This window comes from Danio aesculapii, chromosome 7, assembly GCF_903798145.1.
Source record: "Danio aesculapii chromosome 7, fDanAes4.1, whole genome shotgun sequence".
NCBI lineage: Eukaryota > Metazoa > Chordata > Actinopteri > Cypriniformes > Danionidae > Danio > Danio aesculapii.
The window spans coordinates 32,253,336-32,325,424 of NC_079441.1; the positions used below are offsets into that span (position 1 = coordinate 32,253,336).

At 38.1% G+C, this 72,089-nt stretch overlaps 1 protein-coding gene across 17 annotated transcripts; it reads right to left on the minus strand.

The window, feature by feature from the left end:
• Window positions 1–19,949: 19,949 nt before the first annotated feature.
• Window positions 19,950–58,657, minus strand: tle3b (TLE family member 3, transcriptional corepressor b). Of its 17 annotated transcripts, none has more exons than XM_056461656.1 (22): window positions 58,293–58,657; window positions 57,636–57,838; window positions 56,861–56,961; window positions 56,539–56,602; window positions 54,775–54,819; window positions 47,100–47,162; window positions 46,914–47,018; window positions 40,448–40,480; window positions 37,176–37,380; window positions 37,037–37,053; window positions 30,760–30,879; window positions 29,853–29,903; window positions 29,620–29,772; window positions 29,086–29,218; window positions 27,625–27,800; window positions 27,140–27,216; window positions 26,478–26,727; window positions 24,562–24,809; window positions 24,308–24,455; window positions 23,601–23,751; window positions 23,215–23,291; window positions 19,950–21,508 (listed from the first exon to the last, which is right to left on the minus strand). In XM_056461656.1, the coding sequence occupies exons 2-22, from the start codon at window positions 57,657–57,659 to the stop codon at window positions 21,401–21,403; spliced, it is 2,349 nt and encodes a 782-aa protein (XP_056317631.1). In that variant the 5' UTR covers window positions 57,660–57,838; window positions 58,293–58,657; the 3' UTR covers window positions 19,950–21,400. The 17 variants fall into 17 exon arrangements, with proteins under 17 accessions (XP_056317631.1, XP_056317630.1, XP_056317635.1 ...); XM_056461655.1 differs by having other exon boundaries at window positions 57,636–57,923; XM_056461660.1 differs by having other exon boundaries at window positions 37,176–37,377; window positions 40,448–40,477; window positions 57,636–58,657.
• Between the last annotated feature and the right edge of the window lie 13,432 nt (window positions 58,658–72,089).

A 72,089-nucleotide genomic window follows, 5' to 3' on the forward strand; every position in this document is an offset into this window, starting at 1 on the left:
AATTCACCTATAGCGCATGTTTTTGGACTGTGGGGGAAACCGAAGCACCCGGATGAAACCCACGCAAACATGGAGAGAACATGCAAACACCACACAGAAATGCCAACTGACCCAGCTGAGGCTCGAACCAGCAACCTGCTTGCTGCGAGGCTACATCTCTACCCACTGTGCCACCATGCAGCCCATATACAATTTACTAACTATTTATTTAGCTAGCACATATTTAGGTAGAAAATCAATCTGTGCAAGTTAATCTACTGAAAAAAAGGTGTTTGTTTTGGTAATATTCAATCGAAGTCTGAGTGTCTGTCTTTCTCTTTTCATGCCAGTTTACCGGCTTCAGCCACAATACGTCACCTTAGAATTATAAGGTTCTATCTGACGTTGGTCAAAATTGAGTTATTCACATCTTCTTATTAAATGACAACTTATTTACACTATGTGATGTTTTTTTTTATAAGTTGTTTACATTTTAAGACTTTTTATTTAAAAAAAAACAATAAAGGTTTTAACTACAAAGCCAAACTCTAGCTTGGCTCTCTAAGGTTCTTTTCTGTGAGCCAATCAGCATTTTGAATGATTGCATGAGGACCAATCAGGATCAACTTTCTTTGTCATTTCACCAGACTGCTCCGTTAACAGCGGGAAAGACCAGAAATAATCACAATCAACTACATAACGCCACGCCACACAAAATTGAGAAGAAACCCCACTCTCGACTATTTTATAAACATTCTTTAATTCTATTTAGACAGGCCTGTAGCCAGCCTAGTGAAAGTGGTGATTATTTATTTATTTTTTTTAAAAGTGGACCTTTTTGCAATTATAAGTCTCATTTTCTATTGAATTATTAAATTGAAATACTGCATTTTAAGCACTATTCTAAATTAGCTTGTCGGATGGTCATCATAATCAAACTTTTTAAAATATTTTTAGCCAAAATAGTACTCAAATCAATTTTAATATGGGCCGCTTTTGGTGCTTCACACCTTTTTCATTGGTCATCTTTTGTTTCAAGAATTAAGTCCAAAAATTACAATAAAGTTAACTTGTTTTCTCTATCTAAAAACAATAGAGTAGCGAAAGATGACTTCTCTTACATCAGATTGTGTGTTTTCTTGCACAGCTGTATGTTGGACTCATAAAAAATATTTGTTAGCATTGGCCAAAACTGATTATCTAAAGTCAGACCAAAGGGACAGCCAACAGATTATTCCGCTTGGTCTTAAAGCCTTTTTCGATGGGTTATTTTCACTATTTATGATGGTGTAGCAGTCAAAATAGGACAAAAAAAGCTTAAGTATTTACAACAATAAATATTACCTTATTAATTACATAAAATTAAAAGCTGCACTGGACAACATATTTAGCACAGCCTTGTATGCTTAATTTGAACAAGAAAAAAATATTCATCCTATACATTAAATGTTATAGAAAGCAAACGTTTTACTTTCGCATACATCAACATATTGTTACAACACCATTTTTTTAAATTAAATGAATAAGCAGGCTGATTGTATTTCTTGAAAAGAATTGCTTCAACTAAAGATCTGCCAGATCGAATTTTATAATTCCAAGAGGAAAATGACTTTTTAGAATTAGAAGGTTCTATCTGCATTTGCCCTGTTTTTTACCCTAATTTGCAAATTTAGAAGAATTTTGATAATTTACAATTAGACTACATTTAGGGTCTCTGTCATGTTAATGTATTGAAGAGAACTGTTACACACATATTGTTTGCTATATGGAATGCAAAAACTTTGAAGCTCAATACCTCTAAATCATTTAGAATGCAGACAGAACCTTATAATTACAAGCCGACGAATATTCTTAACCACACCCCTCTTACTGTTAATTTCAGTTTCAGTTAGAAATACATCGACACACATAAAAGTCTCAGCATCATTCGGTTCACATGGACTTTAACACTGCAATCTATCCTTATTCCTTACCAACATATGCCAAGAAAATGAAAAATAAAATTAAGTGAATTTGCTTTGACGCCACATTTGTCATGTAGGGTGTCAATGCCTCTCCCCACTGGCCTCATTTGATACTATCAGAGACATTAACGAGGCAGAAGTGAGTGAGGCTTCAGCTTCCTGTCACTAAGCAGCTGTTGCTGTGTTTACATATCAAACTGCTGTATCATTAAACCCCTACAAAGCACTCCACTGAGAGACTTAATGTGAGAGAGTAAGATTTAAAACAGAAACAGAACAAGCTTATGCCTGTACAGAAGCTTGCATGGGAAATTAAATGAAGGATTTGAAGAAGGAAAAAAACATGCTGTGTGATTGTGTGTGTGTGTGTGTGTGTGTGTGTGTGTGTGTGTGTGTGTGTAAAAAGGCATTGCAATGTAAATTAATTCTCAGGAATTATTAAAAAGACAGTTCACCCTAAAAGGACACTCATTCACTTTCCTTCGACATGTTTCTTGCTTTATGAGGGGTCGCCAGAGTGAAATGAACCATCAATTACTCTGGCATATGTTTTACATAGCAGATGCCATTTAAGCCGCAATCCTTAGTGCTGGGAAACACCCATACATTTTAGTACAATTTGCTCATTCCCAATAAGGGGTACATTTGGGGACATGCCTCTGTTATGATCACCAGCTATCAAGTGGCTAAAGAAAGTTGATAAACACGTACCATCATCTGGAGTACAATTCTGTGACCTAACAAACAACAAATCCCGTCATATACTTTGCTAACACACCTGTTCTGGTGTTCTGTTGATTTCTAGGACTATTTATACAGCACAGAGACACACATCAGGGCTGAGTCTTGTTAGCGGTGTTGTGTCATCATGACGTGTTTTCCATTGTCTAGCCTAGCCATGTTTTGACCCTTTGTCTTGTGTTAACATTTTTATTCATTGTTGGCTGTACCGAACATTTACCTGTTCTTTGACCATGACTTTGGATTGCTCTGCATGTACCTGTTCGACCCTGTTGAACGCTGCCTGCCTGACCATTCTTGTAATAAACTGCAAGTGGATCCGCACTCTGTTGTCCCTCACATGACAGCCTCCTTTAAAAATTATATATATTGACACTTTTCGGACAATATGTAAAAAGGTTACATTTCCTGTGTCATCTGGCTTGAAATAATGAACATAAAGATACAAAACTAACTGAAAAAATATTTTAATTATGTATATTACAAAACAAAGTGTGCTGGGCTAAACATACTTGTTGTATGCATGTGCATGATAGTATATTTTTATTTGTTGAGGACTTGTGAATAAAAAGATACAATACAGTGCTACTTCTCACACAAAAGTTCTAGTTTTACAGAAAAGATGCCTGTCTTAACCTGTAATGAGCTAGAAAACCAGCTATGCTTGAGCAGTTGGCCCATTTTAGGGTTGCATCGTGTGACATCATGTCCAGTTTTTGGTTTGTTTAGATGTCTTTGGTCCATGCTGCATTTACATTTCAGTCAAACCACACCATGATTAGCTTTGAAGGAAACAGAGGCTTTTTTTTTTTTTTTTAGCAGTATCCGTATCATATTGTTTGGTGCACACCATGGTTTAGATTGCAGCATTCACACTGCAATTACAAAATAGTCCATTTTAACACAGACTAACAAAGCAGATGGCAATAGAGAAATAAAACACAACTATACCACAACTAAATTTTAATGCATTTAATCATTTTATTGGAAATCCTTGGAGTGTTCTTGAAGAGTATTTGAAAATAAATGGACGCTGCTGCTACTGAATGCTAAACAAAACCCACAGCTAAATCATCTCCAGATCCGGCACAAGCTTTTTCACATCCAGCCACCCTCCTCTTCCATTCTCTATCCCCATCACTGATCAGTGGATTACACTGATCAAATGAGACAGACAATATGCCCAACATGGTGGCAAAGCAGCCTTCCTGCTGTGCCAGAGACTGACAAAACCCACTCACTCGCCTCTGCCAACCCCATAGAGGACATGCAGACTGAGGCTGGCACAGGTCCTGTGCCCTGACCACTGCAGCTTCACGCTCATTATCTCTTCCTGGGATTTCCTACTAACACACATGCATGAAACAAAAAGCACACACTTATACACTGCTAGCTTTAGCAGCAAACTGTTTCAGTCTGCTAACAGTGACAGTAAATTGGAGACTACAATGCAAAAATGCTTTTCTTACTTTTTTTTTGTCTTGTTTCTAGTCAAAAATATCTTAAAGTTCTTATATCAAGAATAATTTTCCAGGCAAGCAAAACATATTGTCTTGTTTTTCAGAAATAATATGCCAATATTAGGTGATTTTTCCATAAAACAAGTAAAATAATCTGCCAATGGGGTAAGCAAAACTTTTCCTTTTGACATAAGATTATTTTTCTTACCCTATTGGCAGATTATTGTTAGGGAAAAACTCACTTAATTTTGGCATATTATTTCTTGAAACAAGACAATATGTTTTGCTGGTCTAGAAAATGCTTTTTAATTTTAGAATTTTTAGATATTTGGACTGAAATCAAGACAAAAAATCTAAGTAAGAAAGGGATGTTTTGCAGTGTAACATATCTTTCTAGAGCAAAAGATTCTCACTTGTGCTACCTGCTATTATATAGATACACAACACACTCTGTAACTTCATATAGCACTACAGTGAACATTAAAAATTAGTAATCATTAGTAATTCTAAACTAAACCCCTTCATAAGAAGTCTGTAATACACTGTCAGTAGTTAAATTCACATCTGTCAAAACATTCAACCTTGGCAACTAATTGGCAGTAGAGTGTTAGTAGACTATAGGTAAGGGTGAGGGAACACTTTAAAAAAGGTTCTTCAGCAGCTCTTTCTCAGCACACAATTGTGTGTTTAATAGACATCTAATAAACAACAAAATGTAGACAGCTTGGCTAAAACAAGGCTAAACTTGGGCTGTGAGTGAAAATCTAATAGACTTCAAAGAAAAGCCCAAAACTAGACTAGTCGTCAAACAGAAAGATTAGACAGACTTTATATGTGTAGTCATTCATTTCTGTTTATTTGATGACTAGTTTTGGCCTATTCGTAGATAGCTATTCGATTTTTATTGACAGCCCAAATTTAGCCTTGTTTTAGCCAAGACGACTGTTTTGACGTCTATTAGACATTTATTAGACTTTTTTTTTTTTTTAAAACAAAAACTGCTTGCTGGGTTGGCTCATAATCATATAAAACTAGTTAAAGTCCTATATGAAGCATATAAGGAACATGTAATGGTTCACCAGCATTTATTTGGAGTGATTAAGGTGCTACATAGCACTAAATATGCTTCATTATAAAAAACCTTAAAGTGGTTCTCCCTTAATTACAAGCCAAAGGAGCACTTTTATTACATAGCACGTATATAGATGCTGTATAGGACCTTAGGTACACCAAAAAAACACTGAAGAACCATTAAATGTTCTTTATAGATTTTTCATAGCTCTTAAAGTAGTTAAAGTTGTTCTGTTTAAAACCATGTTTAGTTTTAATTTTTTGGGTTAGTTAGAATAAGTTGACACACAGTTACTAATAGTCTGTACTATAAAGTCCTTTGAGTGGCAATGAAAATATAACTTCATCTAATATTAAACAGACAATAACATTACAAATGTGGCTAGTTGATAAGCTGCTTTAAAGTCAACATAACATTTTAATGGGACAATCAACCCAAACTAACCCAACTAACCACTCCAGACATCTAAAACTCTGAACCCATTTAAAATCACAAAACAATTTCCTTTACAAAAAGACTTAACCTTTACTAAACCTATACTCTAAATAAAAATATATTCGTACAGGCTGAAAAAATATACAAAATAGTCGTACAGGCTGCACATTTTTGCATAGAGCCGAAGAGCTAGATACACAAAAACAAGCTTACGCCCTTGCAGCCAAATTTCAGATGTAAAACATTATTAGTGAAGATGAGCAATTATCCAAGCATCAAGCCTCCATTTGCATCCTCATCTGACAGCAGCGGATCAACTGCACATCCAGAACACAGTCAACAATCTTCTTTTCAAAAAGTACTCACCCCGGCAGGCTGGCAATGATCAGTCTCTTTCTGCAACTTCCCATTTCCAAGTTCAATCTTTCAGTGCCCAAGATGTCATACTGTACATAGGGCAACCTAAGTCAAGGGATAGCATATTAAAGCAGGATACTTTACATTTATTTGCTTGGCTTGTCTTAGTATGCGTTGAAGAGAGGAATCTTAAGGTGACAGGTTGCACTGAAAACACTGGTTTGGTTAAACAGGTGATCATGGAAGTGAGGAGTAAAAGACAAGTTGACAATATGGTGGGAGTTTGTATCTCACATAAAGCAACATTTCTCAACCCTGTTCCTAGAGGCACAATAATAGCTCACATTTTAGATGCCTCGCTTATTTGACCAATTTCAAGTCTGAATGAGTCGGTTGGGGTTAATTTTATTAGGAAAGGAATTTGTAGATGTGGTGCCTCCAAAAACAGACTTAGGAAAGACTAATATTGGATTAGTATTAGAATGTATTCATACTTTATATAGATGTAATTACTGGATGTAACTGACCATCAATATGAGAGAATCAGTAGAAAAAGGATTGCATATTTTGTTTCATTTACAGTTTTCATGTATAAAACGTGAAGGGCTTTGAGATCAGATGAAAAAAAACAATGTTACTAAAAAGGGGCTCAAAATAAATCAGTTTAGCTTAATGTGAGGGAAAAAGTTATATCTGTTTCTTTTTTTAGTTTATTATATTCATGTTTATATAACATGACATTTACATATTAAAATTTTAATAATTAATGTTGATAATGTGAAAAAAATTGTAAAAAAATATATTGTCTGTTCACTGTTACGATAACTTTAGATGCATAAACCTGAAGAGAAAGATTTTAAGTTCTATAACATTCATTCATTCTCTCTTCGGCTTAATCTCTTTATTCATCAGGGGTCGCAACAGCAGAATGAACCGCCAACTTATCCAGCATGTGTTTTACAGCTGCCATACACTTTTGCATTCACACACATACACTACAGCCAATTTAGTTTATCCAATTCACCTGTAACGCATGTCAAACACACAGAAATGCCAACTGACCCAGCCAGGACTCAAACCAGCGACCTTATTGCATTAAGGCCACCGTGTCACCCAGTTCTATAAATGGCTTCATCTTTTAGCGTAGAAGACGATCGTCACAACATTATGAGATTTTAAGTTCATACTTTTTACAGATTTTTTTAAAATAAAAATATTGACTATAATAAAAACTAATTTTATGCAGCAAAAATTCTTTCTCCTGTGTTTCTCATCCAAATTTCTCCGAACTTTTTCAATAATTGGCAGGAAAACATCTGCCAACACTGTGGTGAAAACCTTGGAAGCATGCCATGGTCAACCCTGAGTAAAAACCTTAAAACTCTGTGTTTCATTTTACCCTGAGTTACTTTGTGCCCCGCGCTCCCCCAGTTTTAAGTAGAGTAACTAATAGCTAAGCCCAAACGGAATCTGCGCACACAGAATTCTGCGGATTTCCGCAGATTTTTAGCCCATCAGTCATTATTGGCTTGTGTACTGTTTTATTTGCTTTGTGTAAATGTGTGTAAATTCATATTTAATCCGTTTTTTAAATAGTTTCAGTAATAATATTGACTAATATGGAAATGTTCATATAATTTATTTACAATGCAGTTTGTAATGTAATATTTTCTGTCTTTCAATGGATATATTATATGAGAGACTTGCTTTATTTACCAAATAAAGTCAATCAAATTAGATTTGCTTTGTAAACATTAAATACTAGTAAAAAGGTATTACTTTTTATTTCATATATTAAGGTTTTAATTATGATACTACTAAAGTCATTCCGCATAAATCCACAGATTTTTACTAAAATATTGCGCAGAAACAGCAAAAAATGTCCGCAGATTCCGTCTGGCCCTACTAATAGCTAAGCTCACTGCATTTTCCAAGTAGCTTGTCCAACACTGGGTAGATTAAATCTGTTCATCATGGACAGCGTAAGAGTTTTGGATGAACAGATTTTTAATTGACAAAAATAATCTTCTTTCAAAAACCACCCCACTACTATCATCTATACAAACATCTGCACATAACATCCACTTAATGTATCTGTATACTGTATTTGCAGCTGGTTGCTAGTCAAGCAGAATAATCACAGTATTGTACACATCAAAACCAACTTAGCACTACATTAAACAAAACAAAAACGCATTCATCTGCACGTAAACCCAAGCAATGAAAAGTTACACACAGCCGAGCACATGAATAGCATGAAGGTGGAGAGTATTTACTGACAGAAGCAGTTGTGCACCAACCACCAACTGCGTCTCACACACGCGCTCATAAACATCACCATCTGCTTCTGCGTGCACTGTTAGTCTAAAGTGAGACCATATTAGCATTGTGAAAAGTGTGTGTGTAGGTGGGTCAGCTCAGTCACGGCAGCGATCGGGGACTGAGGCGGGGGGAAAATATCTCATCAGATTAGGAAGAAAAAGGTTTATTGTGTCAAGAGGTATGAATAACAACCAGCTCCATCTGTTCGCACTCTCTCAATGTCATTATCATCAACTCTCTAATTATTCTCATTACGACTATTTATTTAGAGTCACAGTAGTCTGTCTCGCATACCTCAAGAGCACAGCCATTGGTGCCCTGTCGGCTCTGATAGTCAGCATTAGTAAAAGACAAACTGTTTCTGCTTTACTTAGACCGCTGAGGTCTTCAAGAACACCACCGCAGCTGAAAATAATGACAGGAAGATGCACATGATCATAAACGCATCACCCTTTAAGCGTTTAACAGCATTTTTGAGGCAGCAATTTAACAACCACCCTCAGTGCACCAGTAACCACAGGAAATCATTAGCAGTAAGAGCTCATTTCAGCTCCGTCTGATTGAGGAGCTGAAGGAGAACTTCATAATCATGTTAAATTAAAGGTCCTTTAGATTTAATCTCACCCTTTCCAATCTCTTAATTACTTATTTGTCCCAATTATTTGCTTTACTGAGCCCATTAACGGCCCTTTTCACCTCAGAATTAACCAGTAGCAGCTGTAATCATGCCAGTGTGAAGCCCTCTTCATTAGAGCTCTCTCTCTCACACACACACTTACATACACAACATGTCAGAGGAAGCTCATACTCTTCTATGATGAAAACCAGCATTAAAGTCACTTCAGGTGGCATTTCAGAGGAAGAAGCCGACTGTGCTGAGATGATCTGTAGCTGTCACACTCCCCACTCAACACACAGAATATGAATCATCATCATCATCCAATACTCATGTCTCACTCTTTGTGTGATGTATCACTGCATATGTAATGTAATTTATGTGCAAATAAAATATTTCCTCAAACAGTCACCTTCTCAGCATGGCACAGATCTTTCATATCTGCCGTGAATCATTTTGAAGGTGCCTGCTCTGCCAAAACAGGATATTAACAATTAAAGCAGAGTTGATAAATCATCATTTCCCAACAGCTCAAACTGTTGGTACATGACGGACATTTATCATTGTAAAAACGAAGGTATGAACTGCACATCGAGTGTTGACAAATCACCGGCGAAATACGTGATGATAGCGTAAGCTCTGCGGTGTTAAAAACCAAAGGGAAGAAGATTAATGTCATAGAGCAGTTCAAAAGAGCTTCAGAAATATTGTCCGAATGAGGATTAAGGTGAAACCTTCTTGGCTTTATCGGCCCATCTGTGCGGAACAGCGTGCACTCGGCTCATGCAGTTATTAGATCTGATTTTTGTCAAAGAGATGGGCCACAAAACTGTTCAGGGCAGGCCGTTGAAGAAACGAACGGTTTGTTGGCGCTCCTGCTAAATGACCTTAGCCGAGAGATCGAGCTATTGCACTTTTAATGACCGTGGCAGGAAGTGTTCCCTTAATCCTCTCTGATGGCTAAAGTTATGCATTTTCCATTCCAATGGGTTTAAAGGTAATGACCATTATGGACATACCTCTTCATAATCACATCCTGCTGCTGTTAACTTTTCCGTCTGGTCTGTCAGAAAGCATTGACATATGTAGTAGGATTCGATAGGATTGTTACATACGATCTTCAGTGAAATAGACAGCACACTGTAAAACCCAATGAGTTAAGGCAACTCAAACCATTTGAGGAAACCGATTGCTACAAACCATTTGAGTTAAACTAATTTATATGAGCACTGTGAACTTATCCCATTTAAGTTGAAGAAATTAGGTATTTAATTAACTTATTACCTTTAACACTGAGTTCAAGACTCTTTTCACATGAGTAGAATAAGGTTTCAGTAAATTTTGAGTTAAGTACACTCATTTTATTTGGTAAAGTTGACTGTTGGGTTTTACAGTGCATCAATACACTAATATTATAAATAATATTGTGGTCTGATAAATTTGTTGACTAAGAATTAGGAATTTTCTTACTTCCTACTTGGAAGTAATGCCTACAATGCTGCTATACTGCAGGTTAGACAGATCAAAAAACCCGACTTGAGTGAGAAAGTCATTTGAAATCAGTGAAATTAGCGCATTATGTGAAACAAATAAATAAACTTTCAATTATGTTTACAGCACAAATGAGTGGAAATCCTACTAATCCTACTAATAGACTAAAAAATTCAAATGACAGTTAGCATCTCCTATTCTTTTTGTTTTAGCCATAATTGGCAAAATAACTTGAACTGTCACAACTCACGTGTTAAAAAGCAAACTGTTCCGCATGATTGACTGGAACACATTGAGGTGGAAAGTGGAACATTTTACTGCTGAAATGTCCACCTTCAACTGTTCACATTACACAGTTTGGCATATTATTGGCATTGCATTGTTATGTCTTTTATGTCTTGATCATTTGGTAAAAGTGTCAGAAGGTTTTTTCAGATGAATCATCTGTTGAACTGCATCCCAATCATCACAAATACTGCAGAAGACCTATTGGAACCCACATGGACCCAAGATTCTCACAAAATTAGGCAAGTTTGGTGAAGGAAAAATCATGGTTTGGGGTTACATTCAGTATGGGGGCATGCGAGAGATCTGCAGAGTGGATGGTAACATCAACAGCCTGAGGTATCAAGACATTTGTGCTGCGCATTACATTACAAACCACAGAAGATGGCAAATTCTTCAGCAGGATAGCGCTCCTCATACTTCAGCCTCTAAAGCAAAGAAGGTCAAAGTGCTCCAGGATTGGCCAGCCCAGTCACCAGACCTGAACATTATTGAGCTGGTCTGGGGTAAGATGAAAAAGGAGGCACTGAAGATGAATCCAAAGAATCTTGATGAACTCTGGGAGTCCTGCAAGAATGCTTTCTTTGCCATTCCAGATGACTCTATAATTAAGTTATTTGAGTCATTGCAGAGATGTATGGATGCAGTCGTCCAAGCGCATTGGAGTCATACACAATATTAATTGTTTTTTACTGCACCATTACCTTATATTCTTTACTGTACATTATTTCTGTTAAGTGACAAGACTTTTGTCTAAGCAAAGTCAGACCTTACTGTCCTAATGAAATAATTGAAAATCAAGGCATGATCATATTTTACATTGGTAAAATAAGCATAATTGCCTTTCATATAAGCCACTTCTGATACCTAATGATCAATTAGAAGTCAAGTTATTATTTGTTGTTCCTAAAACTTGGATAGGCAACAAGACTTAAATAATATATTCTTATATAATATTGAAAAAAAAGAGATCAATAAACCATTTAACACATAGCAAGCCATGGATAATTCAGTGATCATTTGAGGGGAAACTCACTTATTTTGAACTATGATGAAAACCGACTGGAAGTACCTGTGCAATAATCATCATTGCACACCACAATAATGTTTTATTGCACACCTTCCAGCCAATCAAAATCAAGAATTTCAACAGATCATAAAATTCTGCAGGATATTTACTGTATTTTTCAAATATTATTTTTCTAATAAATGCAACCTTGGTGACTATAGAAGACTTTTTTCAAGAGCAATTTCTCAGGTTGTACAATTATATCTCAAGAGATGTCTAAATCTATCAGCATTAATCACACATCGGCCTCAAAAACTAGCAGAAAACCCACATATACACGAATGCCTTGTGCAAAACTGCCCTCTCAGTGTCTAATCAGAAAGACGAAACTAATCCCCTCCCAGCGTCTTCTCCTCCAGTTCAGTAGGAGTCTCCTCAAGAGCCGCAGGACAGATTCCTGAGCACGCTTGTCACGCAGGAGGAGAGAGACTAGCGCAGGATGAGTGAGGTTACTGTTTCATCTGCCTCAGTAAGCCTGGACTAATTTGAGGCCTGAGTGGAGAGGGCACTTGTGTGCAGGCCTGATGAAAGCTCTTCAGAGGAGAGAAAAGAGTGGAGGATTGTATCAAATCGCTGGTCGCTCTCATAGAGAAGCCCTTCTCTATCTGCCTCTCTCGACAGAGCCTCTTCTCTCTCTCTCTCTCTCTCTCTCTCTCTTCAGCGCTGCCACTCAACAGGATAGCCCTTTAATCTCCACCTATTCAGCTGCTCCCTTATTAGGAGCGAAACTAGGAAGAAACAAAAAGAGAGAGAGAGAAAATAAAAACACACCTTGTACTCTATGTACAGCTTTTTCACATCAGAGCGAACCAAATGAAAGAGACGAGAGTGAACGAGAGCCTGCAGGAAAATCAGTATGTTGGGATTTGGAGTGTACCTTCATCCTCTGAAGCGCTCTTTTCTGAGGAGAACATCAAACTGAGGGCTGCCAGCTACAAAAGGTATATGGTTTAGAGAAAGAGCGAAGGAGGAAGCGGAACAAGCAACCAGAAGAGAGAAGAATAGAAAGTGCTAAAAGGCGCTGCGTCAGTCGGCGCTGGAACTGAATTAGCTCGGGGTTTGAACATCCTAAAGAGCTTTTTGGACGGAGCAGATATAATGCAGACGCCTGACTCGACCGGGCAGGGGAAATGGAGCAGGTCATCGTCTGAGGGAGACAATACAAATCTGAGAGAGATTAGTGCAAATCAATAACTCCCCATTTGATCTATCTACTGCCATAATGCACAAAGCCAGCGGCTCATTTAACAGGCTTCTACATCAGTCCAAAGCTAAATCATGAAATCTGCTGCCCGTCCACTGCCAATAGCAAGTTCATCATCCAGTCTGGTGTAGTGAAACAGGAGCGCTCACATTAGAAGTACAGACTGCTCTCATGCCGATGTGAAATAAGAGTTCAAATGCTGCTTGTGAGAGACCAGGGGGTGTAAGCAAAGGAAAAATGACCTGATGTACTCACTGCGTAGTTCTTTTATGCTCTTCATTTAAGGGTGAAATAGCACTAGCTAGAAATAGCTGACCAGCAATACCATAAACAAAAAAATCTTATGTTACCACATACCACATAACCGAGAGTGGTGCTTAGCTAAATAAGTAAGTAAATATACAGTGGGGGAAATAAGTATATAAACACATCACCATTTTTCTCAGAAAACATATTTCTAAAGATGCTGTTAAGTTGAAATTTTGACCAGATGTTGATAAAAAGAAAACCAAATATGAAAACAAAACAAATTTAATTAGTTTACATATAAAGTTATGTGTAATAAAATGAAATGACACAGGAAAAAAGCATTGAACACATGAAGGAAGATATTTAGATATTGTTATTATTATTATTAGTTGTACAGTTGAAGTCAGAATTATTAGCCCCCCTTTGAATTTATTTAATTTTTTTTATATTTCCCAAATGATGTTTAACAGAGCAAGGAAATTTTCACAGTATGTCTGATAATATTGTTTCTTCTGGAGAAAGTCTTCTTTGTTTTATTTCGGCTAGAATAAAAACAGTTTTTAAAAAATTTAAATCCATTTTAAGGTCAAAATTATTAGCCCCTTTAAGCTAATTTTTTTCCGATAGTCTACAGAACAAACCATCATTATACAATAACTTGCCTAATTACACTAACCTGCCTAGTTAATCTAATTAACCCAGTTAAGCTTTAGTAACCCTAAATGTCACTTTAAGCTGTATAGAAGTGTCTTGAAAAACATCTAGTCAAATATTATTTACTGTCATCATGGCAAAGATAAAATAAATCAGTTATTAGAGATGAGTTATTAAAACTATTATGTTTAGAAATGTGATGAATAAAATCTTCTCTCTGTTAAACAGAGATCGGGGAAAAAAATAAACAGGGACTCTAATAATTCAGGAGGGTTAATTAATTATGACTTCATCTGTATATGTCTGTTCAAACATGCAGCCAAAACCCAGAGTGTCCACTTTCGCTCTGATTTAAATCGCGTGTACAGAATCTGTTTGGGAAACAGTGTCTATTTATTACTATGGAGCACATCTGACAGTACGCACTGCTATATTAACTGACTGTTTTGAGGATTGCATGAGAGGAGCAATGGCGCCTGTAATGCAAAGGAAGGGAATCCTGCCATTTTTATATTTATTTCAAAGTGTTTTCATGCCTGTATAAAATGAAAGCACAGAATAGGTTCACATTTAAGAGCAAGGGGCATGCCCTGGTGGTTCAGAGGTATGGGTTGCGCATGGGGTGGAGCAGCTCTGTAATGTTTATTGCCACCCTTCACAAAAAGATAAAAAATACGTGAGGAATACAGGAAAATACCTTTATGGGGTGATAGCAGGTTACAATTGTAAAAAACGGGAGAATCCCGAGAAAAACAAGAGAGTTGACAGGTATGATGATGAAGATGAAACCAGAGTGGATATTTTAGCAAGACAATGATCCAAAACACAGCCAAGGAAACTCTCAAATGCTGTCAGAAAAAGAAAATCAAGCTGTAGAATGGCCTAGCCAAACACCTGACTCGAATCCAATATAAAAAACAAATGAAAGATTAGATTTGATAATGAGACCCACAGAGACATCAAGATTTTTAAACTGTTGAAGTCTGTGAAAAAAATCAAAAATAAATAAAATAAAATAAAATCACACCTGAGCAATGCATGTGACTTCAATCTACATATGAAAGTGTCTTTATGCTGCCACACTTGTTGTGTGAAAACAGTGAGTAAATAGAACCAGCTTCTAATAGTAATTTTTAACACAATTCATAAAAACATAATGGACATGCTCCCTTTATACATGTCATCAGAGGGACAAAGCCCCACCCATTAGTGATGATCTCTCCCTCATTAGCATAGGACATTAGTCTTGTTTTTGAATCTGCCACTATGCTGACACATGAACTCTTATGCTGACACATTGAAATTACCACAATCCCAATTGAATTTAAAGCAACAGTGACCAAAATAGCACAATTGGGATCAAACCCTAAAAGGGACAGTTTGAAAGAGTAAGAAAACATTATTTGTGTGGCATCTAAGCTGAAGTTTCACATGCACACTCTAGGCACATCAGACTTAATTTACATCTTGTAAGAAAAGGCATAATAGGTTCCCTTTAAAGGTAGCAGCTTTTTAACATTAAACATGATATGTCAATTCAATTAGAATTGCACTTCAATTTCTACTATGAAGAATTTATATTTTACTTGCAGTCAACTGATCTTAAAAACTGAACAAAAGGAAGAAGAGCTGGAGAGCCACACTCACATATGACATCACAACAGACAGGTAGTTGAAAAGTGTTTACCAGCAGGAGAGAACTGTTCCAGGATATTTACTAAATTACCTCCAGTTCATTCATCAATGTTATCAGCAGTATATCAGGATAGGGCTGGGCAAATAATCAAAATGAAATGGCAGACGCCAGTGACTAAATCTGCATTTAGTCTGCAAACCGTGATCAGAAATAAATCTCCGAAGAATGGCAGCTGAAATCTGAGGTAAGAGATGGTAAGAATGATTCAGTTTTTATGTTAATGTTTAGAACTGCTAAAAAATTGTACACACATAGAAAAAAATCAATATTATCTCAGAAAAATATTATAAATATAACCAAAGGAGTGGAAAGTAAAGCTCTCAGTTATTCTTAGTCGGACAGCACAGTTCAGGTCGCTTATCAACGGCAGACACCAAGGAAGTGCAAGCCACGGAGCACATTATATTTGTTAGAGGAAGTGCTTTCCACGTGCTTTTAGATGCAATATGTGAACAGGGCGTAAGACTTAAAGCCATTAAAACATTAAAGCCATTAAACGAGAGTCCTTAAGCAATTGCTAATGAGACGAGTGCCACAAGGCCCAGAAGCAGCAGAGCTTTTATTATGCCACAATCCACCGCTTCTGGTCTGTGGCATTAAAGCAGTCAGTAGGTCTTATCTCTGCAGTCAACTTGCAGACCTCATGCAAACAACCACATTGCTATAATCTCATGCTTTCTGTTTTTACCCTTGTAAACTGTTAACTAGCAAGATACTTAGGGTTTTTCAGTTTTATTTTTTATTAAAGTTGATTTATGAAATTAAACCTTATAGAGGATTAAACTTCTATTGGTGAATATTGGGTGAGTAACAGGCCTCAGCATTTCTTTTACACCTGTAAATCAACTAAAGTGTCCTGTACATTTGTAGTTAAAAACCTTTTACTTTTTGTACATTAAAGGGTTATTGTGAAGAAACAGCACTCTACACCACAGCTACAGCATGACGTTATGAAGGGGCTAATCACTACTGACTAAAATGAACAATAAAAACAATGATTACCAATCACAATGCACAGAATTTGACATACATTCAGTGTGTGCTTAAAATAAACCATTCTAATGGTACCATAGTTATTATTTTTGTTCTGGATGTGAAAATGCATAAAGACAACAACAATAGAAGAAAAATAGCAGGATAGCCAGAATGACTGCAACCACAAGATGTGTTGAGGCGCATACACTAACCATCGCATGAAATCATGAGCACACAAACACCAGACATTTCCCCACAGAACTAAATCAGTCTTTCAAGTTAAAGTGATAGTTCATCCAAAATGAAAAATTACTCACCATTTGCTCTCCCTCAAGTGGTTTAAAACCTTTCTGGGTTTTTTCTTCCGTTCAACACAAAAGAGGAAAATAGGTAACCATTGACCTGCATAGTAGAAAAAACTAATACTATAGAAGTAAATGGTTACAGGTTTTCAGCATTTAAGTATTAAATTTCAGCATTTTCAGTATTAGTAATGAACTATCCCTTTAAATAGTGACAAAAATAAATCAGCCTCTAAAGTTATTTTTCCACTTGGCAGTTAACAATTATGTAAACAAGTTTCTCAATTTCATCCATTCCTTCTGGGCTTGTTTCATGTACCTGACAAAAGTATTGTTGTTGATCCCAGGAGAGGGCAAATTCTTCAGCAGGATAGCGCTCCTTCTCGTAATTCAGCCTCCACATCAAAGTTCCTGAAAGCAAAGAAGGTCAAGGTGCTTCAGGATTGGCCAGCCCAGTCACCAGACATGAACAATATTGAGCATGTCTGGGATAAGATGGAGGAGGCATTGAAGATGAATCTAGAGAATCTTGATGAACTCTGGGAGTTCTGCAAGAACACTTTCTTTGTCGTTCCACGTGACGTTATTAATTATTAATAAGTTATTTGAGTCATTGCAGAGATGTATGGATTCAGTCCTCCAGGCTCATGGGAGTCATACACAATAATAATTCTTTTACCAATGCACCATGACTTTATATTCTATACTGTAGATTACTTTTGTTAAGTGACGAGACGTTTGTCTAAACAAAGTCAGACCTTACTGTCCTAATTAAATAACTAAAACTCAAGGCATGATCATATTTTTACTTCAGTAAAGTAAGTGTAATCTAGAGGCCTTTGCCTTTCATATAAGCCACTTCTGATACCAAATGATCAACTAGAAGTCAAGTTATTATTTGTTGTTCCTAAAACTTGGATAGACAACAAGACTTTTGTCAGGTAGTGTATTAATCCTGAAACATTTTCTGTGATAGTACTGGATGTGCATTAAACACATTCAAATCCACGATTTATTCAACCCCAACCCTCTCCCCCACCCCCCACATTTTAATCAAACTAAAAACTCCATTCTACAAGGACGGTTCAATGCCAAGCACAAAGGAATCAGCTAACCCTGAAAGATTTTCCAAGCGTTAAAGCACCCATCAAAGCCAACAACAAATGGCTTCAATAGACTCTTAACTCTTTATGGATGACTCTTTTTGAAAAGCAAAGTACTTACATGACACTTTTACTAAAGAGATATTGTTCGCAAACATTACAGAGGTAGTTCAACCAAAAAAATCCTTGTTAATTAACTCACCCCCAAGCCATCCAAGATGTAGGTGATATTTTTCTTCAGTAGAACATTCCTTACAAACATATTTTTGTCACGTGTTAGCAGACCATGTGTCCACACGTGAGTCCTCATAGCTCTCATGGTGGGGAATTGAAAAGAAAACCTTCGTTGCAGCACATTTAAAAACACAACACTGACGACCCATGCCTCCAAACAATTCTCCTTCTTTCCCTTGTTTTAATTATGATTGGCAACACAATGTGGCGTCTCTCTGCCGTCTGAACATTGTAACAGGTCATCTTCCAGCATGACAATGACCCAAAGCACAAAAGCCAAAATATCAATGGACAGGCTTCACAACAACTCAGTGAATATCCTTGAGTGGCCCAGCCAGAGCCCAGATCTAAATCCAATTGAACATCTCTGGAGAGATCTGAAAATGGCTGTTCAACCTGATAGAGCTTGAGAGGTTCCCAAAGACAGGTGTGCCAAGCTGGTGGCATCATATTCAAAAAGACTTGAGGCTGTAATTGCTGCCAAAGGTGCAACGTATTGAGGCTGTGAATACTTCTGAACATGTGATTTTTCAGGTTTTTTTATTTTTAATAAATTTCAAAAAATCTTTTTTCACATTGTCATAATGGGGTATTGTGTGTAGAATTTTGAGGAAATAAATGAATTTAATCCATTTTGGCTATAACAAAAAATGTGGAAAAAGTGAAGTGCTATGAATACTTACCAGATGCACTGTATATGACTGTCCACATCTTAAATGTTTTGGGGTTTCGTGACCCTTTAAAAAAAGATTTATAGCTGGAACTGTTGTTCTCTGGTATCCCTATAATGAAGGTCAGAAGATGCCTGCCATCAACTAGAGATAAAAACACAATCCTATTTCTACCAGCGGCTCCTGATGATGTACTGAGGTCTTCTGAAGCGAAACGATCACTCAGACTGAACATTGTTTACTTTTTTACTGTAATACTGAAGAAGAAAAAGTCAGTCATGTCTTAGATTGCCAGAGGAAACACAAATTAACTGAAAAGTTTTAGGTGCACCATCCCTTTAATGGGCAGAAGCAGCATGAGAAAGTTCAACCTGCCCAGGCTGGAGACATTTGACTATTTCCAAAATGTCAGAGCGCATTAACAGGTGAGAGACAGACAGATGCTGAAATCACATGCTTAATGAAACCAGCTCAAACCACCAGAATAAATCAACTGACAAACACACTTCCTGGCCGATAATCCACTTGAGGTGAGGAAATCAAAAAGGGTGTGTGTTGTGTGTCACCAGCTGTGGTTGGGGGACCGCAGGGCATACTTGAGTCAGCTGGGTCTGCGGTTACAACTTATAGCTGAGGCAGCACAAACTATGTCTCTTTTATACACACTACTACATGTCTCAACTCTTCCATCAGCCTTTCAGCAGCTTGACACCATGTGGGAACATCGAGATGACATATCCAGCGCTCCTGGCCTCAGTAATTCATCTCCATACTTAAGACTTGTGACACATACGCGCACACACATTGGGTTTTCATGTTTAAGGGGAGCTTCTCAGTAATGTAACGATTTTTGTACTGTACAAACAGCATTTTCTGTCCCCTAATCACCAACATTCTGCATTTTAAAGGATGTATGATTCAATAAGTATGATTTATGAGTGGTTTTCCACATGGGTTAGGGGTTGGGGCGTAAAAAACAACCCATACAAAGTCAAAAATGGACACTTGGTCCCCAGAGTGTAGTCAAAACCAGTACCACACACTCAAAAAACAAAATTATTAAACTAGTATTCATGACACATTTTACAAAAAAGTTTATTGAATTATTAACAACTGTACATGATCAGTGCTGACACAGTTTTGCTACATACTTTGGTGTGAAGTTGAGAGGTTGTGAAAGGCAGGCGGGTCATGTTTTTTTTCGTGTGTGTGTCATATTAAAGACCGAGTTCGCCATGACCGGTTCTGCAGACACCAGTTTCAACAGTTACACTAAAAGGGGTAAGCCGGGATCAGGTTTAAAAGTGACGATCTCCTCCCTCCCTCGTGTGCGCACGCTTTCACACCAAGCTTCCACCAAAGTCAAGTGCAGGCAATGAATAGATTCATTAGAAAACTGGCTCAACTTGTACAGAAGCGAATCCCGATGACTCGGATCACTCAGAGAAGCTGGTTCACGTCAATCTGAGGCTGAAAACAGGCTCTTTAGGGGCGGCGATCTCTACAGCAGAAGTAAGCTGTCAATCACTGGGGTGAGTCATCTCCCATTTCAACAGCAGCCAACTATAGTGGAGCCGCTTATGGGATCAGTTGGCAGGTTACTCATCGCAGTGTGTGATCCACGCCGAGTCAGCATGTTACGATCACACTTCATTATCTGAATTCCTCTTTCCGACGAGATGCCACACAATGCAAAGGGCACAGACAAGTAGTACAGTTAGTCACTCTCCCAGTTTAATACCGCTTTCGATTTACACACGACTCTTCATTCATGGGCTACTTCGTATTTAGACTTCTGCAGGATTCCAGTTTGATCCGGTTTTCCATGAACAGCACATGGGCTCCAAAAGCAAAATAAAAATTACAAAAATGATTCAGGAAGGAACAGGAAGGTTTTTCCCCCTCCGCTTGAGCCTTTTAGGAAATGGCCAGCCCAGAGAGTGTGCTTACAAATTCAAAAGAAAAAGTGTCCTAATCTACATTCATCAAGCATTAAGGACATGAGGACAAAGAAACCCATCACAAGTATATCAGGACATGGAAATATATATAATTATATATATTTATAAAACGTCTTTATTACTCCATATATACACTTTTTAACAAATTGTCCAGGGAGCAGGAGGCTAAAACTGAAGCACTGCTTCATATTACATCACAGATCATTCACTGTTGTTTCAAAGGAAGGCGGTTGTGGGGGGGGAAATACTATGGAAGGAATAGGCACACACAATCCCATGAGCAGACCGAAAGCAAAGGCAAGACAATATTTACTACATTAGTGCCATCAGGGAGTCGTTGGGACAGTTTAACACATTTCCATGTGGATTTGTTAAGGATCATTCCACTGCTGTAAGAATCCAGGTGTGATCAAAATAAAAAGCATCTGGGAAAGCGATCCCAGTGGACCAACCGATTCCTAACCTGGGTTCCTACTGTAAAGGTGGATGAGTGATCCCTTGAATCCATCAAAACAAATCAGGCCCATCCATAGGTCTTTAGTTCTGGTGAAGCAGCGAGTTTAGTAGATGACTTCATACACAGTGGCCTTCTTGTCTCCAGATCCCGTCACAATGTACTTATCATCAGCCGAGATGTCACAGCTCAGGACAGAGGACGACTCCTTGGACTGTGGATGGAAGCAAGCAGGAAAATGATTAGCTGACATGATATACTGTATGTTTCCATCCAAAAATGCTAATTAATTTTATGCACAAATAAAAGACGTGCGAATAAAGCAGCATTTCCATCCAAGTAGTAAAAGAGAACAAAATCATCACTTCCTGATTACCTGGCGTCAAATATCAACAGTAAAAACGGAATTTGCTGTGGTAGAAGAAGCTGTGTGAATCTTTTCTTCGTTTAATAAATGACTTGCACCTCAGAAGGTGATGTTGACATGAAATAAATGCGTGGTGGCATTTGAAGGCGTGAGATGTGAAGCACAGATGCTCTTGACAGCTCTGGAGGTCATTAATAATATAATAATACTAATACTGAAACGGTTAAAGGCGTTTTAGAATGGCCAAAACAACATTTTAAATGTTTTAATGTCCCCAATCTGCTGGTTTGTCCATTCACACACATTTTATTATCACATGATCTCTTCTAACAAAATCACATGACTTTTTTTTTTATGCGCATACTAGAATTTGACGGTAAAAGTGTTTCCATTGTTCATGCTCAACTGTTCTTACCGAATAAAAAGTTTATCCTTCTTAGTTATGCACAGTTATACAGTTTAAGCACATTTTCAAAATAGCATCCAAAATGCGCATAAAAATAGGTGGATGGAAACATAGCTTGTGACATGAAGTGCACGTCAACGCCATTCCCTTCTAAACTGCAGCAATTAAGTCACTCTCAGAGGCAAATATGGGTGTGTTATAAATAGACAGTTGGAAATGTATGCGAGTGGTGTGGCGGTGTGTCAGGTAGATTTCTCTTTGTAATAAACTGTGCTAACTGCATTAGTCAGATTAAAAGACAGCTGGAATGTGTGAAATGTGCAGAAAGAAACAAGAATTGTTGTAAACCTTTTAAAAGATTTAATTCAAAGGATTGAACCTGTTTGATGCAATGAATAAATAATTTTATGAACGTTAGAAATAATGTTTTATTCCAATAAAGAATGAAACGTTTCAATTAACCAGGCAGACTCTATCAACTTTCGTCAAAATGTAGACAATTAATGTGTTATATTTATGTTCTACACTACATTTTTATATTGTTTTCATTTAGTTTTTGCTTGTTTTCTTTATGGATGGATATCCATCCATATTTATATCTATATCTATCTGTCCATCTCTCTATCCATCTATCTATCTATACATCTATCTATCTATACATCTATCTATCTATACATCTATCTATCTATACATCTATCTATACATCTATACATCTATACATCCATCCATCCATCCATCCATCCATCCATCCATAAATAAATAAATAAATAGGCAAAGCCTTTACTTTATATAAAATACATTTCATGTTATAACAAAAGCTATTGTCAGTTTTCAGTTGGTAGTTTACAAATATTGAAACTTCTCCTTGCTCGATTTACCCACTGACTGTCTGCTTTTTTATTAAGCAAATTATTTGACAAGACCATTCATTAAAAAAAGTCAATTTCCAATGGCAACTTGAAAGTGTTTGTCAACAAATATTTGTGTTTTCTGTAAAGCTGCATCTTCACAGAGGGAAAAAAACGTAAGAGTCTGGGATAAAAGCGTCAATAAAAGCCTGAACAGAAAATTTCACACTACAAATCAAACAAACATTCCCAATGTAACATGGACTTTTGGAGAGGGAATACAGTATTGACTGACATACCTGGAAAATGCTGGCACCATAGGGAGTCCTCCAGGCATTTAAAAGATTGTCCTTCCCAGTGCTCACAAACCATTTACCTTTAGGAAATGGAACAAACACACATGCACTAATGGGTACAGAGTCAAGGTTGATCTGAATGACTTGATTCACCACAGCTCGACTTATTTGGAAGTAGAGTGAGCCATTAAGAGAGCAAGCGAGGGGGGGGGGGGGGGTACAAAGTGCAACCTGGCCAAACTAAAATGGAAAAACACCACTGAATACGAAGCTAAAGCTGGTATGTCATGTTTTGGCCATATTTTACATTAAGTCTAAGGTTTCTTCCCTCATTTATTCTCAGGTGCAAGATGTTGCACTTTATGTAACGTAAAGTAACAGCGTCTTACCACAGTAGGCAAATTTGAGGGAGAGGACACAGCTCTCGTGCAGGTGCAGCTGGTACTTGTCAGGCTTAGTGTGATGAAGCACCTCCACATTACTGCTCTCCATTCCCACAGCCAGCCACTCGCCCGTCGGACAGTAGCCCAGAGAGAAGATCTGAGAAACAAACAATAAATAAATAAATGTCACATGCTCGTCTAAAGGCACGAAGCTTGTGGAGTGTTTATTATAACCATAACAGAAAGAAAGGATCAAGGAAACAGGTGATGAAGTATAGTGGTATGATATTTGGGTTTTACTGGTGGTTGTTGATTCAAAATAAATGTCATATTGTGGCTAACATGTCAGTTCCTGACAAGTTATGCACTTTCACACAAAACCTGTCATAAAGCACTGAAGCTGTGAATGAGTCTCTTCATCTTTCATTATGAAGTGCAGACAAGATGTGAAAATTCACAAACTGCGCAATTTTCATCCATGACTAATTTAAAAGCTTTTTTTCTTCATTTAATGACACTGACTTATGATTGGTGAGAATAGCAAGACTAAATGAAACTCACTCAAGATTTAGAAAATAAATCATAATTTATATCATGGATTTGGTCATTTGAAACTAATTTCACCCATTTATTATTAAAGTTTTCCACATAGTGGTGCTACATTTTCCATTACAGGTGCATTTTTAAGGTTTGTAAGAATGTCTCAGGCTCACCTGTGATGTGAAGTCGTGCTGCTGAAGCTGTCGTCCCTCTCTCAGGTCCCAGGACCGTACCGTGTTATCCAGTCCACCCGTCCACAGTTTGGTGCCATCATGGGAAATATCTATACAACTCGCCCCATCAGTGTGTCCCTGGAACTGCCTATAAACATAAACAAACATGCAATCTTTTATTGCATCAGCAAAACACTCGTTTTATTACATCACAAAGACAATTTTGCACACGGAAACACCTATGTGATTCCTACCTCACAAGGGTTTGGTTATGAAGGTCCCAGACGGCAATATTTCCATCACTGCAGCAGGAGAAGCAGACCTTGGCGTCAGGGCTGATTGCCAGCGCATAACAAGCCGGGGCAGAAGAGGTGAGCTCTGCTTTGATACGAGGAGTCTGAGAGGCCAAATCCCATATGGTCAGAGTGCTGGCTTCCCCTCCAACAATCAGAGTACGGCCATCCGGAAGCAGCTTACAGGAACGGATATAGTTATCCCTGTTCTGAAGAGAGAAAGAGGGAGATTTTTTTAAATGCTCTATTAAAAGAGGATTTAAAAGGTTAAAAATAATAATTTTCAATAATAATTTGTGTTTTATATATAGTTTTTTTTTCCATGGCAATCTCTGAATAAATTACACAAGCTATTGACCTTATTGCTGACATATGAGCAGACACAGCAACTGGAATCTTTTTGGCTCAAGACGTCCAGTCTCATTCACTTCTATTGATTTTTAGAGGTTAAAAACTGCTCGTTATGCTGCTTTATGTTGCAAACTGATGTTTTCTTATTATATTATTTATAGCTTTTATGTATAGTCATAAACATACTGGATTGGAGAGCAAGTACTTTGTCCGTTTATTGTCGTTTATTATTCCTAGTCATTTCTCCCATAGGCAACAGAATAGGCATGGGCCGGTATAAGATTCTAACGGTATGATAACCTTGGATAAAAATTATCACGTTTTCACAGTGTTGATCACGGTTGTGATTACTGCTCTAAAATATATTCTTTTTGCATGTCTGAGTAAAAAACAACTTTTTTCCCTTTTGAAAACAAAATTGAACATATTTTATTTTCAGAAACAATTATGATATTTTGAAACAGTAAACATATCAGGCTAAATAATTTTAATGAATCATTGACTTCTGCCGTCTTTATTAGTTTCAAAAACACAATTTCTTTACAATTTAATACAGCATTTTTGCATATTTTTTGTGCTGGAGATACTGTTATATCTTACATATACCATAGGAATGCTATAGCAGAAAATTCTGCCAGTTTTAAAACCTTTATTTTCCAAACCGCAGTATACCTTGAAAATGGTTATCGTTTCATGCCTACAACAGAATCCAAAGTTCTAAAACAATCGCAAAAAATAGCGCACTTCCACATTGCCGAATAAGGTCAATGCAATTATCATAAAGTTATGAAATAAAACATGTTTAGGTGACACATTTTTAAATAAACCAGAAAAACACACATTTAAGTTTAGTCTATTTAGATTAAAAAAAGTGCAGGGCAATAAAAATATTTTGCATTGAGAAAGAAAAGAAAATACCCCTCAGTAATCAGGCTGAAGAGGTAAACCAATCAAAATGGCAGGGCTGAAAAAGCAGCAGTTCAGCTCCCTGTTATTTGCTCTGGCTCTCTAAATCTTGTCTAACCTGTGTTTATGAAGGTTAATCGAGGAGTAGAGGCGGCCGATAAGAGGGCACCGATTGCTAAGTGGGCAGGGAAAAGCTTTTAGGGGGTTTTTAGTTGCAGCACCAGGATGAAGCACATTTTCAAATTAGCAGGAGAATTCTAGATCTGTTCCTGAGGGAGATCAATAACTCTGGGCTTTCAGACAAATTAAATCACTTTATAATGGCTGAACAGCTCATCAAATACACCGCTTTCTGCACTATGGAGTAAACGCTGCCTGGGACAGCAAGTTACACAGACTAACGGAGAGCCATCGTGGTATTTTCACCACTACACATAGCCTGCAGATTGTTTCTTTATTTGGCAGAGGGATTAAAGGAAGGATAAAGATTAAAAATAGAAATGTTTAAAAAAAAAAAAAAAAGGAAGAGAGTGGATTTGTGCTTCAGAAAGGATCATTCAGATATAAGCCTGGTAATTTGCGTGGAGTGATTAGACAACATCAGGGTTTTTTTTTTTTACCAGGCAGTCGAGTTGCGAGACGGGGCTCTTGCTGCCGGGTTGACTGATGTCCCAGATCTTCACACAGCCCTTGCCACCAGTGTAGACATGCCGTGTGGGGTTGCTGATGGTCACGGCGCACACAACCTCTCCATGACTCAGTGTGTTGATTTGGCGAGCGTGACGGGGAATGCCTGGACCAATCAGAGCGTCAGGAGGAAACGGAACTGGCTGCATCTGACCATCCGCGCTAACATGGAAGGAGTAGGCCCTGTTTACAGGACATGAACAAAGATCAAACATGAAGATTAACCAAGAAAATATTTAACATGGCCATTCAAAAGTGTGGAGTTGATTTTTTGGTTTTGGGGGAAAAAATAATAATAAAATCTCTTATGCTAACCAAGGTTTCATTAAATTGAAAACATTTTAATTGAAATATTACATTTTTAAAAATATTTAATCATTTAAATTGATACTTTTTAATATGAATAAACTTAAAAATATATAATAAGGATAATTATTATTATTATTATTATTATTTATTTTTGTGATAGCAACCCTAAATGTGTTAATTTTATATTATATTTAAATAATGTTTTTAAAATTAAATATTTTCCAGATTCCAGGTTAAAAATTATTTTTTGAATGGTTTTGCATGGTTGCAGATTCACAGCACTTACGGTTTTCCTCCAGGTATAGAGGTCAGACTTGCTGGCAGAACGGGTGCGCGCATGTGGGGATGAGGATCAAAGCCCGGCTGCAACAAGAGACATCTTAGCATAAGAGAGTGAAGCGTGAAAAATACATAAGCTGCAAAACAAACCGGAACGGATTTGACAGTCTAATTTTTTTTCTGCATCAGCTCTATTGTAATATGTTTTTAATATTCTAGTAGAGCACTTGTTCGCACTCCCCTCAAGCCTTTATTAGAAAACCCCAGACAACTGTGTTACTTCCTTTGCCATCAGCGCAAACACAGAGTAGAAGAACAAACGCGGAACAAATGCAAAAGGTAATATTGAACTGGAAAGCTATCCTAATACTCTGAGCATGCCAAGTAAGTTATGAAGTAGGATTTTCATTCTAAATGATTACAGTAACAAAGTGAAAAGAGACAACAAGCTTTTGCAACATATTATGTAAATAACAGACATGCGAGTCTTACCATATGTGTGCGTCCATAGGCAGCAGCAGCTGCTGCACTCATCTGAGGAGAGATGTGAAGGCCAGGATAAACACCCGGACTGGTCAAGGAGCCGTTCATCTCTGGGTGGTGACCCATCATAAAGGGAGTTCCATATGGTGGTGCAATTGACAAAGGTGTACGAAGAGCAGGTGCTGCTGAGAATATATGAAAAGAAGAAAAGCCCGAGTTGAAATGCCATTAACAAACTTGCAAGTTTGTCTAGTTAGCATAGATCAGGGGTTCGCAAACTTTTCGGGCCACCACCCCCAAAACTACAATGCCAGTGACTCGCGACCCCCAAAATCTTTTTAGGTGGTTCTCAATATACAAACCTTGCATGCAACGGAACATACAGCAATAGGTCCAATTCTATTTCATTTTGGAGAACGTCACTTTAAGACGTGGTCTCAAACTGTGCCGCAGCTCTGCACATCTTAGCTCCAACCACCTCCAACTCACACCTGCTTAATAATCTGTAGTAGTCTTGAACACCTTAATTAGTTGGATCAGCCGTGTTTGATTAGAGTTAGAGCAAAATTGTGCAGAGCTGCGGCCCTCCAGGAATTGATTTTGAGACCTATGCTCTAAGACCTTCCGTCATATTGAGTCATGGCTTTTATTTCTAATGTATTTGAGCGTTAGAAAGTTTAACCTGGTGCCAAAAAAATCAATCTGCTGCATCTGAATTTAATACAACGTAACCACCCGGGGGTTGCAATAAATTAAAACAAAAATCAAAAGGCTGATGGCTTTTTATTTTCATCGTTTTTTTAAGAAAAAGTTTTATAGTCTATAGGTTATAGATAAAACATGGTAATTCTAAAGGTTTAATTAAATAAATTTGTTTTTTGGAAATCACCAATATTTCAGTATGCTTTTACTTTCGAATTTGACATTAAAAGCACATTTACAGATGAATGACATCCCGCCCTACTCATAATTCTCTCTTCATAGAGCCGTGTATGCCTATTACATATCCATAAGACACTGTGATATATAGCCTGGTTTGGATCATATTGCTTTCTCACGATAATCGATCCGCTCCAGAGTTCGTTTCAATCGAGCCGAGACCACCTCATTCAGGTGATCCTCAGACCGATTGTTTTGGCGCGAATCCGAGCGCGATTGCTGGATTCAAATATGCCAAACGAACCGTGCTAACTGGGGAAATGCACCAGGTTCTGAAACAAAAGTCTAGGTGTGAAAGCACCCTTATTCTATAAGGGTATAACATTTCTTCTAGCTTTCTTTTCCTTCAAAAATTAACAATTGGTCAGAATGATGATTTGTTGGGATTGAGAATCAGGGTCATTTGCGAATCCTAGTGTGTTATTTTACTCAACAAACTGGACATTTAAATATCAGAAGTTTAAAGAAAAAAAAAACTAAAATTCTCTTAAAGCTTTCCATAGCTGTATATTACGTGCATTTACTACTTACTCAGTGCTTCCATGCCAGGTGGTTTTCCAGGATGGGGCCTGAGACCGGGGGTGTTGCTGGTTCCTGGGGTGGGAGCGTCGTTGCGTGGGGTAGGGGTGTTGGACTTCAAACCTGGGGTGGAGGACTTGTCGTTCTGCAGAGATGAAGGAATGGAGATGGAATTAACGGAGCTAAAGCTACATACCACAAATGCTCAAATCCAGAGAGCTCGCTCGCACTAATCCAGTCAAACACTGACAGCTCATTATAGCTGAGAAGGATAAAGCTAAACTTCAGACCGAACCCTTCCCCGAGACCTCATCCTCTCACTCATCTTTAATCACACTCTCTTTTCTCCTGTTCCCTCTGAGGCTAGCTAAGCGCATTGAGATATTAGCCGAGGCTAGCAGCCAAGCCGCTGTTTGTCTGACAGCAGTGATGTATTCATGTTATGCTTCAAACTGACATCTATGCCGCAGACATAGAGCTGCTTAGAGGAAGAGGGTTTGCGAAGACTTGACACCACAAATGTCCATCCTCAATCTTAATGCTTACATGTGGGTGGTCCTTCGCTTTAGAGGACGGGGTGCTCCCAGAGGATGCTACTGAAGCTGGGCTGTTTGGGGCGTCTTTCTTCAGCGCTCTGGCTTTATCCAGTCCGTTCTCAGGAGGAGAGTGTGACGGGCTGACTCTTGGAGTAGCTGGATCCTACAGTGTAAATAAGAAAAGTTAGTCACATACATAAGACAAGTAGCTCTCCAAGCCAAATTAAGAAACAAAGATGTTACCTCGTTGGACACATCCACCACAAGATCGTCACTTTTGTCACCATCGCTATCCTATAGTGTATAAACAAGGTAAATCACAAGACATACAGGAATCAGAGAGTGAAATCCAATACCTTTTAAGACTCTTTCATACATTTTAAGACCTTATAACCACTTTAGGTTTCAATCGGGAACACTGGCAAGATTTTAACTTGCAATATATTTACTAACTATTAATGTAAGAAACTAATCCAAAACTAAAACATTATTCATATACTGAATAGAAATCTTTTAAATCTAGCTAATTACACAGGTTGGCGCCTATAGAACTGCAGAAATAATAGTGTTGCCTTGGTTACTGCAGCAAACAAAGCAGTATTTTATTGAATTCATAAACTACACAGCATCCTGATACTCGCAGATTTCATTCAGGCAAACTTTAGCATACAACTATACATTGCATAATCATTTAAAATTGAATACCTTGCAAAGTAACATTTCAGATTTTTTAATACTTTTTCAGGGCCTTAAATTTCTGTATATTGATTTATCAACTTTTATAACTTTTTAAGACCCCGGGGATACCCTGGTAAACACTTCAGTGCTTCAAGAAATTTAGGAGAGTTCAAGTAAAATTTGTATCATAGAAACAATATCTACGTTCATGTTAAAACGTTTGGGGTCGGTCAAGACTGCATTTACTTGATCCAAAATAAACAGGGATATTATGTAATACTACTAATCAAAATGTAAACCAGCCTTTTTCTGTTTTAATATTTTTTATTTCTGTTATGGAAGTAGCATTTTTAGCATGTGTTAGTCTAGGTTTCACCATCAGATGGTCCTTCAAATATCATTCAAATATTATAAAATCCCAATAATGCGATTTCAAAATTCACTTGCAGCTAATTTCATCATGTGGCCTTACATATCGACTCATGCTGTCCTTCTCCTCCACTCTACGCTTCTTTGGATCCAGACTGTATTCAGAAGAGCCTCTGTGTTTCTCACTGGCCCTCAGGCTGTCTGACGGTGATACGGAATTATTCTGCAGAGACAAAAACATCACACTGATAAGTGCAAATCACAAATAAAAGCTCATCACTGTGCACTTGCTGACAATACAAAACCCCTTAATATCTCCTTTAAAAAGCACTTCATTAAAAGATATATGCAATTCCACTTGGCTCTAATCAATAATTCAGAACTCATCCTTCAAAGCTGTCTCGAGAAACACAAACTGATAGAGTCCCCCCAGAACACCATGAAGCACAAACATACATTTATACATTGCAAGAGCCTCTCCCTCAGTATAAAGTAGCAGGCACTTCAGGTTCAGCTCATTAGCTGCAGACAGTCAGCTATGCTCAGGATGGCCCGGGCTCTCTCGCCAGCACAAATACAAATATCAGAGGCGACATGGGGCCACCGGTGGCTTTGAGTGAGCCATGTGTGTAAATTCCTCTCTCGTACAAGATAAACACAGAAAAGCGAGGGGGTTAAGCCCTAGGCACTGTTAGATCACCCCGTACTCCCTGGCATGGAGGAAAGGAGAGAGCGAGGGGCCTGCCAAGCAAGCAAGCCCGGGCCCCATGAAGCAAAGCAGGCGGGACAGCTGAGCAAACTATCCCTGAAGAGTGAGGCCTCTAAACCAGCCTGACCACAGCACACTTCAAACATTCTGGCCTAACCCTGCAGCCCTGGGCAACCTGCACACAGCATTACACAACGCCAGTACGCCAAACTGGACAGCAGGGTCAAGCGAAAACTGATCCCTGCGGCACGGAGAGGGGGAGACGGAGAATAACACAGTGAAACGCAAACACTAGACCAGAATAAATGGCCCCTCACCCTGAGAGTTAACCAGCCAGATGACGGCTTGTATTCCTAGCCTCCCGCACATGCCCGTCTCAACTAAAACACAGCAAACAGCCCCTCTTTTACCACAACGTGGGGGCCTGTACTGAGCCCATAAGAGATAGAGTTCGCATATCAACACTTCTGCCAAGACCTTTTACTGACTTTGTTATAGAGCAGCATAGTTAATCAAAATAAAAGTGTAGTCATAAGGAAAACGCTAAAATATGTTCTACAAGTGAAGCACGGTTTCACATTAAACACATGCTGCGCCCCATTTCACATACTATCCATCCTAAATAGTATTCGAAAATAGAATTAGTATGTTCCAAACCATAGTATGTTAAAAAGAGTATGGCAAACATTCCCAGATGGTTTACTATCTCCGGTAAAAACTCGAAGTGTAGAACAGTCCATACTCTAACTACTAATATTGCCCACAATACATTGCACATTGGATGTGAATTTGTTTAGAACTACAAGCTTGGGTAAAAAGTGTAAACAAAATACAAACATGGCGGACGCGCGATACCAGCCTCCAAGTAGAGAGAATTTGGTAAAGTTGTTTAACAGTAAACGCAGTCTTTTCACAATAAATGCTTGCCGTGTCCCAATTCGCATACTATCGGTCCTAAATAGTATTTAAAAATAGAATTAGTATGTTCCAAACTATATTATGTTGAAAAAGAGTATGGCAAAGTTTTCCGGAATTCTTACTATTTCCGGTAAAAACTCGAAGTGTAGAAGTGTCCATACTCTAACCCCTAATATTGCCCAGAATACACGGCAAGTTGGACGTGAATTTGTTTAGAACTACAAGCTCAGGTAAAAAGTGTAAACAAACATGGCGGACACTTGAGACCAGCCATCAAGTAGAGAGGCTTCGGTAAAGTTGTTTAAATGACTGTTAATTAATATCTAGCCAACTGGAACATGTTTAAATGGTGTTTTTGGTGTTAGATTTCATCTACAACAACAACGTGAACTTATATGAAGATATGTTTGGACATTAACTTCTGAATGCATAATTACCCAAAGACCTGTGGAGATTTCACTGCATGAAAAGCTTGCGAATGGCAGGTTATCCTGCTGCAGCTTCTCCAAAAAGGTAGGTAATTAAATATGAAAGAAATGTGGATGTGTCAAGATGATTGACAGGGGACGCAACTAAGCAACATAATGATCTGTTAGAGGAAGTAGTCCCAAAGTTTGCATACTCGTCTGTTACTCAAAAGTACATACTTTTCCTTTACAAAAAAAACATACTTTTAGAGTGTAGTATAATTATGTGAATTGGGACACAACAGCAGTCTGAGACAATATGGACAACATGCTAGCAAACTTTACACATATTAAAGTTGTAATAAAGTGCTTTTCCTCGACATCAAAAAATATTTCATGTATAATTAGCATTCAGCCAAAACAAAACCTAAATTATATAAAATGTTTTCAAAATTTAAAAATCAAGAAACAGCTATAAATATTAGAATTGTAATATAAATATAGATATAATATATAGTAATATAAGGGCATTTAAAAATAAAAAAATAAAATAAAAACATGATTTTTTTCAAAATTACAAAATTCAAGTGGACTGTTATAGCAGCATTTCATGAATTATGGTAAGATGTACTTTACAATTATCAGAGACAATTAATTCAGTGCAATTCAATAAACTTTATAGTCTATCCCACAGGGGTTAGAAAATTATCGTTAGACATAGGCTCACACACAACATCCAAACATAAATACACTTACACAATTATTTTAAAAATCCTATTTAAAAAGCAATGGCAGTGGGAATAAATGGTTTTCTTGTACTTTTTTTGCTATAGAGGTTATATACCATCTACTAGAAAAATAGGAAGAGTCTTCCACAATAGTGGAGATTTTTCTTTTTGTCGCTGCTAAAAAAAGAAATCAGTGAGAGGTTTGTCCCTCACCAATTATTTTATTTGCTACGTCGTTTACCAACCTTAAAAGTTTATAAGAGCCTGCGTCATGAGTCGCATGAACAGCGTTGCACCCCAGAAGCTTTTTCATTCTTTCTTTTAATTACCTATTAATAGCAAATTGTTATTAGTTTATTTATTTTATGAAGTCAATTAAAAATCACTTTATTGCACTTGACAAGTTTTCAAAACACACACACAAACTGAGAAACTGTGTATAGTGCAAGAGAATGTGAAAGCAGAAAGGACAGGAAAGGAAGAGCAGCTGGAGCCACATCGTCCAGAACGCCTTGAGAATGGCAGCGGCTGAGTGGCGCTCCCTCTGTGAGCATGGCTGGGCAGACGGACGAAGTCACTGGGCCAGAGAGTGTGGCACTGCCAGGGCATGATCTCAGTGCCAAGCCCGCACTCTCAGCCTGACTGAAAAAACTCTATTCATGCAGAGAAACAGAGAGAGAGAAAAGGGGAGACCGATGAAAAGGAGGATGTGGCCAGGCCAAAGGAAGTGATCTCCAGGCAGAAGGAACTCCATGCTCTCCTGGAGGCGACACAAAGGAATCCCGGCAGCTTAAAGCCCACTCACAAACACTCTACAACAATCTCAGTGTTGCTTTTGTCAGCACTAAGCAGCGCATTTCTCTCCCCACCCCCTTCTTCTGCTAATCCAAAAGTAATAAATAGAGCTAGACTGCTCTCTCAGCCTGACAGAGCAACTGAGCGTGTATGTGTGTGTCTCAGCTGCGGGTTTAATAGGCTGACCTTTTAAGACAGGCTTAACGTGACTCAATAAGCAAAGTCAGAGCAGCGCTATCAGATGACCCGTGACAACAGGAAGTCCTGGCGGGCAGAGAGCAGGACGGCCACTGCTGCACTAAGCGCTAATCAGCAGCAGAGTCTGATTTCTGCAGGCATGACTGCACCCTTTCACTCACACACACATATATACACCTCTAATGCCAAGCCAAATCTTTTTGCATATCGAGTTTAAAAGACGAAATGGGGCAATCCAGCATTTGGGAGAACTTGGTTATAGGAAAACCGCAAATAAATATGACAAGGATATGGACAGAACCAAAGGAAGGAGTGCACAAGAGGCACAAGGAGAAATGGAGGAGGCGGCAATGAGATACGGCTGAATGAGTAAGGTTTATCTGAGCCAGGAGCTGCAGACATGAAGAATGAGCGAGGACAAATCCTTTAAGATGGAGAGTCAAAGTCTTTTTTAATTGTGATGAAATTATAGCGCTGCTAATCCTCGGCCTGTGCTTTTGCGCATTTTTTACCTGGATTAAAAGCAGGATTATACTGCAGGCTCCCTTCTCTTTTTATTATTTTTTTTAAGGCTTAGTATGCCCTAATGCTGCCTGCTCTGCTCTCCTCATGCTGTTAACGTGCCACTGACTTCCCTCTTCTTCAAACGTCAGGACTTAAAGGAGTAGTTCAGCAGAAAAGAAATTCAGCCATGATTTACTCATGATCCTCATGTCATTTCCAATCATATGGCTTTGAGGAACATTTTTTATGGGATAATGATAAAAAAAATGTACTACTCTATAAAAATATGACAAGCTTTCCAGCTTTAAATGTGCATTCATAGTATACATATTCATTATTTAATAGCATTTTTGTAAGGAGTCATCTGAACAGTGTATACTGACATTAGATGAAAGCACTTTATGTATGGTGCGGGTGTTTCACTAAACATTGGAGAGAATTCTCACACCGGCAGCCACATCTGTAGATACAACAGCAGCAAAGTGTTGTTTGGGATTGAAGAAGGGCTGCACAACATATCGTTTCAGCATCGATATCGAAATGTGTGCAGTCGCAATAGTCACATCGCAGGTTATGCAATGGGGAGTTGGGTTTATAATTGTTGACTAGCAATAAAGAATGTACAGTGTTCATATTTTACATAACATTTGATTATTCAATAATAGAGGAAGGACAAAATAGTGATATGCATGACGTGGCGCTTCTCGTAATGGCGGATCGAACATATATCAATGTTGCAATTCTAAGAAATATATGTGCTGTAAAAGAAATGAATTTTATAACTTGGATGCATTTTTGCTCTTCATTTATTTATTATTTTTGGGTTGATTTATTATGATTCCAAATAGTACTATTTATCTAATCTGCCAAAATTGTATTCATATCACAAAAAAAAACAAAAAATAAAAAAATATTCAATGTCAGATTTTTTCAATATCGTGCAGCCTTAGATTGAAGAGAACGAAAATGACAACACTTATTATTGCACTTCACCAGCAGACAGAAAGTGCATTACTGCCCTACCGTTTTTCGGAGCACTGGTCCTTAAAGTTTATATTTGTTTTAATTAAGCTTTTAAAATGAATCTGAATAATGAATCTAATAAACTTTGATTTGATTTAAGAAATGTCTTAAGACTCTCCTTTTTAGCAGTGCTTTTAACTTGGAATAATTAAATTATCAAAAATGTATCTATCTGATGGTTCATTATTAATTGTATTGTTGTATTTTTTGTGTTTGTGCTATTGTTATTATTTTGCCTTGTAGCGCTTTTAATAAATTTGTTATTAATATTAGAAGCAAAAAAGAAACAAAGATACAAGACTGTAAACTTAATGGCTTTTTGAGGGAAAGAATTATAATTATCCGTAGCAAATAAAATGACATCTATAAAGCTAATTTAAAGCTGCTGGTACAATATTCAGATTGCAGAACTTGCATATATAATAAAACAGATAATTTAACAACAACAACAAATAATAATTTTAAAATGATAAGAATAAATAATAATAATAATACATAAAAAATAAATGATAATAAATAGTAATAATAAATAAATAAAACTTAAAATAATAATAATAATAATGATAATCACAACAACAACAACAAAGTTAATGTGATCAGATGTGATAAATAAATAAATAAATACATTTTAGGTTAATTTCCCCATGTAGAATATAAATGGAGTTTTTACTTGCAGAATGTGACTGTCAATTTCTGAAATATGCCTGTATGATTAATGTAGAAGAAAAATGTCTGAAGCACTGAAAGCGCAATCGTTGGTCTGGTACAAAGTGTAATCACTGATACGGTTTATAAGTGCAAATGACTCATGCTGATCCACCACTGTACACACCACTGGCCATCACTGTAGCAGCAGTACTTTAAGCAGAGAGTTAGCATTGCTGTTCTTCAGACTTATAAAAATTAAAAAAAAAACAACAGAAAAACATATATTCATAAAAAAAAAAAAAATTAAGATTACTTTGAAATGCACAGATATAAAACTTGTATGGATGTTAATACACAAACATTGCACCATACAGAATTTTATTATAAACAAAAGGCAAAAACTGTAGCATTTCCACAAAAAGACAAACAAATTAGAAACAAAGAACTCACCGTGCTAGACTCCCGCTCTTTATCCAAGTGAGAATGACGAAGTTGATAAAAGAAACAGAAAAAGTCAGCATTTTTAGATTTTCTTACCACAGCATGATTTGTTTTTGTGTTCTGGCTAATGTATGCATGTGTGTGCTACCTCTGTGCTCCAGGTCATGGTGGTTCTTCTCATCTTTGACTGGCAGGTGTGCCTGGCTGCCCAGAGCTCCCAGCGCCAGCAGACCTGACCCTGAGCCCGTGACTGGAGGGATGCCTGGGGGCTGCAGCCCCGAGGGGTGAGGGGGCAGCTGGACCGGGGGTCCGTGGGCAGCATGAGAAAGGTGCTGAGCCTGGAGCTGCTGCTGCTGTCAACACACACATTTACATCAAGTGGGTCGGAGTGAAAGGGCACGTGGACTGCAAGCACCAAATAAAGGTGACTGGTTAAGCCCCTCTCTCATGGGATGCACAGAGAGGAACATTGGCACCCAAACACCTCAATTAGAGACTGGATGAAAAGCAGGACACTCTTCACAAGGACATGATCTCCTTGAGCTCGGCACGAACAGCTCGCTCCGATACTGACCTCTACAAATATGCACTGCTATTGGAAAAAAAAAAAAAAACACACTACTTGGCATGCATCTTTCTTGCGACAAATCAGGAAATGTGCAAACACTGTACTAATTACAAATTTCGAGCAGGCTTGATTTATACACACTCATCTTACACAATCAAGAAGCAAGGGTGCATGATTTTCTGATGTTTGTTCACAGAGTTAAGTGTACACACACTCATCCACATACACACTCAGATAGCCAAGTAAGTTTAGTGAATGTAGGCAAACAAAGGAACAGCATCACTGCAGTCACCTCACAGCCCATAATATACCTAATGCCGAGATCAGACTGCATGATTTTAGCCCTGATTTTGACTCGCCGACAGGTTGAGAAATCGCAGACAAATGCCTGAAATCACAGACAAATCGGTGCTCGTCCACGTGAGTGACAATCACGTGCACGTGAGTGACAGTATGAACTATCAAAGACGCGATCTGAGAGAATCGCCGATGAGTCGCTGATGCCTGTGAGATATCTGGCATGCTAAATATCTGGAGCTGTCGGCGATTCAAATAATGCTGTTTAAAATGAGTTTTGATTGAAAATAACATCGGCGATCGCCTACAGCCAATGAGAGAGCAGCATTCACTTGTTTGCGAGTGTGTGTGTGTGTGTACCTGCAGGCCAGCGGGAGGTTGAGGGAGAAGTTAAAAGCGCTCATTTTCGGTTTATTTGGACCCAAGAAATGGAGGAAAAACTAGTGGAGGTTTGACAGGAGCACCGGTGTCTGTTTGACGTTTCATACAGAAAGTTAAAAAGAAAGTTGAGGAGAAATTGCTAATTCCCTTCAAACCCAGGTGAGCAAATATGTTCATTTTCTACCCCATTAACGGCTTCTTTCTCGTTATGTAGTTAATAACAAAAGATATACTACATGTTTTTGGTTGTGAAACGAAGTTTGGACAAAGTTGTTGGCGATTCTTCCTATTGAAAAGTCATGCATTGTGAAATCCCCTGTCGCCGATCCATCTTGCAATGTAAACAAAGCAGCGACAAAACACTAGCCCAGATAGTCATGCAGTGTGAAAACATCTGTGACATGACTACTTTGAAAAATCATGCAGTCTGAACTCGGCATAAGACAGCTTACACAGAGGTTCATGGTTACTTTCAAGGCTGCGCCGCCGCACCTTAACAACAGCCAATAAAATATGCCATTCTCGGTTTGTGTTAACTTGGTAGTCAGTAACATGTGATGCAAAAGCAGTGGCCGTTTACAACAGAGGACAATGTGATGTAATAACATATAAAGTAAATATATGTTTGTGTTATTTTCATAAAATCAAGTCAAACGTTGGAATGATCTTAACCTCAATTTCTTAAATAGACTCAATGTAATGATTACATAATTTATTACCAAGACTATTGTGCTGGATTAACCATTGCTTGATGCATATCATACAATGCACATGACCTTCCCACAACGATAGCAGACAGACACACCCAAATTACTAATAACTGATGAAAGCTCAGTTCAGTCCATATCAGTCAAGTAATAACCGTAAACCATATTATTCTGGTCTATTATGGTGCTTAAAGATATTAATATTACAAGGTCAGATAAAAATTCTAATTCAGAATAAGAGTCGAAAATTTAAACGAGTCGAGACTTTAAATGAATGTTTCTCACCCATAAACTAAAATTTACTGGTCTTTTACTCACAGTCAAGTGGTTCTAAACTTTTAAGAGTTTCTTTCTTCTATTGAAGACAAAATAAGATGTTCTGAAGAATCTTAGGGGGAAATGCAGCCATTGATATCCATAGTATAGATATCACCCAACAAGGTCTTTCCACCCAACATTCTGCAGTGTATCTTGTGTGTTCAACAGAAGAAAGAAACTCAAAGTGGAGGATGAGAAAATAAAATTTTTCATTTTCTATTTAAGGCATGAACACGAGACAATAATTTACAAGCATACAAGTGCTGTGAATAGGTTGAACTTGCAATAATTTAACACTTGCAATGCGGAAATTTTACTAAAAGGTAGTAAATGCTTTAAAGCTAAATGCAGCACTTTTATTCAAAGCAAACAAAATATGCATTATGTTTTGATGATGTTTCAGGCAGCCTGTAGGTTCTCAATATAAATGTTTTATAAATGCTAGCGATGCACAATTAATTGAAAAAAAAAAAAAAAAAAGATGTCGATTCGACCACCCCACACAATCTTAATTCAGCATCTCTATGATTCAGCCAATTAATATTTTCAAGTTTTCAAGTTTAATATTTCAATAAGCACAATTCTTCACGTGGTTTTAGACAAGAAAAAAAAAAGGTCTGTTAATGTTGTCAATGATGGATGGCAAGCATACATCTCAAACATCATAATGTCATGACTTTACTGTGCATTAATGAACAGGACAAATTTAAAGTCCACCATTCCAAGTCTGTACAGAATTTAGCATTTTAACCAACAGTGGACCTACACGCATAGGCCTAATATTATTATTAATCTTGCTTTACCATATGTTTAAGAATAAACAATAATAATGGTCTACTCATATTAACCTTTATTTTATGTCTGCAGAATCTTGAGAAAATCGTGATCTTGTTTTTAAACAAAAACAATTTGTGATTCTCATTTTATCCAGAATCATCCAGCCCTAATAAACGCATACATTTACAAACCTGTGTGTGTAAGCAATACTTTCCTCGCAGTAAACAGCCACTGCTTTAACTTCAATGGACTAATAAGCAGCACAATGCAGAACACAAACACACTGAGAAGCGTTAGGGTCTAAGAACATGGGAGAATATGCTTCACTTCAAAAAACCCAAATATAACACACATAGGCTCTTTAACACTGACCATCAGAGCAGGGTAGACAGCATGAGCCTGCTGCTGATGAGAGAAAAGAAACTCACATGAATAACACATCACGACTTCACAAATCCACCCCGCCACATATGCTGACCAACACTATTTAAGCAATGAAGGGTGCTTTTGTATTTAAATGAGTGTGTCTGTAACCTTACCACAGTGCTAAAAATCCTTAACCCTCCTAGATAGACACCCTGAACCCCATTAGTCTCCTGCTAATAGTTTAATAGTGATAAAAATAACTGGCCAAACGTTCGCTTTCATTGTTACAAGCCACGTTTTGAGTCAGGCTGAGGCCATTTATGCTGCTAGTGTGAAATCTGAAATGCAAATGAACAGAAACAGTATGCAAAGCGAATCTGGTGTTCTGTATCAAAACAAAGGGTAAAACCAGGAGCAAACCTGTGCCGCTAATGTTTTACATGAAACGAGAACATTAACATTCATATTAACTTCTACCTGAAAACAATTTACACAATTTATTGCTTTATCACCACACCTGCCTTAACACCCGTCTCAAGTGGTGAGCCAAGATTTCATTTACATACAAATGAAAATATGAAATTTTCAATAGCCATCAAATCACCTGAGACCTCGGTTAATACCAGATGTAAACAGGGCATAAAGCTGCTAATAATCAGTTCTTTCTTTGTGTCTTGAGTATTTACCTCTGATATTTTTCTCTGCATGTATACTAGTGTTAAGAGACTGGAGGAGAAAACCATGATTTTGTCACTTATTGATATGATTTCTCTGATCATTTTGACTGCACATTAACATGCTGCAGATTTGGTGTGGCTGAAGTATGCAATATGACTATCAAACAAAAACAATGACAGATGCATAGTTGAATGCACTTATTTGAGGTAAATTCTAGGGATGCTCCCATCAGAATTTTTGCAGCCAATACAGAGTATCAATTCCTTGGCCAATAAATTGGGGCTGCACTATATATTGTGACAGCCTATAATCGCAGATATGCAATGTCCAGTCTGAATTATAGTTGACCAATGGCTACAGAATTGTATTTAATCACTGTATTTATATGGAGTTTATATGATTTATGCAAAAAACATTTCTTCCAATTTTTGTCTTGTTACTAGTCAAAATATCTACATGTGAAAGAGAAATCAAGATTATTATTTTACGTACCCCGATGGTAGATAACTTCACTCAAACAAGCAAAAAAACTCCTAATTTCCACTTCACTTCTTTTTAATCTACTGACGGTGAAAATTAAACTTTTGAAATTGAAAATTGAAATTTTTTTTGATATTTGGACAAGAAATGAGACAAAGAAAAGCTTTTTTGCATTGTGATTATTCAATTTCTGTACCTGAATACTATTGAACTCCGCAGAAAAACAACAAATAGAGCTATTAAAACACAATATTTATAGCAGAAAAATAAAATATCGTAATATCAGATCTTTCCAATATTGTGCAGCCGAGCTATAAACTACTGTTTATTGTATTAAGTAAATTATGAGAAGTTATATTAAATATTCATGTTAAAAATTGCATTAAGTTATAATTTATCTAATATTTTCAGCCAGATTTTAGTGAACTTGCAATATTGTCAAATAGACACAGCAGTTCTTATATGTAAAAAGGCCTAAATACACGCAAGGTCATTCAAATATTCTGCTTTAGTTTAGTTTATTTGTTTACAGGGTCAATGCACATTAATAAACATTACTGTAAAATGTGCCAGAATTAGCCAAGAATGGCTATTTATCATCTGTAGACCCCTTACAGAATGTTAAGTCACACCTAAAATAGAAGCACAGAATAATAATATAAAATACATCTTCAGCTAAAACAAACACTTGAGATTGGTTCATGTGATCGGCCAGATTAGCGAGTACCGATCGAGTCATTAAAAGTAATTATCGACCCATCTCTGGCCAATCGATTGGAGCATCCCTAGTAAATTCTATTTATTGCATGTTTATACAATAAATTTCATAAATGTAAAAAATAATAATAAAAATCTACACGCAAAAAAACCTTTTTTTTTGTATTTTTTTTTTTACTTTTGTATTTTTACAGTGTTCAGAGTAAACAACATTGTCTATACAGTCCCTATCCATATGAAACTACAAAAATAACAAAAAAAAATGCTCTCATGCAAGACAGGCCAGTAGCTGATGCCATCATTTTGTACAAACATATACGGTCCTGATGATGTTTGAATTTGTTGAACACCCATGCATGCCTGCGTACTAAATTTGCATGCCGTCACCAATGTCACAAAACCATGTTTTAGTATAGTATAGTTTTTAATAAAACTCAAACTTTAGAAAACTCGTTTAAAGTGTGGGTTAAGACCCCCAAAACATAAATAAATAAATAAATAAATAAATAAATAAATAAATAAATAAATCGTGCAACGGCAAAAAACGCAAGGCGCAGCAGGCTGTTAAAATGCGAGGAGTGCAGGGCGCAAGATCAGCGCTAAAAATGCTCGCAGCCGTTAGTTTAAAAAAAGGTGCCTCTCAATGTAAAAGGTGCATTCCTTAAACAGCCCTTAAAGTCCCCATGAAATGGAAGCTGTGACAGTTATTTTTTTCCTATGGTGACGCAGTTCTTAGAGAAATGTAATATTAAAATGAGAAAACAGTGGGCGTGGCTTGTTTTTTCCACTGTGAGCTGAATGAATGTAGAAGTAGGCATTCATTCAGAAAGATCAGGAAAACTGTTTAAGGAGAGTTATTACAACCTAACTGACACCCTCCTGATCGCAATTTCTGTTTGTTGTCCAAACTGACAGTTGGAGAAGCATTTAATCATGCTGCTCCATATGTTAGCCATGCCCATTTGCTTAGATATACATAATCTGACAATTTAACTGAAAAAAGCAGGAAGTGCGTTTTCAGATTTCAGTTAAAGATTAGAAAGGCAAACAATGATCTTTTTCTTAATGACATGCATGATGAATTGTTCTCCACAAAACTCACACTAAACAGTTGCAGGCTTCACTCTATAACATTTACATCACAGGTTTACAAGCGACAAATTTTATTTTGACTAATCATGCAGCACTAACGCAAGTGAATGTGTCATTTACACAGTTTTGTTGGCACAGCTCCAGCCTCATTAACATAAGAACTCAATGTCAGCGACTTGTTAGCAAAGCCACAGACATGTACAGCACTGCCACTTTAACAGGTCTGTGGTACCGCAGACTAAAGCTTTCATGGGCGTCTCTCTACTCTTGCTAACCCACTTATTTGCCTCGGCCCCTCCCTGCGGATCATACCCTCTCACAATGCTTCTCTCTCGCTCTCCTTTCACAATCTTCCTCCTCTCTCGCTCTCTCTGTGCCAAACGCTGCTGGCTCCTGATTAACAGTGAATCTTTAATGACCCCCTCCCTCCCTCTCTCCACCAGTGCACACAGATTGATCTCCTGCCATCTCACCAGCCAACAAATAAAAGCTTGTTTTTTTTTTGTGTTTTTTTTTGCAAGCCACTGAGGATGTGTGTAAGAGTGTGTGTTAATTCCTGCAACAGTGCGGCAAGTGTCTGTCTGACTACATCTATTTATCCACCATCACGATGGCCATGTGACTGCTATGTGTGTGTGTGCGTGTGTGTGTGTGTGTGTGTGTGTGTGTGTGTGTGTGTGTGGGGGAGCAGAAGCAACAAGCCCTGCCCTCATGCCTCCCCCACCTCTTGCCAAGCTGCTCTGCTGAATGGCGAGCTGTTAAATGATGGAGCCCCGTCGACAGTTGCATTCAGGCCGATTCGAGGAAGCAATTACCTTGAAAACAGGGGTCAGAGTCTTGGCTCATTTGCTTTAATTGAATTCCAATATCTGGCTCTGGCTGTCCTGACCTAGCTCTGGACCTCCTACCCACTATAGCCTAGCCCAGGCTAACCCAAGCCGGGTAGCCACACTCACCGCAGGACACACAAGTACTATTAAAGGGTTGGTTTTAGCTGAACTCAAACAATAGTATTCCTTAAGGTCTATCAGTCCCAAGAACAAAAATGATCATCCATCTTTTCATTAAAATTTGGGAAAACACCACAGATACAATTATGAAGACACAATGAAACTACAATGTTGAAATTTCCATACACGTACTGTTGTTTTCAACGAAAACAATTGGGCTTGACATTGTCGAACGCACTCAACCAGAAACAAAAAGACCACTTACTCTTGTCCTACTGACCTAATTGTTAAAGACTACAGGATGTGTTGTTGAAATGCCCTAGCAGGTGTTAATAAAAATTCATCACCTGAATTTGTAACTCAAAAAGCATTCTCTTACCCGTCGCTATGCTTCCATCCACCTATTTTTATTTTGGAATATTGCATAAAAATATGCCTAATGGAACACAAAGATGCACATAAATTTTGAAAATGCACACAAATGTGCAGAATAAACTTTTTATTTGATAAAAAAAGTGCATAAACTACGATGAAACATTTACTGAATAAAAAAAATGTAATATGTGCATCAAAAAGGTTATGTGATTTTGTTTAAATACGTCATGTGATAACAAAAAAGGGTGCGGTGAAATGGCAATGTTCATTAATTTTTTCCTTAACCTTAGTCCCTTTATTTATTAGGGGTCACCACAGCAGAATGAACCGGCAAATTGTCCAGCATATGTTTTGCACAGTGAATGCCTTTCCAGCTGCAACCCAGAACTGGTAAACCTCCACACACACACTACGATCAATTAGGTTTGTTCAATTCACCTATAGGGGATGTCTTTGGACTGTGGGGGAAACCGAAGCACCCGAAGGAAAACCATGCAAATATGGGGAGAACATGAAAACTCCACACAGAAATGTCAACTGACCCAACTGGGACTCGAGCCAGCGACTTTCTTGCTGTGAGGCAACAGTGCTAACCACTGAGCCACTGCGTCACCCGCAACGGCAATATTGGAAAATTTCTTGGTCATTCAAAACTCCCTTAAGCAAAGCCTGTCAAAGCGGTTTGGTAATAATACTTCCCTAAATTGTCCTAAAGAGAGTCTCGCATCTCCAAATGCCATCGTGCATTCATTGTGTTTATAGTAATTTATTATATAAGAAAAAATGCCCACAGCGGTTTCTCCTAAGCAGCCATTTCCATTTCTCTCTTTGAAATTTATCGCCAGTTTATCAGGAAGTAATGATTCTATTCCCTTTGACTCGTTGGATGGAAACAGTGTTTCAGTCACAAATGATGTTCCAGTTTGGCCGCAAAAACCAAATACCCCATACCCAAAAATCTTGGGATGGAAATGGCTATTGTGACATAAAGCCCACAGCGTTTGGTGCAATCTCTTTAGCAATCAGTGTAAAAACAAAACTGCTGGTCTCACCATTATTTTCCATTGTCTAGTTTTACAGAATGGTTTAAATTTGCTTAAGCTTTTTTTAATATTAGAATTAAAAGATTGGAAACAACTCCATACATGTACTTACTCATAAACCCTCCCCTCAAAAAATAAAGATCAAAATCTGTAAATTTGTTAATATTGACAAAAGATGTCAATTAAAAACACCAGGTATGAATAGGACCTTGTCTCTCCCGTCTACTTGTAATCCAATTGAAAACACATCTTAACACCAGGTGTAAACATGACCCAGGACACAAATCTTCTGTTTTAAGTTATTGACATAATTAACTTTTTAAAAAGCACATACTTATATCTGCATAATAAATCACAATGTTATACATCATGTCACCCAACATACAGACCCGTCTTAAAAGTTTCAGAAATCCTCTAGAAGGCAGCGATTCAAGCAATGTTTGTGTTCCCCAAGCGAGTAGGAAGCTTCTCAATGCTCCTTAAGACAAGCTCTTTAAAGTATTTAACATGGCTAATCACAGGGAGAAGTCTAATTCTGTCAGGGTTGTCTTTGTGTGATCAAAACAAGACCTTAACTACACAAGCCCAAACATGTCTGTCTACATGCCTCTCAACAAGACACACAGAGAGAGCAGCCACACACACGCACACACACACACGAATGAACTCAAATGAGTGTGTGGTACTGACAAGACAAAAATAATGGCATAAAGCAAACAACGATGCAAACATCACATAACAACTTAAAACAAAGTAAAAATTAGACCATGAAGGGCAGGGGCAAATCTGCAGCAGGAGACTGATGGGACTAAGACAAATCAACAATCCTGATCTCCTACCAGAATACGTGAATAAACAGCTCTAGCAATCACGGATTTGCCCTTGAACCGTTTAAAAGCTGCTGAGGTGATATGTGTTGGATTGAAGGTTTTACAGTGGAGGATTATGACTGAAGTGTCAACTTTGACCCAAGCCACACATGTGGGGGTAGACTACTTTGGTTTAGCTTCATTATGAGCATTACAGATCCGATTGTGATTTAGGAGCCAGGAATGAATGCATTAGTACACCGAGCTTCATGTGTGCAGGTTTGTCCCTGGCCCAGGTCAAATGAATAAGAAAGAGGGGTATACACACGGTGAGAGGCAGATTGGGAAGTCCACGTACCCCGATGATGGCATTCAACTCAGTCATTGTCACTTGCTTAGCACGTTCAACAGCCTGTGCGACCTGCTGTTGGTGCTGGAGGAAAGAGGAAAGGCAGATCAATACACTGAAAACTTGCACAGGCTAAAAGAGGGATGGGAAGTGGATGATATTTACCTCTTGTGACAAAAAAGGCATGATTTGAGCAAGAATTGCATTTAGCCGTTTGGCAATCTCAGTCTGAAAAAGAAAAACAGACACACAAACACTGCGGTTATTAAATTCTGTCAGCTCTTTTCTAATCACTCAAATGTACTTAATTCTCGGCAGTGCGAGCTCTGATGCCCTCACGTTACTTTCACGTTGGTGAATACTCTAATCAAGCCTCCGCAGATCTAAATGAGGCATGATGGGATACCTCCAGAACTCCTGATTAATGAAGTAAAAACTTCAGAAACGTCTGCCTTCGCTGATGTTGCCATGATTTGGTGCAGCATAAACATGAGGCTCTTCGAGCGCGGATATGGTGTGTGCTGCTCATGAAGCCAAATGGCGCTCCAGCACACTGCTACTGAAACAGATCTGGCCAAATTCACAGCTCTGCCAGGCCAAAGTGGGCAGAAGGCCTGCGGTGCCCATCTGGCCAAGAGATGGAGAGAGCAAAGGAGGGATAAAGGAAAGGGGGGTCATCTGGCCTCAACCAACCCACCCACCCCCTCATTACCCAGACAGATTATTTCATTAAGATGCTGAAATATGCTAATGCTGATTTGGTGCTGGGAGATTAACGATGGCAATACTGAGCAATTACCATTTTTCCCCATGCTCCCATTCCAGGAGCGCAGGAGGCGAGGAACCAGAGCCCTACAGCAATATTCAAAATGACTTTTATTGATATGGAGAGACGGACAGGGTAATCAGCCAACATGCTCTGGTTCCCCTGCATTACTCACGGCTACCTGAAGCCCACAAGAGCTATATTTCATCATGAGCCATGCTAGCGCTTCAGGATGAAAAGGAGAGACGGCAAAAGAGAGCGCGAGGGAGGGGGGGAGAGGAAGTATGGGGCGGTGAACAAATTGATTATAGGTTGGAGCAGATGGCCCAGCAGGTGAGGGAGGAGAGAAATTTCTCTTTCTTTCACTGCAAGCCACATTCCGTTCATTTTTTGGCAGCGTGACCTCCATGCCTGTGGGAGGGTGCTGACCCTGGCACTCTGATGGATTCGCTCTCTCTTTAGAGCGGGTGAGAGTGGATGTGTTCTGACCTGTGATGAACTGTCTCTGGGGACGTGAACAAAGGATCTAAGCCCTCTCCACACCCCTTCAGAGTCATTGAGCTATTAATGCTTTTTCAGCTCGGCTTTGCTACACAAACACACACTCCTTCACAGAACAAACGCATAAGACAACAATAATCGATTGGCATCAAACCAAAAAGAAATATTGGGACATCAAATATTCTGCCTGCCCTCATACACAAGCCATACGCTGAGGCTCTTTCTCCTCTCGCTCACTCCATCAGTTCACCCCCTCCTCTTGGCTTCCATTCCTGTATGCCACTTGGAGGTTGCCACAGCAACCGGCCCGCCCCTATCTCTCCCTTAGATCATTATGTAAATTGGAGCTCTGCTTGACCATAACAGGCAGTAAAATCATATTACGCGCACAGGGGCAGGTCATTAAATTGAATTTTCGGCCTGTCGATCAGATCAACTCTGCAAATTAATGCGGGATGAAAGGGGGCAGAAGGGGGAGGGGTGTAACGGCTTCTCTTTCATGGGTGGGGTGAAGTGTGTTTGTGTGTCAAGATAGGGAAGATTGGAAAATGCTACCCTTCTGCTTGAGCCAAAAACCACTGACAGCAGGCCAAAGGAGAAGATATTCCACAGCAATTATCAGTAATGACATTTCCACTGATAAACGGCATACGTGACATGTTGGTACACAACACACTTTGCACCGCAGCATTGAAATACTGGAGCAAATGCTTCAGCAAACAGCTTCCAGGCTTGAATCAAGCAATGCAGATTGTTGTATGTATATTTGAAAGATGTGAAGAACTAAAGGTGAATCTCATGCTTAATAATCATACAAATATGCTTTTTAGTATTTATTTATTTTAATTATAAATATCTATATAATTACTATTAGTATATATACTAATTACTAGAAACTATGGATGTCCCGTTCAGGCTTTTTTTGGCATCAATTCAGAGTTCAAGTCATTTCATTTTGAGTATCTACCGATACCCGATCTGATACTTCTATAATATATAAAAAGAAGAGCATAGAAACTGTTCCAGAATGTTCCTTATTTTTTTATTTAATTCACCTTATTTTAACATTCAACAACTGTTAAAAAAAAAAGAGCACTTCTGTGAGGTAGCTTGAAATCAAGTAATAAATAACACAAATTCTTCACTTTTGGACTTTAGTGCAGCAGTAAATATAAAAAAAAAAATTCTAATATAAAAACAAACAGCACCTCAACTTAAAATACCTGGCAGGCAATGCCAAGTTTACATATCTCACAGTTTGCTATAACAACGCTGTCATCATCAACTTCATGATACATCCAGACCACAGACACACACGCACTTTACGCTTCAAGCTGCCTCCGTGTTCTACTTTGACGGCATTTAACCAACGTACGCGTTGCTGTTTCTGTGTGAAGTCAAGAAAGAGGTCTAACTCTGTGCTCCTGCAGAACTATAGATGTGTTATATATATATATATATATACACATATACAATATAAATATATATAAATAGGAAATCGGGCCCAATAATACAGTTCCCTCAATTGGAATCGGATGTTACAGATACGTCCTGATCAAGACTCAAATATATATATTTGAGTCTTGATCAGGACGTATCTGTAATCGGGACTGTGCAATCGGGCCAGATTGTGATCAGATCTGGACAACTTGAATTTTATCCTCTACTATTATCATGAATTTATTGCCTGTACAGTAAAAGCACTATAATGAAAATCAATTATGCGCAGAAAAGGAAAATATAAGGAAACCCCCACAAAAATGCCACACTGCTACAAATCTCCAAAAAACAAATATACTTTAAGCAAAAAAGACTGTTAATGTATTTAGTTGACTTGGGCGTTACTGTGAAATTCACCCTTGATAACCTCCATAAACCAAATTATAATCATAAGGACTTGACAAACTAATCTCCAAAATTCATTAACCTCAAATTAAACTTGTGCACTATGGAAAGGGAACAGGAAGCATGTTATTGTTGAGTTCCAGAGGTGTGCCGTAAGCTACTAGAACAGCTCCCACACAGGCTGATAGAAAAAGGAAAAAAATAGGGCACAGGGAGTGAAAACAAGGCCCTTCAGCAGAAAGAGGCTTTCTGCTCAGCTTCACAATCCCAGGTGCTCAGTGCTGTCAAGCAGCGTGTGAAGAGCTCTCACACGCAGCCCTGTCAATGGCACGCCAGAAGCCATTTACCTGTTGCTGTGGGTACGAGCTGAGTGCAGGGAGACACTGATGAGGATTAAATATGCTGCAAAACAACTGCACACTGAAGGAGAGCCACTCACTGACAAATGAACACGCATACAGACCGCTGCACTTCTCTCTCTGTGACTCGAACAATTACAGACAAGAGGAAGAGAAAGTAAGGAGTGAGTTTGTGCGGTTGAACTTACATTTACATGCTCACTCAAACAAAAAAAGCTACATATATACAGACTTGTGATGACAGAAGAAGCTGTCTTTTCAAATTAGACATGTTAACAAATACAAGATAGCACTCAGTGGCATTCACACACTTGAGTTCATTCGTCCCGCCTGACACAGGCTCCTATAACCCTCAGCTTCCCTCAGGCTGAAAGGCTGCATTGAGCAGCAGGCATCCGTACAGGGTGTCTCTGTCTTGCCCTCGCTGCATATGCAGCACAAATCCTGTTGGAAGCGTTTAGTGATGTGTGTCTCTCTGTGCATTCATTGGCTAAAGCTGGACACAAAGGACACAGACACAACCACCTGGTTCAGTGAACAGAGCTAGATACAGATGTGACCTGAAATTTACTTTCAAACACTAGAGTATCTATACTCAACTCTAAAGTTCAAATGCTGCAAGCTAGGGTTGCACGATACTGGAATTGCGTACTAATCGATACTGAAATTTTACAAATGTCCATTTCCCGCTAACATTTGAGCGCTACGGAGTACATTTAAAAGAAATGACTGTGATTGGTCATGAAGATCTTAAGTTCACCGAACTCACCGCTGTTTACTGAGTGTAACCACAGATACAGGGTCACTGTAGCATTATAAAGCCGCGATTTATAAGCGGACCACTCGTATGTCAGCTTATAGGCAAACCAACTGATCGACGTGACTTTGAAACACTCCAGTGTCCCTGTATCTGTGGTTACACTCAGTAAACATCGGTGAGTTTAGTGAACTGATGACCTTCACGGCCAATCACAGTCATTTCTGTTGAGCACGTGAACAACGGCAAATCAGCAGTGTTTAAGAACGTGTTCAGTAGCGCTCAAATGTTAGCGGGAAAAGGACGTTTTAAAAACTTTAGTATTGATTGGTACTGAATTCTAGTATAGGTATTCTAGGTAGGGTTTTCACGACAGTGTTTTTGATTATGCTAGTGTACAACCAAATAATACATTTAGTCATTTCTAGAAAACAAAATGTAATAATAATTATGATTATAATAATAACAATAATAATAAAAATAATAATAATAATAATAATAATAATAATAATCTTAAAATTAAAGTTCAAATCACATAATTTTTCATTGCAACAACAGATTTTATTATTTATTGATTTTAAAAATAGTATAACTTCAATGTAATTAGCTAATTAGCATATTGCAGTAATAGTATAGAAACACAGACACAGTTAACCCAATAAAACATGTCAATTAGGTATCATTAGGTATCTTTGCCCGTTTTGCAAAGGATGTACTTACAAATGTATTATGCTCATGTGTAAACCTCTTTTATTTATTTTATTAAAGTTTAAGTTGTATGTGTAGGGTAAACACTGTAATTACATAACTTGATTACAGATATAATTGTGTGTGTGTTTTTAAAACCAAGTATATTTATCTATATAGGAGCTGATGACAAATAATATTAAGTTTCAAACCCACTAAAAAAAGATTCAGAATAAAATTTTTGAATATAACCCAGTAAATCACACACACCTGTTTTGGTCTTGTTCAAGATTTACAGTGTTTTGGTCTAAAATATCTGATACTTTTGAAAAAACCTTTAACATATCAACCACTCCAAACCCTCTAGCAGCACTATTCAGAATTGCTTTTGGGCCAAATATGCCTTCAACAACACAGAACGTTGTTGCTTTCACCACATTATTGGCTTATTCTCCTTAAGTGGAAACAAACATCTCAACCTTCATATGAGTGATGGATAAAAGACATTTTTTTGTGTTTAAAGTTGGGGAAAAAATGAGGTTTTCATTAAGAGGGTCTTTGAAATCTTTTGACAAAACATGGAAATTTTTGTTGAATTATATTAACCCTATACTGATCTTGAAGCAGAAGCGAAATAAAGCTTTTTAAAATGATTTTTTCATTATTTATTACTTTTATAGTTAGTTTTTTTTTTGTTTAATTTATAATTTTTTTTACATTTACTGTGTTGTTTAATAACTACTGTAGTGTTTTATGGTCATTGGTTCTTAGTTGTAGAAAAAGCAGAACAGTGTATTACTTATTTTTATATGTATACAATACAGTATCTGCACAAAATGTTAATAAATATATTTGGCAAAAAATATTTTACCATTATTTTAGGATTATTTTACCAGCCTGCCATGATAACGTGGGTGCATTTTGTCACCACTAGACATCTCACTCACATGTACACAAACACTTCTGAAGAGAGACTGCAGTGTGCTCAGAGTCAGTTTGCTTTGGCTCAGAATCAAATCGACCATCATCACCTTGGCAAACAATTCCTGGAATCCTGAATAAATTATTCATCTGAACAAGTTCCCTCCCCGCTGCCTGTCTCAACCCCCTCCTCGCTCTCTCTCACCCTCTAAGGCCACAGACTGAGCTTCACTTAATGAATCTGGCTTAGTGTGCGTTTGTGCACACAAAGAACTGACCAAATACAGCCACACCAAGGATAACACACACACACACACACTAGTTCTGCATTCATTCAGAGGCGAGTACTTCAGGACAAAATGAGGAAGAAAATGAAGACAGAGGGAACTGTGTTAAACACAGAGGGACAGCAGATCAGGGGCCTCTGTGGTTCAGTAATTAAAGGGCCACATTGACAAGCACAGCCGTCCACTTCCTGCCCTAACGCAGCCACTCCACCCCCCATTCTGCCCCAAGGCACTAACGTACCGCAAGATTAGCACCATTACAAACTCTCAACGGTGTTTACATAAAACACTAAATTAATAGTATTCTGAATGCGGCGGATCCAGAAAGCACATGACAAATCTGGCACCTAGATGCATTTTCCTCCCTTTCCCTTCCAGTCAAAAGCACTACATGAAGGGCAGACTATGTGTTATCAGACTGCTGTCATCACTAACTCCAGAGAGAGCAGGGAGTCCATGCTCCCATGAATAATTCATGCGTTTGAGTCCACTCAGTCAGAGCTCTATTGATAAACAAAAGAGAGGCTCCGCAAAAAAAAAAAAAAAAGCCAGTCGATTAACCTGTTTGCGCAAAGCCCCTGCACCTACTCTTCCCTCCCTTTTCATTTTCTCTCCGTCTCTCTCACAGCTGGAGATAAGTGCCTGACAGAAGCTTTCAGAAAATGCAGTGTCTGTGAGAGAGAGACATGTGGCCCAGACACACACACACACACACACAACACACATATATTCGGAGTAGCTGATGGATCGTGCATGCTGTTCCAATTCACCACCCTCACACTGATACCATTAACCTTGTGAGGCCTCAGGGTGAGAACCATAAAGGGCCTCTTCAAACTGAGCCCTCCTCATATGACTATACATCATATCACTGCTAATGACATAGAGAGAAAGAGAAATAGAGGAAAAGGGAGGCGCTGGCTGGTCTATCCGTTAAAGTGCATCAATTGCACAACCTTACTTTGTTATAAGAACCAATCGACTGATTGAAACACATACACAACAACATGAAGGCTGACAACAATTAGGCCTGGGATGCCAACCATTAACATCAATTAGTAAAAGAGGTTAAATGACACTTCCGGCTGGACACAGCTGCCCCACTGACCTTTATATGGCCTGGCATCTGTCCTTGCCTCCATCCCTTTCTTCCCTTTTTCGTTTATTTTTAGGCCTGTTGCGTGCAGACATCACTTTTTATTACGTTTATTTATAGATGCAGCACAGAAGAGGGAAAAGATTCAGGAAATGGACTCAAACTTGCACAAGCCGGATTCAAGCACATGCACTAACACACTATGGCTTTGTCCACTGTAATTTAATATAATTTATAATGTTACAACATATAATATAATGTTTTTGGACAGATGCAGAATACTTCATAAAAGCCCTATAGACCATTTTGAGGGATGTAAACAAAAACAATGGTCCTAACGAATTTCTATAGCTTCTGAGAATCCAAAAAGAGCCACATTTTGATAATGTTATGATAGCTGTTTTAAGATTACGTTATGATTAAATTGCCTCGTTACAGTTATTAAATAGTTTGATACAAGCTGGAAATGTTCATGGACCAATGACATGACCACATTGAAATGGTCTATACAGTCCAATAACACCTGTAAAACTTTGACCACATATAAGTATTTGCCATGGGAATATCATTAAGCATAAACAATATACAAAAGAGAATGTAGTATTTTAGTAGATCACATACCTGTTTATGCATTTCAATGTTCAGTCCATAGGACATCTCATAGTACTGCAAGAGAAAATAATAAATGCTTTAAGTATCTAAGAAATAGTGTAACGTTATTGACTGTAGTATCATCTCTATATATCATGCACCCAATTTATGTCCTACTGTAACACACACACACACAGTGCTGGGACTAGGATAATTGGCTGATTATAGAAGTAAAGAGCAATGTTTATAAATCTGTTGCAACGTTTATTTAGAGCCATTTACCTTCTACAAGCATTCATGAAAGCAGTTGTATTAAACTAGTTACTAAGCATGTTCACAAAAAAACAAATAGCCAAAGATTGATAAATAATATTGTATTATTTGATATTATACCCCTTCTCACACTTTTAAAGTTTCTCCTTTCCATCTCTACACTGTAAAACCCAACAGTCAACTTTATCAAATGAAATGAGTGCAGTTAACTCAAACTTTACTTAAAGTTAATTCTACTCATTTGAAAAGAGTTTTGAACTCAGTGTTGAAGGTAATGAGTTAATTAAATACCTCATTACTTCAACTTAAATGGAGTAAGTTCATAGTACAGATTAGTTTAACTCAAATGGTTTGTAGCTATTAGTTTCCTTAAGCGGTTTGAGTTGCCTTCACTTATTGGGTTTTACAGTACTCAGAGTTCTCTTCATTTATTGGGATTGACTGTGCTCAGATTGCTTCGTTTACTCAAATGGAGTAAGTTGACAGTACTCATTAGGATTCGTTTTTGAACTTAAATGGTTTGTTGCAATCGGTTTCCTCATATGGTTTGAGTTACCTTAACGTTTTGGGTTTTACAGTGTTCAAAACATTTATTCCTAGTGAAAAGTTCCCTTGTAGGTATTGGTGAGCAGGAGATAACGGTTTTACTTTAAACTCAAAATTACTGATCAGACTAAGTTCATTCAAACAACCAGATTGCAAACATTTTTTTCTTAGAGCACGTCTGTGTATTTTATTTAGTTTATCTGGTAGTGGCCTTTTACCACTCAGCATTCCTCCGAAAAATAATATTTAACAGAGGTGCGGGCATGTTGAGTCAATATCTACTACACGTTCAAATAAGATAAGAGAGAGTAGAGCTCAGTTAACACCGTTCAACCTGTGCACTATTACATCATATCCTGGCGGAATTCAATTTCCACTCACTGCTCTTCTAATAAGAGACAAACTAATATTAGTGCAATTCTTTAATTGCGCACAAAGGTCAATATTGAGTGAGGCTGCAATCATCCTGAAGGGTGATAACATTTCAGTTAGGTCAGGTCTCTAGGTAATTTAAGACAAAAACAACTGTACATTTGCATAAGTGTTGTTTTATTTAATCAGAGATCACAAACAGCCCAATAAATAGTCTTGTTTACGTTTACTCAACACCATTACATTTCTAATTTAATATGAACAAATTTCGTTGGAGAGCACTCTTAAAATGCTAAACTTGCTTATTAAACTGAATTAGGCTACCTTTTCTTTCACTTAGACACTCAGCCCCTTAGGTCAAAGCGAATGGAACGAGCAGCAACACCTTGCCCAAAACACCCTCCAGGCATTTTACAACAAATAAAAACACCCACACTCCTCAACACTGATCCTTTAGTGCAATCAATGCAAACACCAACACAATAAATAGGGGTAGTGGACACTAAACATTAGCTCAGATAGCTGGCTGGTGGCCCTATTGATGTTTTCAAGGAACAAAAGATCAGCAGATGAAGAAAAAAAAAAAAAAAAAAAAACTCTTACCATAACATAATGCCGCTGCATCTCGGTCTTCTCATTGGCCAGTTTGTCGTACTCCACTTTAAGACTGTTAAGAGAGAGACAGACCCAGAATGACTTCTTAATGGATGCCAAAAGCCACAGATCACATGCCACGTATTGGCACACATCACAAACTACTGCTGATTTTACAGATTTCCATGAAACCACAAACATTAAAGTACTTTTCATATAGTGAAATGCAGGCACTATACTTGTAGTTCCTATGAACTCGAGGTTAATTTACACAAACTCTAGTCTCATGAACACATGACACGCATACAGCTCATTGAGCAGCGATATTTACCTGTGGTACTGAGCTTGAAGGAACTGAAACTCGTCTTTGATTCTGTCACAAGATTCTGCTACAGTGAATTTGAAGCCCGGCTGGCCAGGCTGGTGAGGTGCCTGAAAAATAATATCAATGATTTATGTGAACTGCTGCAAAGAAAAAGCATTATTAATACAGCCTAGGCACTGATGCAATATGCCATTACACCAACAGTGTTTTCAGTATGTCACTATAGCTTTGACTTCCTACCACCATAACCAAAACAACCAACGACCTTCTCCATTACTCCTTTCAGAGCAGTCCGTGGGTCTCAGGTTTTACTTTCGCTGGGTTTCTGAACAAGTCACGGGTGTCAATAACACATTTCATGCTTCCCGATTTTCAGGGAAATGATATTTCATCGGAGCTGAACTGCGGTTTGTCAGAAGTGCCCAGGCGCTCCCTCGAGCTCGGCCTGCCGGTGGTTTTGAGACTCTGGTGGGAAAAGCCTCACACACTCAGCAGCGGTCGGCGTGACACAGACGGGTCACTGCGTCTAAACAGCCCCGGAGGAAGAAATAATAATAATAATAAAAGAAAACTAGCAGCTGATTCTCCTCCTCAGTCTTTTCCCATGCACATTTCCACTTTAAACTCATATGAAAATCAACGATAGAAGCAAGTTGAGCCTCGTTTAGTTGGAGCAGAAATAAAGGGCACAGCGCGCGACACAATAGTGCGCGAGCTCAGCGGTCGAGGAGCGCGTCTGTCGAGGACACAAAGCATCAATATCATAATTTATGTTACTCACCGGATGCCGGCCCTGCGGATACATCTTGAATGTATCCTTTCCGAGGAGAAGATCCAGGAGATGTGGCGCTCTTCAGTAATCCGAGTAGATGAGCGAGAGCCCGTCCGTCACCCCTCCCTGCACTCGCGGACACACAAAGCCCGGTCCGTCCACCCGATGCACGCGCTTCTCCCGCTCCTGGTCCCCGGTTTAACCCCTTTATCCTTCACACAGCCCAGGAGCAAGACAAAAACACAGCGCGTTGGCTCATTATCTCCAATAAGAGTCAAGCGTTCAGCTGCGCGTGTGCTGTAAACACAGAATAGTTGTGTCGAGCGAGGCAAACACACATTTGCTGCTTGTCATCTGCTCTGCGAGCTGCGACTAACAAGCTGCTTATGAGTCTTCTCGCAATAACAAGATTACCTGACTGCTGTTTGCTTGAATGTAACCAGACATGATTACAGAACAATGTCAGAAATACAGCAATAGAAACCCAATCAATTCCCGGACAAATGGGTCAAACGTTTAGACTCTTTCTTTAGCTTAGTCTGGGATACATATACGACAGCAGTTTTGTAAAGTACAAAACAGGAACAAAGCATGAAGAGTGCTTAATTGCTAAATAAACTGACTAAATTACAAGTGGATTCTTGTGAAAGTTATCTTCCGCGTTACCTTCAGTCTCCATAAAATCCCTTTCCGTGAATGTAAATGCAGCAATAATTCCTTGCACCGAGGAAACGTCGAAGTCCTCCACTCGTGACCTTATACGATCAGTATTAGGCGCTGGTTGGGAATCAATCCCAACCCTAGCAGAAAAAAGCAGCGCCTAACAATCGCTTCGAGATTGTTTTCCTCTGTTAAGACTTGCTTGAACTTGAACACAGTTCGCAGGTCTCCGGTGTGGTGATAAATTCTCCCAACCCCTATTTGATTGCTTGATTAAAACGGTTTGATAGTTAAAAGTTTGCCTCGTACGAGACAGCCGCTCTCAGTCGCTTTGCCTAGTTTCTCCAACACTCGCAGTACCACACACAGACTGCCCACTGACACGCGGGCTCAACTACCGCGAGAACAACCGAACACGACCAATCAAATCTCGAACAGGGCTCCATCGCATCCAACCAATCAGACATCAAAGCCCACGTGGGGTACGGCTGTTTTGCGCGCGCTGATTGGCCAATAAAAACCTGACCTCATGTTCGCCATTTTGGCTCTAAATAGGTTGCTTTCCCCGTAGACAAACAACTTACATGAGCGACGATTGTTCGAAGTCTAGCCACCAACTGAAATCTCAAGAGATGTATTGTAGCCTCAGAAATACCTATTACCTAAGAAACTGTCTCCAATTTCGCGTATATTTACTGATTTACAAACATATATCTGCTGCTTTTAAAGAGAAACTCAGTCGTATCAAATCTGTTTATAATTACTTATTTTTGTTTCCAACATGTTTAAACGTCATGATTTCAACAAACTGCGAATTTGTCAGTGATTTAAAAAAGCGAGCAAGTGATTTGAGTCAAAACATCCTCCGAATGTCCCCTTTGTCCCTTTCAAGGGCGCCTAACATGGATAACAAAATGATGCGAGAGAGCACCCTCATTGCCAATGTATAGTTATGCTACCGATTTTGAATGTAACTCAAATTAACAGCATAATCTGTGAAATCAGCCCTCATTACTTGATTCACGCTGTCTGCTCAGCAACACCCTCCATGCCCACGTCTGCGCCCGGAAAAAAAAAACTCAACCTATCATGTGCTGCTCAGACCCACGTGGGGCTCAGCGCCTTGTTCTGAGCCTCCTGACCAATCAGAGCGCGGGCGAGCTTCCGATTGGCTTAGAGCGACACGGGTTGTCAGTTCGAGACCTAAGTTGTCAATCAAGCCCACGAGGGGTAGAGCGCTGACAAATGCCTGTGCCTCTCAGCCTCCCGCCTGCGAATAGTGCTTGGAATGGCTGCTTAATTAGCTTCGAATGGCTTTTCCTTCCAGCTCAAACAATCTGTCACTACCATGTGGTAAAAAGAGCCCTGCGTAAAACAAAAGAGGGAAAAGCTAGTAGGGGCTAAATATCAGTTTGATTTTTTTTCTATGTATGCAAGTCGCATTACCACAAAACAAAACATTTATTCCACTCAAAGGCTGGTTCATCGTAGCCAACTGTTCCTGGCTTTATTTGTTTTCTCCAAATAGGGGTGTAATCAGATATGCTTAATAATGTTTTTGTGCGTATTTATTCATTTTTAAGCATTTAAAAATATATAGTTTTAGGCAAAAATACACAGAAGATTGACTGTACTAATTAGATGTGTTTAAAATGTTTGTGCTCAGAGACTTCAGGGTCACTTCAACACAAAGATCTGAGGAAAAGCCAACCATTGTTCGATTAAACTATAAACTTCTGTCCATCCCATTTGGAAGGGTTATTGGCTGGAACAAATATCAGGGGTGGATCCAGAGATGGAGCACGGAGTCGTTATGAGAGCCATTATTGACATTATTCTGCTGTAATATTTTAAAAGAACTGCACCATCAGTGTTGAAATGTAATGTAGGTTATTACTCCTGCTATTTTTTTTATTTAAAATAAAGTTAATGACATACATACATGGGAGAAAGCTTTCTGCATGCTTCTTGTGGTCTAGATATAGAGATTTCCTGCTTGCTCAGTGACCCATCACAAAAACATTCTGCATAGTCAAAAAAAGAGTGAGTCAATGAGTTTTCACCCACACAGACAAGGGTTAACAGGCCACATAAACTCAAGGAGTGACAGCCGCGTTTAAATAAGGTAGTGAATCCCCAAAGCAATCATTGGGTGTGTGTACAGAACAGATCTAGCACCCAAATTATGATGATTTACACTATGGTAAACACAGCAACATTCTGGTATCTTGTGTTTGGTATATTACATTTACGCAAATTATAAAACAACCAATTCTCATTATGGAGGTTGTGTTTAACTGCACCACTGTCAAAAGATGTGCCATGTTATGTGTATGTTTGGACGGCTGCTTTACGCAGAGTACTATTGAAGTGTGTATCCAGAGTGTTGTCATGTCCACTTATTAAATCAAATCAAATCAAATCACATCACTTTTATTGTCACATCAGCAGCAGAACGTGTACTATGATGAGTGGAAAGCTTAGGGACTGGCTCCACACAGTGCAAAATACAATATTATACTCCAAAAACAAAACAATATACTATTAGCAATGCTGACACTAATACGTAAAAGACAATAAAGACATTAAGAAAAACACACATTACACACATGTAGGCTCGGGTAGACAAGTACACAGTCAAAAAGGCGTACACATAGTTTGACTGTTGGTGGACAATTATTGTAGGCAATATTGTTTTAAGTAGGGATTTGGTGCAGTGCATGCTATATCTTGATGGTATGCATTATAAGCAACAATTAAGTATATTCAGGTTTATTTATTCATTCATTTTCTTTTCGACTTAGTCTGTTTATTATTCAGGGGTTGCCACAGCGCCAACTTATCCAGCATATGTTTTACGCAGTGGATGTCCTTCCAGCTGCAACCCATCACTGGGATATTCAGGTTTAAACAATCCTTTTTATGGACATAATAATGTAGGAAGGCGCATGTTGCAATATTTTGATGTTTATATCCAAAAATGAAGCATTTGAGTGTAATTGGGCTCAATATGTAATTTTAGGCACTACTGGGTTCGTATTCACAACAAAAAAAGGCACATTTTTCGAGGGGTCTGACTGCAGACTTGGTGCAGATGCAATCTGAGCTGCATGCAATGCTTTTGAATGGGCTCACCCAGCCCCACCCCTAACCCTACCCGTCACAGTGACGTCACTAGCTCCATTGAATGCATTATGTCTGACATTGCATGTCTGAGTGATGCAATCTCAGCTTGCATCATAAAGGCTGCATCCAGATACTATTGCCCTTTTCTGTCAAATCATTGAAGCAGTGGTCTCATTAGATCCTACAGGACTCCTGCAGAAATCATGCCAATGGGTTAGCTAAAGCATTAAACACTTATTATGTAACAGAGTAAGACTGAAATCTGTCTAAGGGTGCTTCCACATTTGTGGTTCGGTTCATTTGGTCCGGACTAAGGGCAACAAGTGATACATTGTAGCATTTCTCTGCTGTTTTGGGTCCTTTTCACACCACACTGATTGCTTTGGTCCGAACCAGTTGAAAAGGACCAAAATGCTGTCAAGTGACAAAATCCACATCCCTCATTGGCCAGATGTTATTGAACGTATACCTAAACTGCTTTTCAATTGGTCAGAATTAACATGCCATTGGAACGCCCGTAAGTAAACAAACCAGCAGACACAAAATGTCGCTGCACTTGTTGATTGTATTCCAGGTCATAGTATACTATATAGTTTATATACATCACTTTAGACAAACTATACATTTCAAGAGTAAACTACAGCAGCGGCTGGAAAACAGTGTTTTAATGCATTGCAATCAGCATTAGGAGGAGGCGTGAGTTAATTTAGCTAAACTGCGACATGGTCATCTTCCGGAAATATTACCAACGATTAATCAGGTAATGTTTTTCCCGCTTTCTCTCTCTGTTTAAAACTGTTGGTAAAGCGATGTCAACAAATATTTTCACTCCAAACCCCATAAAATGGGACAGCGCATCGGACTACGGCAGCTGGATTAGTCCAAAAGGCGCAGTACTTTTTGTGGTTGGGTCTGTTTTAGTTCGGATCATATTCTCACCACAAACAAACCGCTCCAGGGTTTGTTTGAAAGCATACCGAGACCACATCTTCAAGCAGGTCTCAGTACGCTTTTTTGGTCCGCTTTTGGTGTGCACTCGAGTGCGATTGCTACATTCACACCTGCCCAAACGAACCGCACCAAAGGGAAAACGAACCCTAGTGCGATTCAACCAAACTAAATAAGGCAGGTGTGAAAGCACCCTAAGTGAAACAAGACCACGAAGCAGTTGCTGCTGAGAGCAATAGGATCTGGATGCAGCCTTGATGATGCAAACTGAGACTGCATATCTCAGAGATGCAATGTCAGAGACAATGCACGTAATGGAGCTAGTGATGTCACTGTGAGGGGTGGGGTTAGGTGAGCGCATTAAAAAGCATTGCATGCAGCTTACATTGCAACTGCACTAGGTCTGCATCCAGACGCCTCTCTCTGAGAGACTAGCGTGACGTGGCATGAACATAGCAGAGCTTTTATTATGTAAATCTACAGCCTCCAGTTCTTCCAGTCATTTTCACATGAGGAAGCAGCACAGATTTATTATATTAAATCCATTTTAGGTTTTTGTTATAATACCGATATAAAACACACAACAAAGTTATGCATCTTTGATGCTTCCATGTTTTCTATAAAACCAAACCGGAAATCGAGGGTGTATGATATTATTAGACACAAAACATGCTCTATCGCTGCGACTAAAATCGCATACTTCCATACAATATAGTAAAAACCGTAAATGAGCAGAGTAGTATGTCCAAGTTCATAGAATTCGAAAAACAGTATGTGAGAAGTACCTGGATGACCTACTACTACTTCCGGCGAGATTCTGAAGTGCGCATCAGATGGACATTACACTATCCCATGAAGCACTGCGAGAGAATTCATGAATGGGAGTGAATCGATGCAACGGATGCGGGTAGGTTGCGTTAAGATGACAAAATGGCGGATGTAGTTTGTCCATTCATTCCATTCATACAGTACATTTAAATTCAAATGCAGTACCTAAGTAGTAGGCAATTACCGACGTAGCCTGTGACACTAAAAATGTTTTTATTTCTCTGGATTTGAACATTCTTTGAAACATTTAGGATAATGCATACATAAGTGCACCGGTCAGTAAAATACATAGCGCCATTTTAGTTCTTTCTTTTTTTTTTTTTGATGTTTGAATGAAAATTTTATGTTGTATCTTAAATTTAAGTTAAGAAAGTTTAACATTGGCTTATTTGCTGTGTTATGAATGAGTCTCATGGTAGTTTTCTACTATTGTAGTAATTTGTACAATCTAATTGTCAAGCTTAAAAAAGTGCTATTATGCAAACATCACTTTTAGAAGGGGTTTAAACAAGCGATTGTGTGGGATCAGTGTGTGAATATAGCCAGCCTCTAATCATAAAAATTAATTAATACTATTTTGTATAATCACACTTGATAAAAACAGTCTGTAGAAACACTTTGATTAACATTCTCAATATGTGCACGTCATCAGAGGGGGAAAGCCTCACCCATTAATGACAATCTCTCCCTCATTAGCATAGACAGCCCTGAGGGAGAAGCAGCCATCCGCCATTAGAGTCTTAGTGCCATACCTGAAGAAGATAATGTAGGTCACTAAAGGTTGTCACACACCAGATGCGCCGCTCAGCACCGTGACACGGTGCGCACATGACAGTTGAATGTATCGCACACCAGATATTTAAAATAAAACTAATCAGATGGTGCTCTGTGGTGCGGCAGAAATATGAACAGAGTCCAGAGTCGTGGCTGGGCGCCGTGGACAGCTGCCGACTTACGGCGCCGTTGTGTGTGTACCCTGACAGAAACCTATTTTTAGAATTCTGAAATGAGCGGCGCTTCTGGTGTGCGACCTGCTTAAGAAGCATTATAAAAGATGTGGAGTTTTAGGATGCACAAATTAACACCAGAGTCTCCATAGACTGCCTTCTTCTGAGTTACTTCTTTTGACTTTTTTTGTTTTTCACAAAAATGACAACATTAGTACTGTTTTGACTCTCCTGCTATGCTGATGCACAAGTGTTTGTAGCTCTGTCCTGTTTTGAAAAGAGCTCAATCTCATTTGAATTTAAAGCGACAGTCACAAAAACGGCACGATTTGGATCAAAGCCTAAAAGTGTCAGTTTCAAAGAGTTATATAAAAACCATTTGTGTGGCATTTTGAGCTGCAACTGAACATACACACTCTAGGGACATCATAGACTTAGTTTACATCTGGAAAAAAGGGCATAATAGGTCCTTTTTAATACAATTTGGTCACATCCCCAGCGATGGTTAAAATTTTAGGTGGGATGCCTTTTTAAGAACAACAGTACATATGAGTTTCAAAGAAAACAGGAGAGTGCACAACTCAGTTGGATTAAAACACTAAGTGTACACGGAAATGTCCTCCTTATACTTGTGATCCAATCAGCCAAAACTCCAATCTAATTACCAGGTGTAATCAGTTCCTAAAAGGTGACTGATATCTGAATTTAACTGCAATGTGTTGATGGCAATATGACTATCAAAGTCTATATCAACTAGCAAAGAAATAGGTGAAGATGATAGACTGCACCCACACCTATTTTCATATGACTGTCTAGTCTATGAAACCAATTAATTGTTTCATACCTGCAAGAATTTGATTTCATCACAGATTTATGTGTTGCTAGAAGATGGCACTGATTTGCCCATTACAGAGAGGAAATGCACAACAGTTTTAAATCCAAGTGCTTATTCCTTCGCACCTTTGTTCTGACAAACACGCTTCGTATTTTCATGCTAATACAGCTCCAAATGATAGCTGGCAGGATTATCCTGGGTATGTGAGAGAAACGCTTCTTTCTCAGCCGCTGCCTGCCTCTTTTTTTCATGCATACAAGCCTCCTCTACCTACCTCTCCCTTCTTTGCTTGATTTCCTTGGTAGTGGAGCAGAAAACTAGGTCCGACTTTGCATGGCGTGCATGCATTGTAGGGCGCCTCTGTCTCTGGATTATTGACATGCTTTCATACGTGGGATTGGGGGCCTGAAAAGAGACATTCCTGCTTACAATAGCTTCAGTGTGCAGTGCTAGGCTGAATGGGCCACGGCGTATCACAGCGACTTGTCAGGCTGTAATCAATGCAAACAGGATGAAAGGCCTTATCAAAAGAGACAAACGCAGACATGAGCACTGTCGCCAAATGAAAACAAGAGTAAGAAAGATGGAGGCTTTGGCAGTTGGCCCTGGCCTGTTGTACGTGTGCGTGTGCAAGGGAAACCGAGCCAATGAGCACTTAGAAATTCTCATTCTGTTCCAGTAAAAGTAATATCTTCAGAACAGGAGCCGCCACCGTCACTGACTCACAGAGCGCTCGCAGAAATAGCATATTTTACATGCTAATGTGCAGGTAATGGATGATATATATCCATATAAAAGGACTCGGCGCTTGTGGATCTGTGACCGCTAATCCAACACTTTGATTTGGGAGCTGCCAGAGATGATGGGTAAAGAAAAGCCTCTCTTTAGGGATTCTCCTCCCAATCCAATCTGCATCTGTACTGATGGATTCACTATAATCTCACCATAAAGAAGAAAGGGATTCCACTCAGGAACCTGTGGCACATAAGCCTGTTGAGAACTCAGCTGGCTGTCACAGTGTGTGTGTGTGTGTGTATAAGCCGGTTCAGAGCACAGCTGAGTGTGTGTGTTTGTGTGTGTGTGTTTGGAGAGGGTGTTATATGTTCATAAGCCTGTTTGGGACACAGCTGCCTATCACAGCTATTTGAAAAGCTCCATGGGTAAGCCATAGGGGCATGAGAGCTCTCTTGAAAAAAAAAGTTGGCAGCAATACTTTGAGTTTTCCCTCTGTGTTGTCTAAGGAATCAATAGCTGTGTCCACTCTGAAGTTCAGAGACAGGTTAAGTACACATTTAAAGAGAATCTGGATTACTTTCCGAAGCCTGAAACATTTATGGGGCCTCTTTGTGTATGTTAGCCTGTCAATAAAAATGCTGTAATGGAGAACATTTATGATCCATAAGTGTTTGGTGTTTCATTGGCTTCTGGAGGAGGAATGCTGTTTTCTCTCTCTCTAGATGTTCACATGAATTGTACATTATCCTTATGAGAAACAGCCAGGGTGAGTTAAGCAGTATTACATGAGCACCACTGCTTTTATTCAAAGATCAATAAAAGAAACACCAATACAGAGAAGTGTTGGTGTTTTTACAGTATTTTACACATTTTATTAATCTTATTTTTGATTTCAAAGCTTTAGCTGTAGTAAATTAGCTGTGTTTTTCTTTTTTTAGATGGACTTTTTTTAAATACACACCTGTCAAGGAAGAAATGTCCTGTTTTGGTGTTCAATTCAAATTACAATGAAAGAATATATTTAATTTTTTAATATTTTGTTCATATTTAATGCTTCAAAAACATTTATAAAAATAAAATGTCAAACCTGTACCTATTAAAAAAAATTAAATAATACACTCACCGGCCACTTTATTAGGTATAATAAACACAAATTTCTATTCTGCCAATCACATGGCAGCAACTCAATGCATTTAGGCATGTAGACATGGTCAAGACGATCTGCTGCAGTTCAAACCGAGCATCAGAATGGGGAAAAAGGTGATTTAAGTGACTTTAATTGTGCCATGGTTGTTGGTGCCAGACTGGTCTGAGTATTTCAGAAACTGCTGATCTACTGGGATTTTCACACACAACAGTCTCTAGGGTTTACAGAGAATGGTCTGAAAAAGAGAAAATATCCAGTGAGCGGCAGTTCTGTGGGCACAAATGCCTTGATGATGCCAGAGGTCAGAGGAGAATGGCCAAGCTGGTTCGAGCTGAGAAAGGCGACAGTAACTCAAATAACCACTCCTTACAACCGAGGTATGCAGAAGAGCATCTCTGAACGCACAACGCGTCCAATCTTGAGGCAGATGGGCTACAGCAGCAGAGGATCACACCAGGTGCCACTACTGTCAGCTAAGAACCGGAAACTGAGGCTAGAATTCGCACAGGCTCACCAAAATTGGACAAGAGAAGATTGGAAAAGCGTTGCCTGGTCTGATGAGTCTTGATTTCTGCTGTGACATTCGGATGGTAGGGTCAGAATTTGGCGCCAACAACATGAAAGCATGCATCCATCCTGCCTTGTATCAACCGTTCATGCTGGTGGTGGTGATGTAATGGTGCAGGGGATATTTTCTCGGCACATTTTGGGCCCATTAGTACCAACTGAGCATCGTGTCAATGCCACAGAGCACCTTTGAGATGTGGTGGAACAGGAGATTTCAACAAATCTGCAGCAACTGCATGATGATCTGCTGACAAGTTAGTAAAAGGCAATTTTTTTTCTTTGACCCTTTATGTATAATATTATAATTACTACACTGTAAAAAAAAAACTGTTAATTAACAGTTTCCATACTTTAAGATTCACAAGCGTTTTCTGTTTAAGGTTGTGAATTGGATTATGGGAGCTTGATCTCTGCTCTATCGACTTTTGATGTTGAAATTTCAACTCTACTTAACAAAGTGACTTTTATCAACATTTTAGTATGAAATAGATTTGAAATAATATAATGTTTAAGAAATAATATATAGAGAGAAATAAGTCAGACAGATAAGGTACTGGCAGTTTATTACCAGGTTTTTGTACTATAATAGACAACACCAGACACTTTAAACTATCAAAAATGTTAATAAAATCTCATATATATATATATATATATATATATATATATATATATATATATATATATATATATATATATATATATATATATATATATATATATATATATATATATATATATACACACATATAGCACCAACATGCTCACGGCAGCCCGAGTTTGATTTCTGGCTTAAGGTCCTTTGCCGATCCTTCCCCTCTCTCTGCTCCCAATGCTTTCCTGTCTGAAATCTCTACTGTCCTATCATAATAAAGGTAATAATTTTTTTTTTTTAAGTTAACAAAAGTCACTTTTTCAAACTTTTCAAGGTTAAAAGTCATTGAAAAAAAGATCATGGTGCCATAATGTAATTCAAAACCATAAATAAACAGGGAAAAATAAAAAATAAAAACATGAATCACAAAATACAGAAAACTGATCATTTACGAATATTTTTGTGTAGTGTAGATTGTGGTTTAGTTATTGTTATTAAGTTAACACACAATTAAATTGCAATTGTATTATCTTTGATCATATCTAATGTACTTATGTAAATATATTTCATTTCATTTTCATTTACTAAATAAACTTTTTATTTAAACCAAAGTAGTTAATAGAAAATGCAGTACATATATAGGTGTGATTACGCTTTAAGAGAACAGAGAGACACCAAAAAGAGTCCAGAGTTCCAACCCTTCAGAGGGGTGCAGTTATTTTGGGTGATTGAGACACAAGTGGATGGGGCTTTAAAAGCAGGTCAACAAAGTGGCCAGGTGCTGCAGGCGGAGTGTGAAAGCTTGGGGGGACAAAAAGTCAAGCACCTCCTCAACACCACCAGTATCTGTAGTGCCAAGCAAGCTATCATCTGACAGAGAGAATAGAGGATGAGAGGAAATATAGCTGACTTTACACCTACACACACTAACACCTACAGATATACTTGTTCACGCTCGCTAGCTGTGGAGAGGCTCTACTGAACACTCCATCACATGCTCCCTCTCAACTAAAACTACCTTTTTACAACGCTTTAATGAGAAGCTTGTATTATTTCTAAAAATAAACAATAACAACTGATCTATAATTGACGAGACTGCACTGTAAAAATTATGATTAGTAATTACAATTAGTCATGATAAGAAGTTTTTGCTCCTTTATGTAAATAAAGAAAATCTGTTCAATTATTATAAGTTAACTGTTTTTCAGTATTTTAACTGAAGTCAATGGAATTTTAGTTTAAATAAGCGTTATATTGATTGCTTAGTGGCTTTGATTACATTATTAAAATAAGGTTACTTGGATTCACTGTTAAAGTTGAATGCAACAACTAACTTTTTAATGTGTGTAAATGTTAGACTTTTGATTACAACATCTACATTTTATTTTCTGCCTCTTTCAGATATTTTGTGGGGGGAGGGGGGGGACTAATAGTTATGTGCTTAAATAAAATGCAATTTTTGTTTTATTCTAAACCACTAATTCCAAATTTACTAACTCCAAATTTCAACTAACAATGTTGTCATTTTGAACATTTTTTGGCATTTTTTTCTTTTTTTTTGTATATTTAACTAACATTTTTATACAACACAATATACACTACCTGACCAAAGTCTTGTCGTCAATCCCAGTTTCAATAGCAACAAATAAAATCTTGACTTCTAAAAAGGCAGAAGGTAGATTTTTCAGACAAATCGTCTGTTTAACTGCAACCCAACTATCACAAATACTGCAAAAACCTATTGGAACTCGCATAGACCTTACAGAAATCAGTTTGGTGAAGGAAAAATCATGGTTTGGGGTTACATTCAGTATAGGGGCATGTGAGAGATCTGCTGAGTGGATGACAACATCAACAGCCTGAGGTGTCAAGACATTTGTGCTGCCCATTACATTACAAACCACAGCAGAGGGCAAATTTCTGATACCAAAAGATAAACTAGAAGTCAATTTATTATTTGTTGTTCCTAAAACTTAGGTGACAAGACTTTAGTCAGATAGTGTAAATGTTTTAACATCAAAACAATTAATATTTGGTGTACTAACTTTGATTTTTAAAGTCAATTTAACTTTAAAAATGTTTTAAGCCACACACAATATTTTAAGTCAGTTTAAGGTCATTCAAGTTAAAATGACTTGCAATGTTAATTTGATTCGACTTAAAAATTCAAAGCAACCACTAATTCCTTATGGTATGTAAATAAGACTTCTGCGTGATTACCATCATCTGTCTTTTGTTCTGAGCCTTTTTCAGACATTCTGTGAACAATACAACAAATTACAGGCACTTCAAATTTCCCTAGGGGATGCACTGTTCTCTAAGGAGTATTTGATGTAATATATTCCCCATCCTGACAGAGATAACCACCTGTCTAGAATGCAGTTTTGCAGGAGGCCCAGAGTAAAACAAAGGTCATCACCTGTGATCAGGTGTTGTGGGACAGCAGTCGTCCAGCCCTGCCCTCGGGGTCTCATTAACATGACACAGCTGTGATCATTCTGCCCATATCTGCACAACAACAGCAGAGGAAACCAGTCTTCAAGTCAACATACTTATTTGTAACATTAATGATGCAAGTGTTTTTAAATTCACATTGTACCTTTTCTAGAGACCATTTTGAGGGATGCAAACAAAAACAATGGTCCCAATATATTTCCAGTTTTACATTTGTAATTTCTATAGCTTCTAAGAATCCTGAAAGGTCCTGAAAGCTGAGAACATCATTAAAGACAGCTCTCACTCAGGTTCGGAACTGCTAGACCTGTTCCCCTCAAGATGACGCTATACAGGTATATCAGAACGAGGTCAACCAGACTCAAGCAAAGACTCAATTTCCCAAAAGCAATTACCATCCTCAACTCATGCACTGACCATGCACACTCACGGACTGGCCTATAAATAAAAATAACTTAATTTTCATTAGACTTTATGCCAAACACATTGTCTAATTTTATACATATTGTATATGTCTCTTGTTCTACCTCAGAGTTGTTTACTTAACTCACCCTACCCCTCTCTCATTCTCTATTTTGCACTACAATTTATTTATCATCTTACATTTACATGTTTCATCTTGTACATATCTCTTCTTCTACCTCAGAACAGTTTACTCCACCTCAACCTACCCACCTCTCATCCCCTATTTTGCACTACTGTTTATCGTGTACAGTTATTTCTACTGTAACTTGTTGTTTAGTGGGATCTGTATTGAAAGAATATATTTACATGATTGGACTGAGAAGTGAAAAGCACTTAATCTCACTCTCTTAATCTCACTCTCTTAATCTCCTAATTTCTGTACTTACAGTATATAATTATACAGAAGTTGGCTTCTTTATTTATATATATATATATATATATATATATATATATATATATATATATATATATATATATATATATATATATATATATATATATATATATATATATATATTATATATATACACATATTTATGTATTTAAGTTTTTAAATATTTATTTATTTATTTAATTGTTTTTATTTTTTAAATATATTTTAATTCATTATATATATATATATATATATATATATATATATATATATATACATATATATATATATATATATATATTTTTTTTCATTTATTTATATTTGTATTTATTTATTTGTATTTATTTATTATATATATATTGTTTATATATTTTTGTATTTATTTATTTATTTATTCATTTTTATTTCTATATATATTTTATAATATGCACATTAACACAGATAAAATAACAAGCTAAATGTGTCAGAGTTTTCATCTTTATCCCATACTGTGTATTTTCAATTTTATATAGAGGAAGTGTGTTCTCCTTAACTGTTTAAGTTCTGTGAAAAGTCATGGGTACATCCAAAAATATCATCCAAACGATTACTTTTATTTACCTCTGCTGGAGCCAAAATCATTTAAAATCTTAAAAAGATCATCAAATTTAATCAGATGTTCCCAACTATAAAAAGAACACTTGAGTTATGCAATTAGGCTTTTAATCTGAAACTGTAGCATCTTCTTTGTGAACAATTTCAAATGGTTTAAGAATAGACTCGCATGCTTCTTATTGCTCATTATCT

Bases quoted from the DNA above. Each gene is read 5' to 3' on its own strand.
- tle3b (XM_056461656.1), bottom strand. From the start codon at position 57,659: ATGTATCCGCAGGGCCGGCATCCG. The intron at 29,219-29,619 runs GTAAGCATTAAG...TCATCTCTGCAG, and splicing joins AAGCGAAGGACCACCCACAT to AACGACAAGTCCTCCACCCC. The intron at 24,456-24,561 runs GTAGGAATCACA...TTATGTTTATAG, and splicing joins CATAACCAAACCCTTGTGAG to GCAGTTCCAGGGACACACTG.